The sequence below is a fragment of the Theobroma cacao genome, chromosome 5 (assembly GCF_000208745.1).
Source record: "Theobroma cacao cultivar B97-61/B2 chromosome 5, Criollo_cocoa_genome_V2, whole genome shotgun sequence".
Taxonomy (NCBI): Eukaryota; Viridiplantae; Streptophyta; class Magnoliopsida; order Malvales; family Malvaceae; genus Theobroma; species Theobroma cacao.
The window spans coordinates 12,410,307-12,482,395 of record NC_030854.1 but is presented as its reverse complement, the minus strand read 5'-3'; the positions used below and the strand labels follow the sequence as shown (position 1 = coordinate 12,482,395).

General features: G+C 34.7%; 1 protein-coding gene across 1 annotated transcript; it reads right to left on the bottom strand.

The window, feature by feature from the left end:
- LOC18598479 (protein HEADING DATE 3A) lies at positions 47,154-50,407 on the bottom strand. The gene is made up of 4 exons (XM_007028021.2): positions 50,114-50,407; positions 49,917-49,978; positions 48,403-48,443; positions 47,154-47,590 (listed from the first exon to the last, which is right to left on the bottom strand). The coding sequence occupies exons 1-4, from the start codon at positions 50,309-50,311 to the stop codon at positions 47,367-47,369; spliced, it is 525 nt and encodes a 174-aa protein (XP_007028083.1). The 5' UTR covers positions 50,312-50,407; the 3' UTR covers positions 47,154-47,366.

Sequence of the window (72,089 nt, the reverse complement as noted above, 5' to 3'; positions counted from 1 at the left end):
TAACTAGGTCAAGGTGTCTTTATACAGTCGACCCTTGGTAGGTGCCTCGGCATTCAGTAGCTGTACAGTCGTCGAGTTTCTCCGCTGGACATCAAGTCTCTTTTTGTTGTGTATAGACAAACCTAATGTAAGTTATTAAGATATATGTTGTAAACAATGTATATACCCTTGTTTGGTATGCCAGTATGAGGTGGCAATGTTTAATATTATTTTGATTCAAGTATGAAATGTGACTTAGCAGTGTATGATGGAATGATGAACATGTCAGATTAATAGGCTTGCTTGGGCTTAGTGGACTACGTCCATTGGGCCCATGCGTCAGTCAAGGATGTACCCAAGACTACTTTTAGGACGCGTTATGGGCATTATGAGTTTCTGGTGATGCTGTTTGGTTTGACTAATGCCCCAGCAGCTTTTATGGATCTTATGAACAGGGTATTCCATCCATACTTGAATAAGTTCATGATAGTATTCATAGATGACATCCTGGTCTATTCGAAAAATGGTGATGAACATGCTGCCCATTTGCGTTTTGTGTTGCAAACTTTGCACGAAAGACAACTCTATGCCAAGTTCTCTAAATGTGAGTTCTGGTTGAAGGAAGTGGTTTTCTTGGGACATGTGGTATCTGGGGCTGGAATTTATGTCTATCCCAAGAAGATTGAGGCAATCTTACAATGGGAGCAATCGAGAACGAAAATTGAGATTCACAGTTTTCTTGGCTTAGCCGGTTATTATCGGAGATTTGTTTAAGGATTTTCATTGATAGCTGCTCCTTTGACTCGTCTGACTCGTAAAGGAGTTAAGTTTGAGTGGGATGATGTTTGTGAGAGTCGATTTCAGGAGCTAAAGAACCGGTTAACCTCCGCTCCAGTTCTGACACTTTCGGTCGGTGGGAAAGAATTTGTGGTATACAGTGATGCCTCTAAGTTGGTATTAGGGTGTGTATTGATGCAGGATGAAAAAGTAATAGCCTATGCTTCCTGACATTGAAGGTGGCTACACGGTTATTTGAGAAGAGAGCCAGTACCTGGTGGAATTCAGTAAAGTCTCGCTCTCCTATACCGCTGACTTGGACGGATTTCCTCCAAGAGTTTGATGGTCAGTACTACACCTATTTTCATCAGAAAGAGAAAAGAAGAGAATTTCTGAGTTTGAAATAAGGGAACATGACCATTGAGGAGTATGAAACTCGTTTTAACGAGCTGATATTGTATGTACCTGAGTTGGTGAGATTGGAGCAAGATCAGGTAAACTACTTTGAAGAGGGACTTCATAATGAGATACGGGAGAGTATGGCAGTGACTGGCAAGGAGTCATATAGGAAAGTTGTGCAGATGGCCTTAAGGGCTAAGAAGCTCGCCACTGAGAATAGACGGATCCGAGCTGAGTTCGCAAAGAGAAGGAATCCGTCTATTCTCAGTGGCGAGCTTCTTAGCCCTTAAGGCTCTATGTTCCCGGGTCAATCTTCAAAGAGAGGCAGAGATTCGACATCTGCTGCAGGAAGTACTACCTCAACGTCTGTGGCATCCACTAGACCTCTATCTCAGCAGTCACAGCCGAGATCTTCTAAATTTGATCGACTAGTGATGAGTAGTCAGGGGAGGACTTCAGGAAGATTGGACAGATGCCGTAATTGTAGAGGATTTCATGTTGGGTCATGTAGACAGCCTGTAAAGTGTTTTCAATGTGGCCAACAAGGGCATATCAAGAGAGATTGTCCTCAATTGAGACGAGGTACAGTAACTACTTCTACTCCTCCGACTCGTCCTAGTATACCGCGGAGAGACACTTCGAGATCACAGTCCAGACAAGGCCTAGTGATACGATCAGGCATGGGGAGTAATACCTCAGAACAGCCATGTTCCAGACCGTAGCCCTAGATTTCGACCAGGGTCTTTTTAGTGACTGAGGATGAAGCCCGGGTTCAACCTAGCACAGTGACGGTACTATGATTGTGTTTGATAGAGATGCACATGTTTTGATAGATTCGGGCTCCGATAAAACATACGTGAGCATATCATTTGCATCATTCTCAGATAGGAACCTGTCACCATTAGAGGAATAGATTATAGTGCATACTCCTATAGGCGAGCAGTTAGTAAGAAATACGTATTATAGAGACTGTGGTATTAAAGTTAGGGAAGAAGAATTTATGGGTGATTTAATCCCTTTAGAGATTTGGGACTTTGATTTGAACTTGGGTATGGATTGGTTGTCCACTCATCGAGCAAAGGTGGATTGTTTTAAGAAAGAAGTGATTCTCTAGAGTTCAGAGGGAGTAGAAGTTGTATTTACGGGAGAGCGTCGAGTATTACCGTTTTGTGTAATCTCGGCCCTCAAAGCTTTGAAATTGGTGCGAAAGGGATATTCGGCATACTTGGCTCACGTGATTGATATATCGAGGGAGGAACCGAAGTAAGAGAATGTCCCCGTAGTAAGTAAGTTCCCTGATGTATTTCCTGATGAATTACCGGGACTTCCTCCCGATCGTGAGTTAGAATTCACCATTGACTTATCTTTGGGTACTGCCCCTATCTCTATTCCTCCATATAGAATGGCTCCCACAGAGTTAAAGGAGTTGAAAGTACAATTGCAAGAGTTAGTGAACAAGGGTTTTATACGCCCTATTATATCTCCGTGGGGAGCACCGATTTTATTTGTGAAAAAGAAAGACGGTACACTTCGGTTAAGTATAGATTACCGACAACTTAACAGAATGACCATTAAGAACAAGTATCTGTTATCGAGGATTGATGATCTTTTCAATCAATTACAGGGGGCTATAGTGTTTTCTAAGGTTGATCTGAGGTTTGGGTAGCATCAGTTGAGGATTAAAGAACAGGATGTACCCAAGACAGCATTCAGGACTCGGAACGGTCATTATGAGTTCTTAGTCATGCCTTTCGGGTTAACTAACGCACCGGCAGCTTTTATGGATCTCATGAACAGGGTGTTCCACCCTTACTTGAACAAGTTTGTTATTGTGTTCATTGATGACATCCTGGTTTACTCGAGAGATAATGATGAGCACGCTACCCACTTGCGTATAGTATTACAGACTTTGCGGGAAAGACAGTTGTGTGAAAATTTTTCAAAGTGTGTGTTTTGGTTGCAGGACGTGGTATTCTTGGGACACGTAGTATCGGGAGCTGGAATATATGTTGATCCCAAGAAGATAGAGGCAATTTTACAATGGGAGCAACCTAAGACAATGACAGAGATTCGTAGTTTCCTCGGATTAATCGGTTATTATCGAAGGTTTGTTCAAGGGTTTTCCTTAATAACAGCTCCTTTGACCCGTCTAACTCGTAAGGGAGTTAAGTTTGAGTGGGATGATGTTTGTGAGAATCGATTCAGGAGCTAAAGAACCGGTTAACCTCCGCTCCCATTTTAACACTTCTTGTGAGTGGTAAGGGATTGGCGGTGTACAGTGATGCATCTAAGTTGGGGTTGGGGTGCGTACTGATGCAGGATGAAAAAGTTGTGGCTTATGCTTCTAGACAACTAAAGAGGCATGAAGCAAATTACCCTACCCACGATTTAGAGTTAGCAGCAATAGTGTTTGCTTTAAAAATTTGGAGGCATTACTTGTATGGTGAGCATTGTCGGGCATTTACGGATCACAGGAGTTTAAAATATTTGCTCACTCAGAAGGAGCTTAATTTGAGGCAAAGCCGATGGTTGGAGTTGATAAAAGATTATGACTTGGTGATAGACTATCATCCGAGAAAGGCGAACGTTGTAGCTGATGCCTTAAGTCGTAAGTCTTCATCGTCTTTAGCAACACTTCGGAGTTGTTATTTTCCAGCATTATTAGAGATGAAATCTTTTGGGGTCCAGTTGAGAAATGGTGAGGATGGATCCTTATTGGCAAGCTTCATTGTGCGACCTTCATTACTTAATCAGATCAAGGACATTCAGAGATCTGATGAGGAGTTAAGAAAAGAAATTCAAAAATTGACCGATGGGGGAGTCAGTGAGTTTAGATTCAGAGAAGATAACGTCTTGGTGTTTAGAGACCGAGTTTGTGTTCCTAAGGGAAACCAACTGAGACAGGCGATCATGGAAGAAGCCCATTCATCTACCTATGCATTACATCTTGGAAGCACCAAGATGTATAGGACTATCAGGGAGAATTATCGGTGGCTGGGTATGAAGCGAGACATAGCAGAATTCGTAGCAAAGTGTCTCGTATGTCAGCAAGTTAAAGTGAAGCATCAGAGGCCAGCAGGTACACTTCAGTCTTTACCTGTTCCCGAGTGGAAATGGGAGCATGTAACTATGGATTCTGTTTTGGGACTGTCGCGAACACAGAGGAGAAAGGATGCAATCTTGGTGATCATAGATCGGTTGACTAAGTCCGCTCACTTTTTAGTTGTCCATAGTACATACTCTATTAAGAAGCTGGTTCAACTCTATATAGATGAGATTGTGAGGCTACATGGAGTTCCCGTTTCTATAGTGTTAGATCGAGATCCTCGATTCACTTCTTGGTTCTGGTCAAAATTTCAAGAAGCTCTCGGAACCAAATTGAAATTTAGCACTGCTTTTCACCCACAAACGGATGGTCAGTCAGAGAGGACTATCCAGACTATGGAGGATATGTTGAGGGCTTGTGTCATGGATTTTCTTGGGAGTTGGGATAGACACTTGCCATTAGTGGAATTTGCTTACAACAATAGCTTCCAATCTAGCATTAGTATGGCACCGTACGAAGCTTTATATGGAAGGAAATGTTGTACTCCACTTTGTTGGGATGAAGTGGGTAAAAAAAAGTTAGTTAGTGTGGAATTGATCGATCTAACTAATGACAACATCAAGGTTATACGAGAGAGGCTAAAGGGAGCCCAGGATAGGTAGAAGAGCTATGCAGATAAACGGAGAAAAGATTTGGAGTTTGAGATCGATGATAGAGTTTTTCTTAAGGTTTCTCCGTGGAAAGCTGTGATTCGATTTGCGAGGGGAAAGCTTAACCCGAGGTATATTGGACCATTCTGAATCATTGAGAGAATTGGACCAGTGGCTTATCAGTTAGAACTACCTCCAAAGTTAGATCGGATCCACAACATTTTCCATGTCTCCATGCTTAAGCAGTATGTACCAGATCCCTCTCACATCCTCGAAGTGCCTTTGATCGAGTTGCATGACGATTTGAAGTTCGAGGTGCAACTTGTGAGACTCTTGGATCGAAAGGATCGAGTATTGAGGAACAAGAATACTTCAATGGTCAAAGTGTTATGGAAAAGTGCTCGAATGGAGGAAATGACATGGGAAGTAGAGCATCAGATGAGGAACCAATACCCGCATCTATTTGTCGAATCTGGTAAGTGAAATTTTGAGGTCAAAATTTTATTTTAAGGGGGTTAGAATCGTAAAACCCGACCCTATAAACACATGTCATGACATACATGCATTGAGTAGTATGTTATTACGTTAGGAAAGTTCCTAAGAATAGACAAAACCCGGTATTATACCTAACGGTACACTTGAGTTGATTTAACCTCGAACTAGTTCAAATAGGAATCATAGGATGAAATTTAATATTTTACACTCCAGGATTGACTAAAAAAATTGTTCGAAGTTCGAGGGTTCATTTGAAAAAAAATTAAAAATTTTGATGTTCAGGGGCAAAATCGTCATTTTGCCACCTAAGATAATAATTTGATCATTGAGTGAAATTTTTGAGCAAGATTAACTATTTGGAGTATAATTTAATGATAGGAAGTGAAAATTTTCAATTACGGCAATTTTCGAAACACAGGGACAAAATGATAATGTTGTCGTATTGTGGTAAAAACCGTAATTTTCACCACCCAAAAATTGTCAAAATTATAGGATTTATTTATTTTTGGTATGAATAACTATTGTATGTTAACTGTTGAAAACTTTAAGTTTAAAGGATGAAATTTTAAAAATGGGCCAATGGAAAAGTGACACATGGCACTTTTTAATTATTTAATATTATTTTAATAGAAAATCAGCCCATTTAAACCCCACATCAGGTGGTGGCCGGCCATAAGGAGAGAACAAGAGAGAAAATAGAGAGAAAAGGAAGAAAAGAGAAAAACCAAAGGAAAACTAGAAAATTCAAAGGGGAAATCACGTTTTTTGACCGTTTACGCGTCTAACGGTAAGATTTTTTAACTTTAGCTTGATTTCTACCTTTCTTATGCCTTTGTTTCCATTTAGCATGCTTGAGGAGAGAGATCAAAAAGTGATCTCAAGGGCTGGACGAAATTCAAGGGGAAGGACTTTGAAATTTTTATGTTTTGATTTTTAGTTAAATTGATAGTTTTAGTTAGTTAAATGTGTATAGAAATCAAATTGGGCAAGAAAGCATGAAATTTTCACAATACCCATCCTTGGCTGAATGATCAATGATGTACAATGATGATGAACTGATTTTTATTCTAAGACAAATGAAGAGAAAATGATGAAAAATGGTTAAATGTGATAGAAAAACAAAGTGGAAGATTTACCGAATTAATGTCCCATTTTTGGCCAAATTTTTCCAAGGAGGAAAGTGAGCTGATTTTGGTGATTTTAGAAGGTTATTGGCTGATATTTAATGGTTAGAATTGTTGGAGAGAAAATGGGACAATTTAGAGCTAAAATGGAGTGCATTAGCAATTTATCGGGTAAAGTGCCAAAAACAAGCTAATACCGCGTTTAAGCCGTTTTAGGCTATTGCATTTCATACCATGCATTAGAATAGGATTTAAGTCAATTATATAGTGATTTAGCATCAATGTGGTGAATTGTGTAATTTTTTCAATGTGTCTAGGAGGAGAGTCTTTCGGTAAAGGCAAGGAAGTCGTACCCGACGAACAGTGATCGGGGCACCTAAAAAAGCAATTAGTTTGTACAAACAGTGCGTAAACCTATTATTATTGTAAATTATCTAGAGTTTATTTTTAAATACTCTTCATGGATTTTATGAAACGAAAATGAGATTAAAATGATATTTTTGATGTTTTAGAAATAAATGTGACAAATAAAAATATATTGTGTTGATTATGAAATTGAGTAATTGGAGGCTGCCAATTATTTTGAAATATATATTTTCCTATGAATGGCTTATGATATATAAGTATATGTGGCTATATGTTATAATTGCACTGGGAATTTATGTAAGTTATCTTTTACTATGCAGGCTGGGTAAATAAATAAAAGTCACGTTCTATTGTCAAAATTTTATTAAAATTAGTGGGTTTAGTCACTGCAGTGACGAGTTTCCGTGGACTGCCTATTAGAGGGGCACAGTAAACCCGATTATATAGTTACTCCGGTAGTAGAGGCGATGAGGGTAACTCCCGGGGTAGTGTTAGAGCTCACTTCACGTCGAACCCCCATGTGAATGTGTAACTTGGCCAACGTCAAGGAACGACTTGTTTTAAAAAGAAAAAATGTGTTCCACATGTAAATATCTTAACAACCTTGGCGGACTCGGTTAGATGCCTCGGCCAAGGTATCCCCGAGGATTAGTTTTGACTTGAGCCTTATTTTTAATAAAAGTCAGAAGCCTTAACAACTGTTTTGGTAAATTACAAATATTTTATGGTTTAAGAAATAAATTGAAAAACCTTATGAAATGGTTTGTAATTTGTTGTTCAAACATGCCTCCATGTTACTCGCCTTTAGATATTTATGATAATGTCTGTTTACTCATTGGGATTGAAAATCTCACCCACCTCCTTTCCAAATATTTCAGGCCTGTGGTAGCTTGTAGATACCCAATTTTGTCGAGGATTCCAGTTGACCCTTCTATCCCACAGATAGTAGGTTACTACACCAATACTTGGTGTATTTACGGACCACTTGTCATTGTAATTATTATTGTACATTATAACTTTGTAAATTATTGTATGTATAAATTTATTTTTCTTCTAAGTTACAAAAGATTACTTACACGTGTTTCTATAAATATATTTTTATATAAAAATGCTATATTTTTGTCTTTGATTTACTTGAGCCTGAAACAACTGGAAATTGTTTAAAACTGATATGTAAGCCTTGCGGGGTTCCGATTGGTATTCCGGGTAATAAGTATCAATCGGGACGTCGCGGCGGTTGTCATGGGCCCGAGGGAGGTTTCGGGTCGTGACATTTTAGATGGTATTTGTTTATTCACTAGGATTATATAATCTCACCACCCTCCTTTCCACCCATTTCAGGCTCAGGATAGTCAATAGATAGCTCACTTTGTTGAGGGCTACAGTTGGATTTGCATCCTCAAAAACTGTAGGTTTATCGCTTTTGATACTTTTGGTCGTTCGTGGGCTCATGTGTCACTGTAAATTAAATTTTATGCTTTGGTTATTTGTATTACAGTATGTATGAATTTATTGAGCTTTTAAGCTACAAAAATTATTTACCAGTAACTCTATAAATATTGTTTTATAAGAAAATAGAATATTTTTTTGAATATTTTTATTATATTCAAATAGTTATAAATTTACTTTAAATGAATGTTTTAGATATCTAAACTTATTTTCGATTATGAAATATGTGTTTTCCACTTGCATACTACATTTTTAGCTGGTTTCGAGACTTTCCAGGAAAAATGACGAAAATGCCCCTGTGAGCGAAAAATTGTTTTTCTATTGTTTTGATTTGGGAATAGTTTATAATCTCTCAAAACATGATACTTAACAACTATTGCTCACAGGGGAGGTGCGAAATCTGATATTAAAGCCTTGCAGGGTTTTGGTTGGCATTTTGGGTAATGAATGTCTATCGAAACATTGCGGCGGTTGTCATTGGCTCGAGGAGAGTACCGAGTCATGACATAAGAAATTCATAAGCCATGTTGATTACTCGATTTATATGAATTGATTTTATTTGGTTGAAAGCTGATGAATTATAGTATGATGATCTATTTTAATCTGTCTCTATTTACTCGGCTTTAGATATTTGAGATGGTATTTGTTTACTCACTGGGATTATATAATCTCACCACCCTCCTTTCCACCCATTTCAGGCTCAGGATAGTCGATAAATAGCTAATTTCATTGAGGGCTACAGTTGGACTTGCATCCTCAAAAACTGTAGGTTTACCGCTTTTGATACTTTTGGTCGTTCGTCGGCCCACATGTCACTGTAAATTAAATCTTATGCTTTGGTTATCTGTATTACAGTATGTATGAATTTATTTGGCTTTTATGCTATAAAAATTATTTACCGGGAACTCTATAAATATTGTTTTATAAGAAAATAGAATGTTTTATTGAATATTTTTATTATATTTAAATAGTTATAGTTTCACTTTAAATGAATGTTTTAGACATCTAAACTTATTTTTGATTATGAAATATGTGTTTTCCACTCGCATACTACATTTTTAGCTGGTTTCAAGATGTTCGAGGATAAATGACCAAAATGCCCCTATGAGAAAAAATTATTTTTCTATTGTTTTGACTTGAAAATAGTTTATAATCTCTCAAAACATGATACTTAACAACTGTTGCTCATAGGGGAGGTGCAAAAACTGATATTAAAGCTTTGCGAGGTTCCGGTTGGTTTCCAAGGCAATGAATGTCTATCGGGACGTCGTGACGATTGTCAAGGGCTCGAGGGGAGTACCGGGTCGTGACAATTACATTGGTATTAGAGCCTTTGGTTTTAAAGATCAGAGCTTTTGGGTTTAAAGTTGTTTTAAAGTTGTTTTAAAATTTACAGTGTCTGTGTGGCATTGAGTTAAGTTAGGTTAGGTTGAGTCGAATGCATGCATTTGCATATAGAAACCTACCTGCTTTGGTGATGCAGAAATGATTAAGTAACTACTACTTGGTTGCGTATAGGTTTTGAGGTGCACTGGTGACACACACACCATGTCTAAAAGAGGCGGTAGTCCCGATACCCCTCATAGAGCTAATGAGGGATCATTAGATTCCACTGCCAAGAGCCAATGACGCCCTGATCTAGGTAATTTAGAATGGTTTTGTAATAATGAAAGCTTCGAGAGTAGCGAGAATTTTGAAAGTGAGAGCAGCTCCGATACTCCAAAAACTGTAAAAGATTTTCTTTTGAAACAACCTGAAGAGTACCATAGAAAATGGGCGAGGAAGGCAATTGCAAGGGGAGGTATTCATCCTAGGAAGGGCGTGTCTGTTGTTCGACACTATCCTCCAGGTTGTGGAATGAATGCAAAGGAACAACAAGAAAAGAATAAGGAGAAAGTAACAATTGCAAATAATCCTCGTAGGAAGGTGAACGTTGTACGACATTTTCCTCCCGATTGTGGAAGAAATTGTCACGACCCAAATTTCAGGCCATGACCGGCGTAAAGGCCCAATAGACGTAGTCCATTAAACCCAAGCAAGCCTATCTATTTATCCTACTCATCATTCCATCAAATATTACTAAGTCACAATTTATAACTTTAAATCAAAATAGTAATAGACATTGCCAACTCGTATTGGCATTACTCATTTAAAATATACATACATTGTCTACAACATGTATTCCAATAATTTACATTAGGTTCGTCTATACACAACAAAAGAATACTCGACTTCCAGCGGAGGGATTCAGACGAATGTACAGCTACTGAATGTCGAGACACCTACCAAAAGATGGATACAAGTCTACAAGGACACCTTGTCCTAGTTACCGGCTGCCTCGTGATCTGAAAACATGAAGTTGAAAACGGTGAGTATAAACCCAGTGAGTGAACAAGGAAGGGAACAAGCAACAACAAAGGAGAATTTAAAATCATGATGCACTTGTTTCAAAACAATGCAATTTAGTTCCATTCATATTAAAAACCCCTCATCAAGTCCTTAAATGATTAATCATTTGAAAATCATGAACCCATACATAACAAACCATTTGAAGAATAAAAGCTTCAATGATACACAAGCAAGTCAAATACGACAACGAATCTTCGCTGCAGCATAGCTGCAGCGAGAATGAATTTTCATTGCAGCGACGTTGGGATTTAGTTATTAGCCGAACGAGGGTTTCTCAACTAGCCGAGGGTTTCTCACTAAACCTTCTCATTTTAAACTTAACTCATTTAATCCTTAATGTTGGAAGTCCATGCTCAGATATGGTAGCAAAGAAGTGAAAAATATGGCAACAATTGGACAAGATAAGAGACCAAAACAGAAGGTTTTCCGCTGCAACGAAATTGTAACCCAGAAATAGAAAGTTTCTCGTTGCAGCGAGAATGAATTTCGCTGCAGCGAAATTACAACCCAGAAACAATAAGTTTCTCACAGCAGCGAGAATGAATTTCACTGCAGCGATAAGCTGCAGTGTCATTCTCCTTGCAGCAAAAATGCATCCTCGCTGCAGTGAGTTTTTGGTCAGCCTACCCTTCCAAAACCCGAGAGTTTCTTGCTGCAGTGAACATGATTCTCGCTGCAGCAAGAAATAGGGCACCAATGAAAAATTTGCCCTTCTTCCCAAAGAAAAACCACCCTACTGAAATGTCCAAACCAACATGAAACGCATAACAATTTTCCACAGTTTAACATGTCAAGTTTCACATGCATTACAACCATATACCATTACTCATCAATTTCCTATATCAAACATATTTACATATGTATATATATATATTCGTATACCCATCATTATCATGCACACCATCCCATCATCAACATCACCAGCTCATGCGCACTCCCTACTTACACATGGCTGGGTCATCACCGGGTTATGCGCACTCTCTACTCGCACATAACCAAGTCATCCTCGACTTATGCGCACTCCCTACTCGCACATAGCCGAGTCAATGTCATTACACAACAATATATTCATATATATATATCAACACAATTGGGTAGTGCATGAATCAATAACAGTCACATGTCACAACATAAACCATTTCTCAAAAGCTTGTTCCCAAAGCACTCATTTTTAAGAAAAGTTGTATAAAATCATTGAAACACTTTGTACAAAATAATCATATTCCCAAAACCATTTTGATAGACAGTCTACTCACCGGTATATTGTTGAGCCTTTTGATGACTCCAATTCCCCTAATTGTCCAAATGGGATGATAGGGCTTCCTTAGAACCTATGATCACATTAGCATAAGCAATAGGTCAATTCACACACTATGAACCCTAAAAACTATCTCTTAGCTAGCTTTCAATTGCCATAGTAAGTGGCTATCTATGTTCACTATCTTAATCACTATAAAAATAATGAACATACTCAATAATAAAACAGCTCATAATGCCAATTACTAGCCATTTTCTACAGCTAAAAATTGAGCTTAGTTAATCACTCACCCTTGGGTTCCTTTGTAGTCTAATTCCCTTCCAATAGCTTCCAAATCAATGGGGTAATTCTCTCTTTCTCTCTCTAGAATGCCCAATTAGTGAGAGAAAGTATGGAAATAAGCTTTACCAGGGGTTTTTAAGTGAGAGACTGAAAGAATACAAGGATTCTAGTCAAAAGGGTACAAAGGAATGAAAACTAGAGCTAGAGAGAGAAAATTATTCAAGCTTTATATCAAGCTTCCATGGAGGTTGAAAGCAACGTGTTTTGGGAGAAGAAGAAGAAGACAAGGCTGCTGGAAAATGGGAGAAGAAGCTGCTAGAAGATGGATATTTATAGGCCAAACTTATCTATTCCCTTAAAATTATGAAAATACCCTTCCACCAATTAACTTACTCTCTTCTAATCTTTTATGTAATCTTTTTACTCCTTTGACACTAGGAAAAAGTCCATAATGGTATAGACATACTCGAGTTCATGAAAACTTAAAATTTTAACTCGAGGTGAAAAATGACCATTTTGCCCCTATTGTGAAAATCATCAAAATTTTGGTTTCCTTTACATTTTACCTCTAATTTCATCATCCATTTATGCCTTAGGCCTACTTAGGCCATAATATTGTTTACAAATCTTACTTTTATGGGCTTACTAAAGAAATGATGAAATTACCCCTAATTAGGGATATCGCGTATACTTGCCTTTACGAGTCTATAAAAGTCAAGGTCTCATAGAAATGCTACACTGGTGAGTGATGAGGAATGTAGGAGAATACAACAAGCCTGGATTGATGAACAAAAGAGAAAATCTCAGGAGGAGGAGAACCTAGAAGAGGATCTTAAGAAAGACTTGGAGTAGAATCTTCCGATAAGATCAGATTAAGATGATGATTCCAATGACATGTAATATTTTCGAAGGATTTTGTACTACTTTAACTCTAGGTAGATGTAGAGTAAAGGAGATAATAGTTATCTGTACAAAGAAGTTAATAGTTTGGCTTTTAAAGTGTATGAATAGAATGGATTATAAAGTAGCTATTTAAATGATTGGATGTATATGAGAATCTTTTGGTAGGACAGAAGTGGACTAGTACTATTACTATTAAGGAAAGATATTTATCTTAGTGGCATGGTTGATCATCTTAAATAATTACTAAAGACTGATGTGGAAAGTCATTAATGATTCAAGCAATTACCAGATCTAGTAATGAATATATTTTGCAGTACTAAGAAATGGATACCAGTTAACGTGATGAACTTTAAGGGTGATAACCCTTGATTTTGACTAGGTATAAAAGGTCATTTGAATTGATGATGTTTGTTGGGAATTATTACTTATCATAGTATGTGAGTTTTTGATATGATTCTGAATGCAAAGCTAAATAAATAAAATTATGGTTTAAGGGACAAATTGTATCAGAGAAGATGATTCCCGAGCAAACACATTGAATTAGGGGACTATGTTATCATAAGCGGGTTCAGTGTGTTGTAATTGCACAGGATATTGGGAGACAGTATGGTAAGACCAACAATTAATCATAGAGATCTGAAATTGGGAATCTTAATTGTAGTTATAATTCAAAAGGATATGGAAGAAATCAATGAGGCTCTAGATGACATTTTAAGCGATTAATGTGATAAAGTCAAAGATTGTAAACTTGAGGGTGAAGGAAGTATAAAATGATGCCATAACATTATAGGAAGATAATCTAATACAAATATGGTCCATTAGAGATAAATGAAGGAACTTGAAAAAGATAAATTTTTGATTAATAAGGATTGTGAGTAAAAGTGTAGTGAATGATGAACTATTTTCGTGGTCGTTGTACTGGAAGTTAATAAACTATTGGAGTTATAAGATAAGGAAGATGACCAGAAATGGATAATGAAAATAGTGGGATACCATAAATAATAAGTAATTATGTGTATGATGATGTATATATTGAGAATTCATTACACCATATGGGAAAGATGTCCTAAGGTGGGACTTGAAATATGTGGATTTTTGGATATGCTCTAGGAAGGAGCTTCTGCATCCTAAATTTGAGATATCTTGATCTTATAACTGTATGGACGAGATGTAATAATTAAGTGAATTATCCACTCTATAAATGCAATTGGTTAAGAACCTTTTATGGCTAGAAAGCACGAGCAAATTGGGAGTGGCATGAAGATGATACTCACGAGTTGAAGAATGGTCATTGGTTTTGATGCTAAGCTTTGTTGTTTGGAGTCTTAAGTGCATTGGGGAGGTATTAAGATAAAAATGATGAGTGAAATTGCAAAGTTTCTTTATTGCCTTATATATTGACATGTAAGAGAAAGAAATGTTAGAGAGTTTTTGAGATGGCTACATAAAAATAAATTAACATGTGGAGTGTTAAGATGAATAATATGTTGACTGAAGTTAAATCTTAAGAAATAAAGAAGACAAGAGATTAAGCCTTGTTAAAGACTAAAGAGAAAACGAGTGAAAAGTTAGATGAATGTATGAGATATTGATAAGAGATGCCAATACCAAGTGATGAAAGTGTGAATAAAGATTTCAAGGATGATATAGCAAATGAGTTTATATAGAATATTGTTACGAGAATTTACAAATCTTGTCTTGACTTTGTTGAAAGGAAAGGATTAGTGATAACACAAGTAAACTACGTGGTATGCTAGAAACCCTTGGAGATAAGTTGAAGCATGAGTAGTTAAGCATGCATGTAAATATTTTGGTGAGCAAGTGCATGTCTTTATGGAAATGATATACTTGGAGTATGAAAAAGCAAATAAGCGATTAAGTGTTTCAAGAATGTTTAAACACCTTTGAGAAAGAATTATAAATTATACGTGATGAGTATAAGATGTGTGACTTTGAAACTTACTAAGGAGCGAAACGGCTAAGTCACGAGTTAAGTGATCACCTGCTGTGAGACATAAGTTTAAGATAGATATCCTTAAGGAAATACTCAAGAGAAGTTCTGCAATGGATCTCGTGAAAGCAAACATTAAGTTATATGATCATAAAAAGGAAGCTGTAAGCTGAGAGTGATATTAGTATTAATATTGAAAAGTACTTGAGGAGAATCTAGTTTCAAGTCTTGTGATTTCAAGTACAATCTGTAAATTGGCTAAGGGAGAATGATGTTATATTCGTATGAAAGAGTGGAACAAAGGATGATTGAAGTTGACCTTGATAATGAAGTCAAATAATGAAACTTTCCTAGTGTATTATGGAAATTGGAATTCGAAAAAGCTTGAGGCATACATGATTCAAATGAGTCTGAGTGTTAAGTGACAAATCAATATCGAAATGCATGAAGGATAAAAGGTAATGTAGAGGCATGAAGGATAATCGAGGAAAAAGGATGAGTCTTAGGAATTGTGGTATTGCATAAGATGCAATGATCAAGTTAAGATAAATCTTTGAGGCATCAATGGGATTATAAAGCATACACGCATAATAGATTATAATTCAATGGAGATGACATTGTGATGCAATGATATATAGTACAAGGAAACTTAAGCATATAATTGGAAATGATAAGAAGAGAGTATACGTATGTAAATGATGTGAAACTATGCAAAGGCATAATGAGAATTTGTATGAATTATGAAGATTATTCTATTGAATCTTGGTTATGGATGGGAATGAACAAAGAGAAATTAGTCTGAAGGCATTTGAAAACAGAGACCTGTATACATAATGAGGAATATGGACATTTGAATGTGCGTGTATACATATGTGCGGAGTTAGTGATGTACCCAACTAAAATGAAGAATGGTTTTAGTGGTTCGAGATTTGAACTCAATCTATTTGATGAGTTGTATAGATAATGAAATGATCAAGAATCTTATCAAAAGTCGATTTATGACGACCTAAGAAATTTTGAGGAAATAGTTAAGGAAATGTAATCTATAGTGCGATTAAGCCATATGACATGGATTAATAGGATTCAGAAGATTGAAATTTCCTAAATGAAAGGTAAACATGAAGTATGTGGAAATAATTGAAGCCATTAATCTTCCCTAACGCTGAGGATATATACAGGAATGAGTATGGCATGTTAATGATGCCGTAAACTACACAATATTGTATGAGGATGGAATAAATGAATGAAAGTTGAGAAGTTTGATATGGAATGAAGTAATAAGATAGTGATTAGTATACCTAAATAAAATAAAAATGCGATCGAAATTGGTATGATTGAGATGGAGTTATGGTTCAACTTTAATGATAATAACAGAAGCATGTTTGGTGTCTCGATATAACAGATCATAATTGTGAAGGTTACTGTTGATCTGATTTTAACGGATAATAATAGACATAAGTGAAGTACTCGAGTTGAATTGGAGGTAAATGAGGTGAACAAATTGAAATTCCTTATACAGGGGAGGACATAAGAAGTCGAGCATAAGATGAGAAAACAATACCCCCACCTTTTCTCTGAGTTCAGTAAATAAAATTTTGAGATCAAAATTTTATTTTAAGGGGGGTAGTGCTATCAAGCCCAGCTCTACAATATGTTTATTATTTCATCCTACATAAGAATGCATGTTTACTTACTTGGGTACCTCAAAAATCGTTAAAGGACGACAATGTACCAATGGTACAATTAAGTTGATTTAAGCCTCGAAGTAGTCCAAATAGAGATTTTAAGATGAAATTGAGAATTTCAAGACCCCAGAATGACTTAAAATGATGATTCAGAGTTCGAGGACCGATTTGGAGTCAAATTGGAATTTTCATGACCTAGGGGCAAAATGGTCATTTTGCCACTAGAAGTTAAGATTTGAGCATTTGATGAAATTTTTGACTAAGATTGATCATTTAGAACATAATTTGAGTTTGAGAGGTGAAATTTTTAATTTCGGCATTTTTTCAAGCATAAGGGGCAAAATAGTCATTTTGCCACCCAGGAGCAAAATTGTAATTTTACACCACCCAACACTTGTCCAGCACATGAATTGCCCCCATTATTATTATGGATAATTGAGGAATTTTAAATGGTGGAGAGAGATTGCTTAATGGATAAGTATGACACATGGGCCAATGGAATGGTGACATGTGTCAAATTTTCATCCATTTATAGTTGACTTTAAAAATCAGCACATAAACTCTCCCAACTCATTTCTCTTGGCCAGCCAAAGGAAGAAAAAGGAAGAAAAGAAGAAGAACAAAAACCTAGCTAAGAAATTCAAGAGAAATTCACAAAATTTCAAAGAATCAAGTGACAAAAGGTAAGATTTTTCAATTCTAGCTTGTGATCTACCTTTCCTATGCATTCTTTTTCATTTTCCATGGTTGGAAATCAAGTTTGCATGAGGATACCCTTGCTGGCCGGACATGGGGGGAGGAGTTTTGAACTTGGATTTGGTTAGATTTCAATATATTCTAGTGCTTTTAGTTAGTTAGTGATGTGTAGCATGGAAAACAAACAAGAAAAATTCATTTTCTCCCATCACCCATCATTGGCTGAATTCTCCATGTAGAATATTGATAATGATTTTGATTTTATTTCAAGTGATTTGGTTAGGAATTAGTGATTTATGGTGTGAGAATCAAGCTTGAAAAATTATAGTGTTGATGCACCCACCATGGCCGAATTTTCCAAGAGAAAATGTGAGGATGATTTTGCCATATTTCAAGCTATTTAATTTATGTTTGATGGTTTGGAGAATTGGAAGAAAAATGGAGTTAATTGGAGTTGAATTGGGCATATTGGCCAATTAATTGAGTGATAGATCGAATTAGGCCAATACCGTTTTATTTAGGTACACAATTGAATTTGTGTAGAACATCGTGTTTAGACGATAATCTGAACAATTTACATCCCATTTCATGCATTAGTATAAAGCCTGAATTGGTTTTAAAACAATTTAGCACAAATGTAGTAAATGGCTTATTGTGCATTATGTATAGGTGTGAGCATTCTGGCAAAAGAAAAGAGATAGTACCCGAGGATCAAGAATCGGAGTACTCAAAATTCGACTCTTGAAATAGTGAGTAACCTTATTATCCTCTTAATTATCTAAAGTGGTTTTTATCCGATTTTGTGATTTTATGGAAAATGAGTTAAATGGTAAATCTTAGTGTTTTGTAATTAAAATGTGATTTAATGAAATGATTTTATAACATTGTCTTTGTAAAGCCCAACCTTATAGAATACTTGTCATGATATACATGTGATGGATAGCATGTTTGCATGCTAGGAGAGTCCCGAAAAATTTACAAAAGTCGATATTGTACCTAAAGGTATAATAAAATTGATTTGAGCCTCGAACTAGATCGAATAGAGATTTTAGGGTGAAATTGAAAATTTTACAGTCCAGGAATGATTTAATATGGTGATTCGAAGTTCAAGGATCAATTTGGAGTCAAACCAAAAATTTTACTATCCAAGGGTAAAATGGTAATTTTGCCACTTAAGTACAAGATGGAAAATTTTTGACAGATTTTGATTATATTTAACTTATTGGAGTATGATTTGAGGTTGAGAAGTAAAAAATTGTAATCTTGGTATTTTTCGAAGCATAGGGGTAAAATGGTAATTTTACCACCCCAATGGCAAAATTGTAATTTTACACCACCAATACTTGTCATGCTCATAGAATTCATCCATTGACTTTTTATGTTATGGATAAGTGAGAAAATATATGTGGTGGAGATAAAAAGTTTAAAATTTTTAAAGTTTTAAAAATGAACCAATGGAAACATGCCATGTGTCAAGCTTAGAATTTTATTATTATTTCCTTTAAAAATCAGCCTATAAACCTCTCACTTCTTGCCAAAAATTCGGCCAAGCAAGGAAAAGAGGAAAACAAAGAAAGAACAAACCCTAGGTGAAGAATTTCAAGGGAAAAAGTGTGAAAATTCAAGGAAACAAGTGACAAAAGGTAAAATTTCTTGATTTTGACTTGTAATCTACCTTTCCCATGCATTTCTCATTATTTTCCATGGTTGAATTTCATGTTTTCATGGTGAATTCATGGCTGGCTGAATGGATATGGAGAGAGTATGATGTTGGATTGATTTGATTTTAAGTTATGTTAGTGTTTTTAGTTAGTTTACCGTGTCTAGAAACAAAACAACATGAAAAGAATTCATTTTCCCCATCACCCATCAATGGCCGAACCTACCTTGTATTGAGTGAGGATGAATTTGATTTTATTTTAAAAGAACTTGGTAGAAAATGATGAATTATGGTGTGAAAAAATAGAAGGAAAAATCACGGTGTTATTGCACCATTATTGATCGAAAATTCCAAAAAGAAAAGTGAAGATAGTTTTGCCAAATTTTAGGTTATTTGACTTGTGTTTGGTGAATTAAGATATTGGAAAAGAAATGGAGCAATTTGGAGCTAAATTGGATGCGTTGGCCAATTAATCGGGTGATAAGACAAATTAGGCTGAAACCGAATTTAGATGGTTACAAGTGCATTTTGAATTCCATATCATGCATTAGTAGTCTAAATTAGTTTAATTTTGATTTAGTACCAATGTAGTAAGTTTCTCGATTTTGATACTGTGTCAAGGTGGTGAGTCCTCCGATAAAGGCAAGGGAATTGCACCAGAGGACCAGTAGTCTGAGTACTTCAAAAATCTGCACTCTAGACATTGTGAGTAAACTTATTATCATTTTAATTATCTAGGGTGGTTTTTAAATGATTTTGTGAATTCTATGGAAAAAGGGATTTAAAAAGGTAAATTTTCATCTTTTATGAATAAATGTGTTTCAATGAAATTAATTTATGAATTATTTTGAAATTAATAATGATGTTGAAAAATAGAGTACACGGAGACTGTTAATTGTTGCAATTCAATTGTTTAAATTGATTGGCTTATGAAAAACAGGCATGATTGGCTAGTTGGCAATTGTATTGAAATACCAATTATTTGTTTGCCTTGAAAGGGTATGAATAAAATAATTGCCATGTCATGCTATTGCAAATTTTATTGAATTGGTGGATTATATATTAATTAATCACTGCTGTAGGGGGTTTCTATGGACCAGCCTTTTAGAGGGGCACGGTAAACCTCATTATATTCTTACTTGGAACAGAGAGGTGCGTAAGGTGTCTCCTAGGGTAAAGCTTAGGGTTTACTTCACGCCAAACAACCACGTGATGGGGAATTCAGCCAACGCCAAGGAACGGCTATGTTTTCAAAATAAAAACGTGATTTATGCAAAATGTGAATTTTTAACAGCTTTGGCGGTCTCGGTAGGATGCCTCTGCCAAGGTATCCCCGAGAATGGATTTATGGCACAATCCTAGCTTTATGAGATTCATAAGCCTCTTTATGTATTTTGAATGAAATGTGTTCTAATGTTGTGACCCAGTTTACGATGATTTACTTGATCGTCTCCATGTACTCGGCTCTAGATGTTTATGATTATGTATGTTTACTCATTGGGATTTTATAATCTCACCACCCTTTTTCCATCCTATTCAGGTTCAGAGTAGGCTGTAGATAGCTGATCTCATCGAGGACTATCATTGGATTTGCATCCTCCAAACTGTAGGTTCACAGTCCTCTTTATTTTGTTTATTCGGGGGGGCCCACTTGTTATTGTAAATTAAATTTCATACTCTAGTTATCTGTACTACTATATGTAGGAATTTATTTTGCGTTTACGCTATAAAAATTATTTACGCAGTGTCTTAAAAATATTGTTTTTATTTTCTTGTTATATCCAAATAATAGCAATTTCATTTTAAATGAAGATTTAAGACTTTAAAACCCATTTTTGATTATGAATTATGTGTTTTGTACTTGTATATTACATTTTAGCTGGTTTCAAAATTTTTAAAAAAATGACCAAAATACCCCTATGAGACGAAAATTATTGTTTTATTTGTTTTAAGTTGGAAACAACTTAAACTCTTTTAGAACATGATATTCGGCAATGGTTACTCACAAGGGAAATGAGAAACTTATATTAAGCCTTGCAAGGTTTCAATTAGCACTTTGGGGTAATAAGTGTCATCGACACACCGCGACAGTTGTCACGGGCTCGAGGGGAGTACCGGGTCGTGACAATTCGATTGGTGTCAAAGCATTTGGTTTTAAAGATCAAAGTTTTTAGTTTTAAAGTTGTTTTAAAAATTTACAATGTCAGTGTGGCCCTGAGTTAAGTTGGGTTAGGTTGAATAGGATACATGCATTTGCATATAGAGCCCGAGGTTGCCTAAACTTGCTTGTTTCCTCTTATAGATTAACATGCCTCCTCGACATGGACGCCCACCTCTCACTAGATCTGTTGGGAGGGGAAAAAGTCGTTCTCAACATCGTCAGCTAGATGCAATAGAGGAAGAATCGACTGCATCCACCATTCGGGTAGCACCTGCTGTTGAGCAGGCCAAGACTCCTCCACATTCTCCACATTTTTCACATCCTCCACCACCTATTGGTACTCCTGCCATGTCTCCTGAGGTAGTCTAGGCATTGACAGCCTTCTTTACCGCTATTACTGGCCAAGCTCAGGCTGGTCAGGCTCCACCTATAGTCCCTCTAGTTACTCCTTCAATTCTGCTAATACAGGATGTATCTATTTCCAAGAAGCTGAAAGAGGCTAGACAATTGGGTTGTGCTTCTTTCACGAGTGAGTTGGATGCCACCGTGGCAAAAGATTCGATTAACCAGGTTTCAGAGACTCTCTCTGACATGAGATTAGACGACGCTATGAAGCTAATGGTGGCTACGAGATTATTAGAGAAGAGGGCTCATATATGGTGGAATTCGGTGAAGTCCTGTTCCACTACTCCTCAGACATGGTCTGACTTTCTCAAGGAATTTGATGGTCAGTATTTCACCTATTTTCATCAGAAAGAGAAAAAAAGAGAATTTTTTAGCTTGAAACAAGGAAATCTAACTGTAGAGGAGTACGAAGCTCGTTTTAACGAGCTAATGTTAAATGTGCCAGACTTGGTGAAATCGAAGCAAGATCAGGCCAATTATTTCTAGGAAGGGCTCCGTAATGAGATCAGGGAACAGATGACAGTGACTGGTAAAAAGCCACATAAGGAGGTCATATAGATGGCTTTACAGGCTGAGAAGCTTGTAACTGAGAATAGGAGGATTCGGACCGAGTTTGCAGAAAGGAGGAATCTTGGTATATCTTCTAGTCAGCCAATAAAAAGAGGTAAAGACTAATCTGCTTCAGGGAGTACTACTTTTGCTTCCGTAGCATCTTCTCGACCTCCATTTCCACAATCACAGTAGAGACCTTCGAGATTTAGCAGATCTACTATGACTAGTTCTAGGAAGAGTTCTGGAGGTTCTGATAGATGCAAGAGGTGTGGGAATTATCATGTTGGGCCATGTAGGGAGCCTGCACGATGTTTTCATTATGGTCAGCCAGGTCATATTAGGAGTAATTGCCCACAATTAAGATGAGCCACTATAGCTGCATCATCTCCACCAACTCGTATGGATATACAGAGGAGAGATCCTTCTAGGTTACCACCAAGGTAGGGAGTGGCTATACAGTCTGGTGTAGAGAGTAACACCTCAGCATATCACCTTTGAAACCACAGACTCGTACTTTGACAAGAGTTTTCTCTGTAACGGAAGATGAGGCACGGATCCGTCCTAGAGCAATGACAAGTATCATGTCTTTATTTGATAAAGATGTTTATGTTTTGATAGATTCTGGCTCAGAAATGTCTTATGTGAGTATGGCATTTACATCAATTGCTAATAGAAACCTGTCACCTTTAGAAGAAAAAATTGTAATTCACACCCCTTTAGGAAAGATGCTAGTTAGAAACAGTTGTTATAGAGATTGTGGAGTAAAGGTAGGTGAGGAAGAATTTAGGGGTGATTTGATTCCTCTAGAGATCCGAGATTTTGATTTAATAATGGGTATGGACTGGTTAACTACACATCGGGCGAACGTGGATTGTTTTCGGAAAGAAGTTGTTCTTCAAAATTAGGAGGGAACAGAGATTATTTTTGCAGGGGAACATCGAGTATTACCGTCTTGTGTAATCTCGACCATCAAGGCTTTGAAACTAGTGCAGAAAGGGTATCTGGCTTATTTGGCTCACGTGATCGATACTTCAAAAGGAGAACCTAAGTTAGAGGATGTCCCGATGGTAAGTGAGTTTATGATGTATTTCCTGATGAGTTATCAGGACTACCTCCTGATCGAGAGCTTGAGTTCCCTATTGATTTACTTCCAGGTACCGCACCTATTTCGATCCCTCCATATAGAATGGCTCCAGAAGAGTTAAAGGAACTGAAAGTCCAGTTGCAAGATTTGGTGGATAAGAGTTTCATTCGCCCTAGCACTTCTCCTTGGGGAGCGCCAGTCCTATTTGTAAAGAAGAAAGATGGCACTCTTCAGTTTTGTATTGACTATCATCAGCTGAACCGAGTGACCATCAAGAATAAATACCCTTTACCCTGGATTGATGATCTTTTTGATCAGTTACGAGGTGCTATGGTGTTCTCTAAGATTGATTTGAGGTCTGGGTATTATCAGTTGAAGATTAAGGAGCAGGATGTACCCAAGACTGCTTTCAGGACGCGTTATGGGCATTATGAGTTTCTGGTCATGCCGTTTGGTTTGACTAATGGCCTGGTAGCTTTTATGGATATTATGAACAGAGTGTTCCATCCATATTTGGATAAGTTCATGATAGTATTCATAGATGACATTCTGGTTTATTCGAAGAATGATGATGAACATGCTACCCATTTGCACATTGTGTTGCAAACTTTGCGTGAGAAACAACTCTATGCCAAGTTCTCTAAATGTGAGTTTTGGTTAAAGGAAGTGGTTTTCTTGGAACATGTGGTGTCCAAAGCTAGAATTTATGTCGATCCCAAGAAGATTGAGGCAATCTTACAATGGGAGCAACCAAGAACGGTAACTGAGATTCATAGTTTTCTTGGCTTAGTCAGTTATTATCGGAGATTTGTTTAGGGATTTTCATTGATAGCGGCTCCTTTGACTCTTCTGACATGTAAAGGAGTTAAGTTTGAGTGGGATGATGTTTTTGATAGTCGATTTCAGAAGCTAAAGAACCGGTTAACCTTCACTCCCGTTTTAACACTTTTTGTTAATGAAAACGAATTTATGGTATTCAGTGATGCATCTAAGTTGGGATTAGGGTGTGTATTAATGCAGGATGAGAAAGTAATAGCTTATGCTTCCCGGTAATTGAAGAAGCATGAGATGAATTACCCTACTCATGACTTGGAGTTGGTAGCAGTAGTCTTCGCATTGAAGATTTGGAGACATTATTTATATGGTGAACGTTGTCAAATTTTTACTGATCATAAGAGTTTGAAATATTTTCTCACCCAGAAAGAACTTAATATGAGACAAAGACGGTGGCTAGAGTTGATCAAGGATTATGACTTAGTAATTGATTACCATCCAAGAAAGGTAAATGTTGTAGCGGATGCCTTAAGTCATAAATCCTCATCGTCGTTAGCAACACTTTGGAGTTCTTATTTTTCGATATTACTTGAGATGAAATCTATAAGGATCCAGTTGAATAATGGTGAGGATGGAACCCTACTTGCTAGTTTTGTTGTGAGACCTTCATTGTTGGATCAAATCAGAGAATTGCAAAAATCCGATGATGAGTTGAAGCAGGAAGTTCAAAAGCTGCACAATGGAGAAACTAGTAAGTTTAGACTCAGTGATGATGGTACTTTAATGTTTAGAGACCGAATTTGTGTCCCTAAAGATGATCAATTGAGACAAGTGATTTTAGAAGAAGCTGATTCTTTCGCCTGTGCTTTACATCCCGGAAGCACCAAGATGTATCAGACTATTAAAGAAAGTTATTGGTGGCCAGGTATGAAACAAAACATAGCAAAGTTTGTAGTGAATTGTCTCATATGCCAACAGATCAAGGCGGAGCATCAAAAACTGTCAGGTACTCTTCAACCTTTATCTATTCCAGAATGGAAGTGGGAACACGTGATTATTGATTTTGTATTGGGTTTGCTGCGGACACAGAGTTGGAAGGATGCTATTTGGGTGATTGTGGATAGATTAACTAAGTCTGCCCATTTCTTGGCTATCCATAGCACGTATTCTATTGAGAAATTAACGAAACTTTATATAGATGAGGTTGTGAGATTACATGGAGTTCCAGTTTCTACTATTTCAGATCGAGACCCCCGATTTACTTCTCAATTTTGGCCGAAATTTCAGGAAGCTCTCGAAACTAAATTGAGATTTAGTACTGCCTTTCATCCGCAGACTGATGGTCAATCTGAAAGGACTATTCAGACTCTAGAAGATATGTTATGGGCTTGTGTCATTGACTTTATTGGGAGTTGGGACAGGCACTTGCCATTGGTGGAGTTCACGTATAATAACAATTTTCAGTCTAGTATTGGGATGGCACCATACGAGGCTTTGTGTAGAAGGAAGTGTCGAACTCCGCTCTATTGGGATGAAGTGGGTGAGAGGAAATTAGTTAATGTGGAATTGATTGATCTGACAAATGACAAGATCAAGGTTATCCGAGAGCGATTAAAGACAGCTCAAGATAGGCAGAAGAGTTATTCTGATAAACGAAGGAAAGATTTGGAGTTTGAAGTGGACGATAAAGTTTTTCTTAAGGTTTCTCCTTGGAAAGGTAATAATTTGAAAATTCTGAAGTATTAAATTTTATTTGATTATACTATTGTGATAAATTGTGGTATTTATTGGATAATGAAAGGTGTGATTCGATTCACGAAGAGGGGAAAGCTCAATCCGAGATACATTGGACCCTTTCATATCATTGAAAGGATTGGGCCAGTGGCTTACAGACTTGAATTACACCCGAAGTTATATCGGATTCACAATGTTTTTCACGTCTCGATGTTGAAAAAGTATTTCCCAATCCCTCTCATATTCTAGAGACACCACCGATTGAGTTACATGAAGATTTGAAGTTCGAAGTGCAACTTGTACGCATTCTAGATCGAAAGGATTGAGTGTTGAGGAACAAGAGCATTCCAATGGTTAAAGTGCTGTGGAAAACTGCTCGAATGGAAGAGATGACGTGGGAAGTCGAGCGCCAAATGAGAAACCAACATCCACATCTTTTCTTGGAATCCGATAAGTGAAATTTTGAGGTCAAAATTTTATTTTAACGAGGTAGTGCTGTAAAGCCCGACCTTATAAAATACTTGTCATGACATACATGTGATGGACAGCATGTTTGCATGCTATGAGAGTCCCGAAAATTTTACAAAAATCAAGATTGTACCTAGAGGTACAACAAAGTTGATTTAAGCCTCGAACTAGATCGAATAGAGATTTTAGGGTGAAATTGAAAATTTTACAGTCCAGGAATGATTTAATATGGTGATTCGGAGTTCGAGGATCAATTTGGAGTCAAACCGAAAATTTTACTATTTAGGGGCAAAATGGTAATCAAATTTTTTTGAAGATGAAATTTTTTTGAAAGATTTTGACCATATTTGACTTATTGGAGTATGATTTGAGGTTGAGAAGCAAAAAATTGTAATCTTGGTATTTTTCGGAGCATAGGGGTAAAATGGTAATTTTGCCACCCTAGTGGCAAAATTGTAATTTTACACCACCAACACTTGTCATGCTCATAGAATTCATCCATTGACTTTTTATGTTATGGATAAGTGAGAAAATATATGTGGTGGAGATAAAAAGTTTAAAATTTTTAAAGTTTTAAAAATGGACCAACAGAAACATGCCATGTGTCAAGCTTAGATTATTTTATTATTTTCTTTAAAAATCAACCTATAAACCTCTCACTTCTCTCCAAAAATTCGCCCAAGCAAGGAAAAGAGGAAAACAGAGCAAGAACAAACCCTAGGTGAAGAATTTCAAGAGAAAAAGTGTGAAAATTCAAGGAAACAAGTGACAAAAGGTAAAATTTCTTGATTTTGACTTGTAATCTACCTTTCCCATGCATTTCTCCTTATTTTCCATGGTTGAATTTCATGTTTTCATGGTGAATTCATGGCTGGCTGAATGGGTATGGAGAGAGAATGATGGTTGATTGATTTGATTTTAAGTTATGTTAGTGTTTTTAGTTAGTTTACCATGTCTAGAAACAAAACAACATGAAAAGAATTCATTTTCCCCATCACCCATCAATGGCCGAACCTACCTTGTATTGAGTGAGGAAGAATTTGATTTTATTTTAAGAGAATTGGGTAGAAAATGATGAATTATGGTGTGGAAAAATAGTAAGAAAAATCACGGTGTTATTGCACCATTATTGACCGAAAATTCCAAGCAGAAAAGCGAAGATAGTTTTGCCAAATTTTAGGTTATTTGACTTGTGTTTGGTGAATTAAGATATTGGAAAAGAAATGGAGTAATTTGGAGCTAAATTGGATGCGTTGGCCAATTAATCGTGTGATAAGACGAATTAGGCTGAAACCGAATTTAGATGGTTACCAGTGCATTTTGCATTCCATAACATGCACTCGTAGTCTAAATTAGTTTAATTTCGATTTAGCACCAATGTAGCATGTTTCTCAATTTTGGTACTGTGTCAAGGTAGTGAGTCCTCCGATAAAGGCAAAGGAATTGCACCCGAGGACCAGTAGTCTGAGTACTTCAAAAATCTGCACTCTAGACATTGTGAGTAAACTTATTATCATTTTAATTATCTAGGGTGGTTTTTAAATGATTTTGTGAATTCAATGGAAAAAGGGACTTAAAAAGGTAAATTTTCAACTTTTATGAATAAATGTGTTTCAATGAAATTAATTTATAAATTATTTTGAAATTAATAATGATGTTGAAAAATAGAGTACACGGAGACTGTTAGTTGTTGCAATTCTATTGTTTAAATTGATTGGCTTATGATAAATCGGGCATGATTGGCTAGTTGGCAATTGTATTGAAATATAGATTATTTGTTTGCCTTGAAAGGCTGTGAATAAAATAATTACAAATTTTATTGAATTGGTGGATCATATATTAATTAATCACTACAGTAGGGGGTTTCTGTGGACCAGCCTTTTAGAGGGGCACGGTAAACCCTATTATATTCTTACCTCGAACGGAGAGGCACATAGGGTATCTCCTGGGGTAAAGCTTAGGGTTCACTTCACGCTAAACTACCACGTGAGGGGAAACTCAGCCAACGCCAAGAAACGGCTATGTTTTCAAAATAAAAACATGATTTATGCGAAATGTGAATTTTTAACAGCTTTGGCGGTCTCAGTAGGATGCCTCGGCCAAGGTGTCCCCGAGAATGGATTTATGGCACAAGCCTAGCTTTATGAGATTCATAAGCCTCTTTATGTATTTTGAATGAAATGTGTTCTAATGCTGTGACCCAGTTTACGATGATTTACTTGATCCTCTCCATGTACTCGACTCTAGATGTTTATGATGATGTCTGTTTACTCACTGGGATTTTATAATCTCACCACCCCCTTTCCATCCATTTCAGGCTCAGAGTAGGCTGTAGATAGCTGATCTCATCGAGGTCTATCATTGGATTTACATCTTCTAAACTGTAGGTTCACAGTCCTCTTTATTTTGTTTATTCGGGGGGGGCCCACTTGTTATTGTAAATTAAATTTCATGGTCTAGTTATCTGTACTACTGTATTTAGGAATTTATTTTGCGTTTACGCTATAAAAATTATTTACGCAGTGTCTTAAAAATATTATTTTATAAGAAAATAGAATATTTTACTTAATATTTCATTTATTTTCTTGTTATATCCAAACAATCGCAATTTTGTTTTAAATGAAGATTTTAGACTTTAAAACTCATTTTTGATTATGAATTATGTGTTTTGTACTTGTATATTACATTTTAGCCAGTTTCAAAATTTTTGAGAAAAATGACCACAATACCCTTGTAAGATAAAAATTATTATTTTATTTGTTTTAAGTTGGAAACAACCTAAACTTTTTTAGAACACGATATTCGGCAACGGTTACTCATAGGGAAAATGAGAAACTAATATTAAGCCTTACGGGGTTTCGGTTAGCACTACGAGTAATGAGTGTCTATCGAGACGCCACGACGGTTGTCACGGGCTCGAGGGGAGTACCGGATCGTGACAGTCTTAAAATGAAATGATGGTTTGAAAATAGAGTAATTGGAGACTGTTTTCATGTGTTGTAAATTCATGGCTTGAATCGAATGGCTTATGACAATATTTGCATGAATGGCTGAATTGGTATTTGTGTTGAAATATATGAACTGTGTATTTAGCCTTGAGAGGCTGGATTGTGATATAATTGCCATGTCATGCGGTTGAGATTTTATTGAATTGGTGGGTTTAGCTTGCTGCAGTGGGCAGGTTCCGTGGACCAACCTATTAGAGGGGCACGGTAACCCCGCTATATTCTTACCTCGATCGGAGAGGCGTGTAGGGTAACTCCTGAGGTGCATCTTTAGAGTTCACTTCACGCCAAACCACCACGTGAGGGTGAACTCAACCAACACCAAGGAACAACTATGTTTTCAAAATAAAAACATGATTTATGCGTACATGACTTTTTAACAACCTTGGCGAACTCGATTGGGATAGCCCCAGGCCAAGGTATCCCTGAACCGAGTATGAGAATGATTTTGGCACAAGCCAAAGTTTTAAGAAATTCATAAGCCATGTTGATTACTCAATTTATATGAATTGATTTTATTTGGTTGAAATGAGTTGAAAGGTGATGAATTACAATATGATGATTTATTTTAATCTGTCTCCATTTACTCGGCTTTTGATATTTGAGATGGTATTTGTTTACTCACTAGGATTATATAATCTCACCACCCTCCTTTTCACCCATTTCAGGCTCAGGATAGTCGGTAAATAGCTCATTTCGTTGAGGGCTACAGTTGGACTTGCATCCTCAAAAACTGTAGGTTTACCGCTTTTGATACTTTTGGTTGTTCGTGAGCCCACATGTCAGTGTAAATTAAATCTTATGCTTTGGTTATCTATATTATAGTATGTATGAATTTATTTAGCTTTTACGCTACAAAAATTATTTATCGGGAACTCTATAAATATTGTTTTATAAGAAAATAGAATGTTTTATTGAATATTTTTATTATATTCAAATAGTTATAGTTTCGCTTTAAATGAATGTTTTAGACATCTAAACTTATTTTTTATTATGAAATATGTGTTTTCCACTCGCATACTACATTTTTAACTAGTTTTGAGATTTTCAAGGGAAAATGACCAAAATGCCCTTGTGAGAAAAAAATTATTTTTCTATTGTTTTAATTTGGAAATAGTTTATAATCTCTCAAAACATGATACTTAACAACTGTTGCTCACAGGGGAGGTGCGAAAACTGATATTAAAGCCTTGCGAGGTTCCGTTTGGCATTCCGGGCAATGAATGTCTATTGGGACGTCGCGGCAGCTGTCACGAGCTCTAGGGGAGTACCAAGTCGTGACACTTGCTGTGAATTGCTAAGATTTATTTGGGAAACTATCTATGTATATTTTGGTTAATGAGGCCATTATGAGTATATACCTGGGTTTTATGAATTGTTTTCGAAGAATTTATCATTTGAACATTATGAATTGTAGATCTTAACGAAATATGGATGATAGATGGACTAATGTACAGGTTCATATAGAAAGGCTTGCTTGGGCCTAGTGGGTTGTGCCTATTGGGGCCTTGTGCCAGTCAGAGCCTGGGATTTGGGTTGTGACAGATGAACCCTCTCTTGACCACTTATCCACCTTCATATGTTTCATGGCATACCAAAAAACACCTTATTTAGGCATCTGATCACCTCTAGACCTAGTAGAGGTGAAATCAAAGTATGTCATTACCAATACAAGATGACCTAGAGTCTCAGGTCCAATGACTAGTTGCATGACTATCACATGAAATTATATTCTATAAAAACTTAAATGAAATATCAAATAAAGTTCTCATAGTGAGTCATGTTCAGTGAACTTGTTCTTCAACAAGCACCCATATGTTATCCTCAAGTATCTCATATGTTATCCTTACTTCCTAAGTAAGAAAGCTTAACATGTATGTCATAATCAAAATCCGAGGGTCTGTGACTGGCACTCACTAGCCTGGCTAGCAAGCTTGCGAGACTCGAGGAAGCTTTCATAATTAAGTCTTGATAAACACACATATCATAATCATAAGGCCTCATAGCTAACATCATTTCATTAAGCTTGAATCTTTTAGCATTCAACATTAACCCCTTAGCTCATATTAACGTTTGGGACTTAAACACAACATACACATAGCCATGCATTGGCTAATTCACTAAGTCATTAAACATCCATTACATAACATAAGGCAACTATATGTCGTCATATTTCCTTTATGACATACGTTATTTACATCGTGGAAGTGTACATAAACTAAGACTCAAATTGTGATGCAGCGAAGATTCATTGTCAACAAATAACAAACCACTAGTCAAAATTATGTGTCTAACGTCGAGAATGCTAAGTCACCCGATCCTCAATATCTATTTATTTGCACATGTACAATTAAAGTGGTGAGTCACACTAGTACTCAATGAGCAAGAGCATAAATAATTATAAATGTGCAGGGATAGTTGCTACATTTATCCTCTAATCATGTATGCATATCATATATCATAGTATGTATACATATAAGACAAGTCATTTGTCACCTGTCGAACATAGTTTATCATATCATGGCAACCATACTGCGCTACATCTCTCTAGCTATTAACATGCTAAGGTGGTATAATCATCCTCACCATACTCAATCAACATCATTACCAACATCATCGCTTATCAATATAATCTACCGTATGAACTGGCCCAGCATATGGCCGTCTACATATATGGCTTAGCATACATACCTTAAAGCGCTCACCTCGATGCTAAATCATAGCCCTTAAGCATAAAACATCATAAGCATTTATCAATTACATATGGCTCTTACCTCAGGCCTTTGCATTAATTATCATATCATGACATCATATAACATATTTCACATTTCATATCTATCATGGATTATGGCTAGGTGGTGAGCCATTGGATACTGGTAAAGGACTGTACCTATAGACTGAAAATAGGAGTATTTCTACTCCTAATACTGTGAGTGAACTTATTATCGTCTTAATTATCTAGAGTAGTTTTACACAATTGTGTGACTTTATAGAAAATGGGTTTAAATGGTAAATTGCTATGTTTTAGGAGCAATTGTGATTTTATAAATTTTCTAGAAAATTGAATACTGGTTTTGAAAATAGAGTAATTGGAGACTGTCTGCTTGTGTTATAAATTGTGTTTTAAATTATATGGCTTATAACAATATGTGGGCATGAATGGCAAAGTCGATATTTGTATCAAAATTATATATACTATGTATTCAGCCTTGAGAGGCTAGATTGCGGTAAATTGCCATGTCATGCAGATAAGGATTTTATAAATCAAATGGTAGATAAAATAAAGATTAGCTACTACAGTGACGGGGTTCCGTGGACCAACCTATTAGAGGGGTACGATAAACTCCTTTATATTCTCACCTCAATCGTAAAGGCGAGTAGGGCATCTCCTGAGGTGGGCTTTTTGAGTGCACTTCCCGTTAACCACCACGTGAAGTGAGACTCAGTCAACGGCAAGGAACGGTTGCTTTTTTTTCAAAATAAAAACAAATTTTATGATTATATAAAATTTTTCACAGCCTTGGCGGACTCGGTTGGATACCCTTGGTCCAGGTGTCCCGGAGTACAGGATTTGGCATGAGCCAAGTTTTGAGAAATTCACGAGCCATATTGATTATTTGGTTGAAATGAATATTCATGTTGTGAAAAATTTGCTAAAATGAATTATTTTTAATTGCCTCCATTTACTCGCCTTTAGATAGTTTAGATAGTGTTTGTTTACTCACTAGGATTATGTAATCATAATCTCACCTCTCTTCCTATCCATTTTTCAAGCTCAGGATAGTTTGTTGATAGTTGATTGGCTATGGTTTTTGCTCCTTGTGGTGTTCGCGGGATTGCTTCAGAAAGTGCCATCGTGATTACAAAATTACATGGTAAGGTAACTTTCTAAACAATAATTTATTTTGTGCTTTTATGTGTTAAATATCACCAAGGTGATCCATGGGTGGAGGCATGTTTTTTTGTTTCGTTATAAAGTTTTTAATTTTCTTTCCTCTGCGTATTTTGAGCATGTCATCCATAGCCAAACCCATCATACGCAGCCCAAACCAACCCGTGACTTATCATAGTACACAGTGTAGCCTTCAGTCACACAAAGTAGGCTTAGTATGGGTACTGAGGTGAGACAAGATTTAAGCCTTTGAAAACTTGCCTCACATGCATTAAACCATTCAAAGCTAACTCTTTTATAAGTTAATTTCGTAAGGGGAGATGCTATCTTTGAGAAACCTGTACGAAGCATTTATAATAACCAGCCATACCCACTCCAAATCTTCGTAACATTCATTAGTCTTGGCCAATTCCCCACTACCTCTGTCTTGCGAAGATCAACTTGCCCTTTTCGTTAAAATATAACATGCCTTAGAAAGCTAACTTCGCTTAGCCAAAATTCACATTTCTTAAACTTAGCATACAGTTGATGCTCTTTGAGGGTTTGCAGCACAATTCTCAAGTTCTATACATGTTCTTCTAGGCTCTAGGAGTGCACCAATATATCATCTATAAACACCACGACAAACTTGTCCAAGCATGCCCAAAATGTTCTGTTCATCATATCCATGAAAGCTACAAGGGCATTAGTGAGTCCAAATGACATCATTAGAAACTCATAGTGTCCATAACCTGTGCGAAAGGTGGTCTTGGGTATATCATTTTCTCTTATTCTTAGCTGGTGATACCCAAAGTGTAAATCAATCTTTGGAAAGCACATTGCACCCTGCAATTGATCTAATAAATCATCAATCCTTGGAAGTGGATATTTATTCTTTATCGTAACTTTATTGAGTTCCCGATAGTCTATACATAACCGTAAACTCCCATCATTCTTTTTCACAAACAACATAAAAGCTCTCCAAGGTGATACAATCAAGCGAATAAAGCTTTTTATTCAATAAGTCATTCAACTGCTCTTGGAGTTCCCTCAACTCAACCAGTGTCATGCAATACGGACATATCGAAATAGGTCTCGTATTGAAACTAAGTCAATACAGAATTCTATCTCCCTTTCAAAAGGTAATCTACGTAATTCATCTGGAAACACATCAATATACTCACCGACTATCGATACTGATCTCACACTTCCTTCGTTCATTGAATCATCTGCCGTCATGGATTAATGTTTTTGGCAATCCTACCTAGGCACTCACTCAATGACCAGAGTCACATAACCTTATCTGATACTGGGCCATTATGCCCATAGATTACAAATGATGGTTCCCCTGGGAACTTGAACTTTACTAATTTACAGCAGCAACCTTCCTTACCAAAATAAGATGCTAACCAGTCCATCCTTGATATCACATCAAAATCTAGTGTCATTAATAGCACCAAGTTTGCCAAAGTGTCCTTGTCCTTAATATGGACCACACAAAACTTATACACATACTCCACCATAAATACTTTTTTTATAGGAGTAATAACAATTAAGGGCTCTTCCATTTCATAACAATACAAATTCAATTTTGACACAAACTAAGGTGATACAAATGAATGTGTTGATCTTGGATCAAATAATACTAGAGCTTCGGTACCACAAACATAGAGCATTCTTGTAGCCATTGCATTAAAGGCTTGAGCATCGCGAGGTATTAGAGTAAACACTCTTACCTAACCATTTCCTACGCTTCACTGTTGCTCTGTCTTGCCTCAAGATGATGGGGCTATTCCCTTGCCCTTATCTTTCCTAGCATCTCTTATGGAGGCACCACCCTAGGCGATGTAGTTTCAATCGATTGCATATAGCCATGATTATCTCCCACCATCTATCTAGGCCTTGGACAATCTTTCACCATATGTCTAAACTACCCACATCTAAAACATACCCCTGCTAATATAAGGCATGGTCCACCACGCGCCTTACCATAGTTATTGCATAAGATACCCCTTTGTTTGAGGCCTAAATTCAATGTACCACTGAATAGCTCTTGCCTTCCAAAGAGCTAAAAGAATCATTATTTCATAGTGGTCTGTGCGTTGGAGTAGTTCCTTCTCGACGTTGACAGCCAATAGAAATTGGACTCCGTGCCTCACTGAAATCCCTTTTGCCTCGTTGGCTCCCTATTCTAGCTTTTCAACCCTTATTTCTTTCCATCATAGTCCTCATTCTACGGCTTTCAATTAGTCTAGCCACATCAACCACTACAGAGTAGGAAGCAAACCTCTGGGTGGCAATAACTCTAAATAATGGCTTTATCAAGCCTCTCACAAACCTATTGATCCTCTTGTCTTCAATTAGGACCAAGTTTAGTGCATAACAAGACAATTGGGTGAATCATATGTCATACTCTGTCACTAACATCTCTGGGGTCTGAATTAACGTCTCCAATTCTTGTGCCATAGCATCTCTCACATTGTCAAGCATAAAACGGTCTAAAAATGCTTGGACAAATTTATCTCATGTAATTTGAGCTATTTTTTGCCCCTATCCAGGCTACATCTTTCAATCGAAAGCCCACTAATTCAACTGATTTCTGGCTAGAACATCCCAATATTGTACATATACATTCTATGTCCTCTAGGAATCTCTACGAATTCTCTTTAGCATCCAAGCCAATAAACATATGGGGTTTAAGTTTCATAAAGTCTGTTAGCGTCACCATAATTGCTCCACTATCATGTTCTGTCACTAACATATAGTCTGAGTCATCCGAACTAGAATTTATCCATTCCTTTGGCTATGTTTCGCCCCTACTATGAAACTAGGCAAACGCATGTGCCAAACTTTGCAACCCTACTACCAAATCTTCTAAAGTGACACCTCCTTCCATGGGGTGATCATCTCTAGCTTCCTCATAATCACCACCAGTAGCCTTATCGCTAAGTTCACCATTTCAAGCACGTCTCACAGCTCTAACTCTTCCATGACTCTTTGATGAGGATGTCCATGGTCTAATTGTAGTTTCATCAAGGTCATCATGTTATGTTGTAGCCCTTGAGGCAGGTCTTGTCTTAAGCAGCATTTGTACCTAGACAGAGCAAAATCAAATTCAAAATTCATATCTCAATATCATGGGTGACCTTACTACTAACTTAGGGGTTCATGCAACTTCCTGCTCATGAATTGTGCTACAATCACAAAATATGGACAAGACTCTACACTACTCATAACTCTGCTGACTGACACAGACTTACCTAGGACTCTCCATAACCTAGGTTGGCTTTGATACCAAATCTGTCACGACCCAAATCTAGGGGTCCATGATCAGCACACACGAGCGTGGCAAGCAAGCCCGCTAGACTCAATGAAGCCTTAATATTTAAGTCTTGATAAACACATATATCATAATCATAACTTCTCACTGCCAGCATCATTTCATTAATCTTAAATCTTTTAGCATTCAACATTAGCCCCTTAGCTAGTAATGACGTTCAAGACTTAAACACAACATACGCATAGACATCCATTGGCTAATTCATTATCATTAAACATCCATTACATAGCATAAAGCAACTATATGCCATCATATTTCCTTTATTACATACTTTATTTACATCATGGAAGCATACATAAACTAAGACTCAGATTGTGACACAGCAGAGATTCATTGTCAGTAGATAACATATTACTTGTTAAAATTACATCTCTAACGTCCACAACACGAAGTCACCCAATCCTCAATATCTATTAATTTGCACATGTACAATTAAAGTGGTGAGTCACACTAGTACTGTCACGATCCAAATTTCGGGCCATGACCGATGCATGGGCCCAATGGACATAGTCCACTAAGCCCAAGCAAGCCTATTAATCTGACATGTTCATCATTCCATCATAAACTACTAAGTCACATTTCTTAACTTTGGATCAAAGTAATATTAAACATTGCCACTTCATACTGGCATACTAAACAAGTCTATATATGTTGTCTACAACATGTATCTTAATAATTTACATTAGGTTTGTCTATACACAACAAAATAATACTCGACTTCCAGAGGAGAGACTCGGATGAATGTACAGCTACTGAATGTTGAGACACCTACCAAAAGATGGATACAAGTCTACAAGGACACCTCGTCCTAGTTACCGGCTGCCTCGTGATCTAAAAACATGAAGTTGAAAATGGTGAGTATAAACCCAATGAGTGAACAAGGAAGGGAACAAGCAACCATAAGGGAGACTTTAAAATCATGATGCACTTGTTTTAAAACAATGCAGCTTAATTTCATTCATATTGAAAACCCCTCATTAAACCCTAAAATATTAATCACTTGGTAATGATGAACCCATACATAACAAATAATTTGAAAAATGAAGGCTTTAGTGATACACAAGCAAGTCAAATGTGACAATGAATCTTTGCTGCAGCGGAAAGGCATTCTCCCTGCAGCTATGCTGCAGCGAGAATGAATTTTTGCTGCAGCAACATTAGGATTAAGTTATTAGTCGAACGAGGGTTCCTCAACTGGCCGAGGGTTTCTCACCAAACCTACTCATTTAAAACTTAATTCACTTATTCCTTAATGTTGGAAGTCCAAGCTCAACTATGGTACCAAAAAAATGGAAAATGGAGCAGCAACCGAACCAAAAAGGAAACAAAATAGAAAGTTTTTCGTTGCAGCGAGAATAAATCTCGCTGCAGCAAAATTTTGGTCCTAAAACAGAATGTTTATCGCTGTAGTGAGAACCAAACTAGTGAGGCTCTCAAAAACCCGAGAGTTTCTCGCTGCAGCGAGAATGAATTTCGCTGCACCGAGAACAGAGCAACATGAACAAGATTTCCATTCCCCCAATAAAAGCCATCCTGCTAAAATGACACCAACAACATGAAACACATGAAATCCCCAAAGTGCAATGTATCAAATTTCACATATATTTCAATCATATATCATTTTTCATGCTCTTTCATTTAATAAGTAAAGATATGCATACATACATAAATAACATCCATATCATCATAATCACACCCGGCTCATGTACATCTCCCCACATCGTGCAAATAGTCGGCGTCATCGTATGCATCCCCCCATATCGTGCACAATCAGTGCCATCATGTACATCCCCCCACATCGTGCACACGGGCACTATCATCATCCATCTCTCACACCACCATCATCACCGGCATGTGCATCCCCCCACATCGTGCACACACACGGTTACAGTCATCATACACAATGTCAACTATCATGCACAACATATATATATCATCATGATGCAATAGTGCATGAATCCATAGCAACCACATATCACAACAAAAAACCATTTAGCAAAAGCTTGTTCTTAAGGCACTTATTTTAAGAAAAGTTTGTAGAAAATCATTCAAATGTGTGACAAGTACATTTATTCCTAAACAAGTTTTGAAGGCAGTTCACTCACCAATATATTGTTGAGCCTTTAGTTGACTCTAATTCCCCTAATGATCCAATTGGGGTGATGGGGCTTCATTAGAACCTACCATCAAATTAACATTACCATAATGTCAATTCATACTTATAAACCCTAAAAGCTATCCCTTAACAAGCTTTCAATTGCCACTTTAAATGGCTATCTATGTTCACTATCTTAATCACTATAAAAGGAATGAACATACTCAACAATAAAACAGCTCATAATCCCAATTACTAGCCATTATTCACAGCTAAAAATCAAGCTTAGTTCATCACTCACCCAAGGGTTTCTTTGTAGTTGAATTCTCTTCCAATAGCTTCCAAACAAATGGTGTAATTCTCTTTTTCTCTCTCTAAAATGATCAACTAGTGAGAGAAAGTATGGAAATAAGATTTATCAAGGGTTTTGAAGTGAGAGACTGAAAGAATATAAGGATTCTAGTCAAAAGGCCATAAAGGTATGAAAATTAAAGCTAAAGAGAGAAAATTATGCAAGCTCCATATCAAGCTTCCATGGAGGTTGGAAGTAACATGAATTGAGAGGAGAAAAAGAAGAAGAAGAAGAAGACGCTGGAAGGAGAAGATATTTATAGCTCAAATTTATCCATTCCCTTGAAATTACGAAAATGCCCTTGACTAGTTAGCTTGTTCTCATGCAACCCTTTGTGTAATCTTTTTACTCTTTTAACACTGAGACCAAGTCCATAATGGTCTAGACATGGTAAGGTTGCGAAACTTTTAAAAGTTTTGACTCATGGTGCAAAATGACCATTTTGCCCATGTTGTGAAAATTATTGTCATTTCTATTTTTCTTCATGTTTTCATCATTACACATCATTTACGTGGTCTTATGTCTATTTAGACCTTAAAATATCATAAAACATTCTTCTGGGAGCTTATTAGTGAAAATGACGAAACTACCCCTAGCTTGTGTTATTGTGTCTATGCCTAGTTACAAGCCTATAGAGGTTGAGGTCTCACAAGTACTCAGTGAGTGGGAGCATAAATAATTGTAAATGTGCAGGGACAGTTGGTACACATATCTTCTAATCATGCATGCATATCATATATCATAGTACGTATACATATAAGACAAGTCAATCATCACCTATCGAACATAGTTTGTCATATTGTGGCAGCCGTACCATGTTACATATATTTGGCTATTAACATGCTAAGGTGGTGTAATCATCCTCACCTTACTCATTCAACATCATTACCAACATAACCGTTTATCAATATAATCTACCGTATGAATTGGCCCACCATATAGCTATCTACATACATGGCTTAGCATACATGTCTTAATGCACTTACCTCGATGCTAAATTATAGCTCATAAAGCATACAGCACACCATAATCATATACCAATTACATATGGCTCTTACCTCAAGCCTTTGCATTAATCATCAGATCATGACATCATATAACATATTTCACATTTTAAGAACCTAAGGCATGCCACTACATGGTCATCACATCATATCATAGAGTGGTCTTCCCTTGGACATCAGTAAATCACACACAGTGGCCAACCAACAAAGAAATAAATCATGCCTAATGCCAAAGCAACTAGTAGAATATAAAAGTCATTGTCCAAAGCAATCTCTCCATGGACGGCGTCACAATCATCATCTAGGGCAATATCCCAAAGGACGGCATCACCCTGAGTATTCTCCACAAATGGCATCACAAATCATCATCCAGAGTAATCTCCCGATGGATGGCATCGTACACAATAGATGGGAATCAAAAGTGGGATTCAACCACTGCCCCTGTTTACCATTGTCTTTGAGGCACGGACATAGTCATCATCACACAACAAGCGGGAATCACAAGTGGGACAAAACCTCCATCCCATTTTACCATCATCCTTGTCGGCATCATAATTATCATCACACAACAAGCAAGAAACAAAGGCGAGACAAAACCACCATCCCTACTTACCACCAACCCTGCCGGCATCATAATCATCATCGCACAGTAGGCAGGAATCGCAGGCAAGACAAACCACCATCACTACCTACCACCATCCCTGCCGGCATCATACATAGTCACAGTGATATGGACACACTCAACCTCATAATATCCATCATCCGAAATTCCTCCACGGACGGAACATACATATTTCACTTCATATCATTGTCTAGAACCATCCACGGACGAAACATACATAATCAACATCATAACATTGTCCAAAATCATCCATGAACAGCTCTCATTCATCAATCATGACTTCGATCAAATATACTTATTATCATCTCACTAGCCTAGGCATATTCCTTCTAGGCATATTATATAAGTCTCATAACATTCACTAGTCTATACATAACACTTCTAGACGTATTCATCATGTACACATTTGTATCAACATCATTAGCCTAGGCATAACCCATCTAGGCATATTAATATCACATCATTCATAAGCAATTTCTAGTCTAGGAATTCTAACTCTAGACATACTTACAGCTCATATATAGCATATATCATTCATTGCATTTTCATTATCGAAGCATACATGTACCCTAGTCATTATGCTCCTATTCACAAAAGTTTTCCACTCACCTTAACAATTTAAAGGTTCTTTGTCAACACTAATACTTGCAACTCACTGATGCTTTAGCTACAATTCATGTAACTTGGTACTTAAGCATCATTCTCATTCTCATAATCATCTAGCATCAGCAATACATAAGCATTATTATTTATGCCATAACTTTTCATTTTATAGCCAAATCCTAGCTTTTAGATTATTTTCAATTTCTCCAAAAATAGCCAAATCCTTAGCATATCAACAAATAAGCTTAAATCATTCAACAATGAACTAATCCATACCTTAGAAGTGGGATTATGCTATTGTTTACCTCAAATATTTAGTCAACTCAAAAGGGTAATTTTTCTTCAAGGCTGGACCAAGATTAAATCTAAGTTAGTACCCATTTAAATCGAAAATCAATTGACGATAATGGTTTATCTTACCTCTAGAAGCATTTCCCAAGCTTCACATTTACTCCCTTAACTCCAAGTGCTTCAGAAATTAATTTGGGAGTTAGGGTTTTAAGTTATAGAGAAACAAAGTAAAAATCTCCCACCAAGCTTTTAGGAGGTAAAATCTATTTCCTTTAGTGCTTAGAATCCATGATTTATCATTGGGATTAAGTGGGTTTGAAGGGTGTGAAAGTTAAGAGGAAATGGGTGGAGAATGAAGGAGTAGAGAGAAAATGAGTGATTTTTTCATTTTGAGACTTTTAAGCTCGAATTTAACTAATCTAGCAGTCTAGGATCTACTATGGGAGGCCTGGATTCGATCCTAGACCAGATTGTTTACCCTTACTCCCATTTCTTACCCTAAGATAGACTATAAGAGTTTTGTACTCGATCTTGGCTAGTGTTATTATTGACCCCTAAACTTTACTTCGCAAATTCAAACCCCATGCACCATGATCGANTTTTAGAACATGATATTTGGCAAAGGTTACTCACAGGGGAAATGAGAGACTGATATTAAACCTTGCGGGGTTTCGGTTGATATTCCAAGTAATGGGTGTCGATCGGGACATCGCAGTGATTGTTACGGGTTCGAGGGGAGTACCGAGTTATGACAAATTAACTCAAGGGCATATACCAACTATAAAGGGCTATGATGTTTAGTGTCTTCCATGCAACTCCATTGAAACTTTAAATATAAGAGCTTTATTGTCTGTTTAAAACCAATTTAATTGAAAATTTAACATTGTTACCTTTTATGAAATAGAAGTAAAATACAAGGTTTTATATAGAAAAAAACTGGGGGTGTAATGTGAGAAAAAGTCATACCATAAAAGTCTATGTGGAGTTTACTTCATAAATTATTATCTTTCTTTATATTGAGATATACAAACTTAAAATGAAAAAAATTAATGATTTATAATGATTTATTTTTTTAATTTAAAGCAAATTTTATCTTCTTTTTAAAATTAAAAATTAGTAAAACTAAATGTAACAATAATTTATGTACATTGTTTATAATTAAATATAAGACAAAATGACCTTTAATTAATTACTTCTCATGTAAAATATTAAAAACAATAATGTTATATACTTCAAACCCCATGCACCAGGATCGACTTTTGAGGTCCAAATTCATAAAAATTGGTTCCTTTGAAGCTTAACTCATTCCAAATCTCGTCCACAACCTCCAACCTTTCATATTTCACTTAAATCAACACACAAGTCCATCGTACACACCAATCTCTCATTCATGCTCTATGTCACATAGTAAATCAATTAACATGGCATAATTTGCATACATATCATACTCAATTTAGTGCCAAACATATGCACTATATCATTCATGTGCCAAGCATATGCACAACATCATATAAACTTTTACACACTCATACATTCCATGACCATCTCTCTATATGGACATAGGGATTCCACAGGTTCATAAACATTCACATTGAGGTCCTCATACACTGTAAGTTAGTCTAGCATCATGCATGGCTAACATCAAGATCGGGGGTGTTACAATGTGCCAGTCTTTAAGTATTGTCAATGCCTTGTATTGATAATACGATGTCTAGGAACAATTTTAGAAACATGGTTTTGATGTATAGAGATCTCGTAATTGTAACAACTTTACAATTCTCTTGCAAGGCCTTTATGTTCCATGGGCTTCATCCAATTAGTACTTGATAACTCTTTATTATTGCACCAACATGAAGAAAAACCTTTATCACATATAGTTATATGATTAAGTATGCATTAAATGACAATATTTTTATCCTTGACCAATCCAATTGGCTCAGGGGCATATACCAACTGTAAAGGGCTATGTTGTTTAGTGTCTTCCATGCAACTCCATTGAAACTTTAAATATAAAAGCTTTATTGTCTGTTTAAGAACAATTTAATTGAAAATTTAACATTGTTACCTCTTATGAAATAGAAGTAAAATATAAGGTTTTATATAGAAAAAAACTGGGGGTGTAATATGAGAAAAAGTCATATCATAAAAGTCTATGCGGAGTTTACCTTATAAATTATTATCTTTCTATATATTGAGATATACAAACTTAAAATGAAAAAAATTAATGATTTATAATGATTTATTTTTTTAATTTAAAGTAATTTTTATCTTCTTTTTAAAATAAAAAATTAGTAAAACTAAATGTAACAATAATTTATGTACATTGTTTATAATTAAATATAAAACAAAATGACTTTTAATTAATTACTTCTCATGTAAAATATTAAAAACAATAATGTTATATACTTCAAAGCGGCAATTATTAAATTTAAAGAAAAGAAGTAACGGCAATTCGTCTTTTCCCATGGGCACTTTAGGTTGTTCATTGCAAAAGCACCATTGAAGGTACCAATTGCAGGTGGCCGTAATTGGTAAGGTGGTTTCCCAAGACGGAAGTGGTCCTAATTCGAGCTTTACCCGGGACTTGTCTTAGTTCTTATCTACTTCCTTTATCTTGTTTTCTTGAATAATCTTTTCTTTTTCTGATATCTTAGAACTAGATTTTTTTTTTTGAAATATCAGCACTTTTACTTTTATTTTTTTTCTTTTTAGCATTAAAAACCATGGAACAACATTTTTATAAAATTTTAAAATTTTAATATAGAAGTACGCCAAAATCAAAATTTTTTTCTTAATGTCCATGAAAATCAACTATAGACAAAAAAAATTGGACCAAGGAGCTGTTTTTATTGGTACAAATTTTTTCATTTTGTCAGACAGAAGCATTGATTGAAATGAAATCTATAGTAGTAACAAAATTTCATCCATCTTAGTTAACCGGAATGAACCAATCTGTTTAGATTCTACACTACACTACTATAGCTAGCCTCTTCTAAGTTGTAATCAAAATTTCAATAGATGTCGCGGGCAAAGAACCATTCTCTGATTTTTCATGACCTCTCCAACATTACCATATCATTGCAAAATTTTTTCTGTACATAAGGAATTGTGCGGTGCACAGGCTATCGTTAAGAATTCATGTGCTTACTCAGATATGACTCCTTTGTTACCCCATAGTAAACTAGCTTATTGCCCCCGTAAGTGATGACATTCTAAGCAGAGACTGATCCACCCATAACATAGCTACCACGAAATAGGCTATCATTGAGCTTCCACTCTGAGCTAGAAGAATGCATTGGATGCTTTATATCACATGGGCGGACCCACGTTGGAAGTGAGTGGTGTCACATGATACCACTCACTTCCTAAGAAGTTTTAATATTTATAATATTTATCTAGAGTTTAGGGTAGTTAATATATATTAATGAATTAATTTTTTTTTACAATTTATAAAAAATGGGGTAAAAGACTTCAAGTTAAAGTGATTAATCAAACCATAATTTATATATTAATATTTAAATACTACATGAAAATATAATTTTCTTTTTATAATTGAAAAAGGGGATTCGAACCCTGCTGTTAAAGTAGAGAGATTATGTACCAACCAATGAACTAAATGCTCAAGTACCAAAGACAAAAAAAAAAAATTATAATTTAAGATTTTATCAAAAAAGTCAAAACCTAAGTTACTTTTCTTGTCCAAAAATTCAAATCTCTCCCTTTCTCAATTCTTGGCTATGTTTGATTATTTGATTTTTGTATTTAACTTTATGTGATTTGTGGATGCTTATATTTAGTTTTAAACAATGAATAGAAAATTATAATATTGTTAGTTGTTGAACTTAATAATATTTATGTAAGATCATGTTTTATTTTATTCTAATATTTTAGTTTATGCTAATGACTAGTAATTTTGGATGAATAATTGCTTTGTGACATATATTGAAAAAGATGTATATGGTAATGTTTCTACTTATACTATGATGCACCATTTTCAAAATAAGAAAAATGGTCATGGACAATTATAGTTATCTTAAATATTTTTACTTTGAAGTATTAAATGAATGTACTAAATTTACATTTTCCTTAATTTAATGTTAAAACTTTTACTTTATGAATTTTAATATATTTATATTTTTTAATTATTATTATTATTATTTTAATTATGACACCATTCAGAAAAATTTTTAAATCTATTTTACATCTGTTGATATTTCTACCCAATATTCAGTTTTAAGTAACTTTCCCTCGTGGAATTTGTCAGGTGCTTGTTCTCCAAAAACATTTTCACAAGATAAAGCTTGCTGTTCTTTCACAAGATTCACAGGTGGGTCTGTCACCACTATCATCTGTTTGTGTAAATCCAAAACAAGCTTCAAGTCGTCAAAGGACATATTTAATGTATTACCATATATACATCTGAGACAGTTCACTAAGCTTTCATGTCTTACTATGAGAGAAGCTTGAAACTAAATATGTCAGAAATCTTACTGATCTCCAATTTTGAATTCATGATCAGAGCAATGATGCTTGCTGGTCAGCTTTCAATATTACCATAAAGATAGTCAGATTCCAACTAGCTCACCAAAAAATAATTTGTCTATAGCAGAACCCTATTGGAAGGTAATTTCCTAGAAATTTTTGACAAAATTAACTCATGTTCAGCTTATGGAACGTGGGCTACAAAACTAAACACACGCAAGAATATACACCTTTTCGAATTTTATGAGCTGCTTTGCAATTCCTGAAGTCAGGAGCATGAGGAACCTGCGTATAATGGGGTCAAAGCTGCCCGACAAGAGCCCGGATTTTGAAGTAGTTCTGGAAGTACTCATTGTCGGAGGCTGTTGGTACTTATGTTGTTAGGCTATGCTATATAGAAAATAGTTCTCTCTCATCCCATGACTTAAGATTCAAGCCTGCAATCTCTCAGTTAGCATCTAAGATGTTTCATTGAAGATAAAATTTGGACAGAAAAGGACCTACCCTTATAGTTAATTTCAATTTAAATGTTTAAATCATAAGACTAACAATTTATGGTCTCGCAATGTCGATGTATAAACAACTAACTATTTCCATGATATTTTTTATTCACAATTGTGTATAGGAAGGGTAAGATGAAATGTAGAATAAAGGTTCTCTGGCTTTGTTTGGTAGGGCCAAAAAAAATTAAAAAGATGGAGAATTGCAAGGGGAAAAGTGCAAAAGATGGAAAAGGTGATTTTTCTTTCCATTGATGTACTAGGTAGAAAGATGAAAAAGTCGTTTTCTTTCCATCCGCTGCTTTATAGAGTTCCAAAGTGATGAAATAAAATGAAAAATTATATTATTTTACCATTATATCTTTTGTAAATGGGTATAAAAAATAAATTCTGAAAAATGATAGGCAATCTTAAAAATGGCTCACTCATTTTTGCTCTTCTAAGCTTTCTAATTTAGAATAATTTGTTTTTGAAGAAGGATGAAAATTAAATAACAAAATTTCACCTATTTTCTTTCATCGTAGTTTTCTATCCTAGCAAGCACAAATAAAAATAATTTTGCCTCTCTTTTTAATTCTCCCTCTTTATCCTACCCTACCAGCAAAGCGTAAATGTAACATTAAATATATTGTAAATGGAATTCAAACTGCTCATACTTTAATCAATATATATAGTTTCGTATTTTATTAATAAGTCAAATGTAGCTAAGTACATATGGTGACCCATAGAAAGTAGCTGCTGCCTCCATACGCTATATATCTAAGTAAGGAGAGGAGAAATCAAAATGCTAGTAGGTTGGCTATAGCTCTTCATTAATCCGATCCATCCACTAATTTAACTGTAATCTTTTGAGTAGATGTAGTCCTTTATATTGTTTTGTAAGTCATGCATGTATCATCGCCTCCGGCCTCCGGAACCACTCTCCCTCTGGCAGTTAAAGTAAACAGCAGCCACTGGCAATCCGAGATTGTAAAGCTCAGCAAAGTCTCTGGTGTTGAAATTCTGGCGCCATCCGGGTGCGTACACTGTCTGCCTACCCAGTTGGCGAAACAACACGAAAAGAAAGCGATGGATCCCAACCGTTGGTCGTGGGCTTTCATAACACACAACTTCTTGCCCTGCATTAGTTCATTAGGCCAACATCAGATTTCACCTATTTAATTTCAACACGTAAACAAGATAGTCTGCATTATTCTTTTCTTAATAATAATTATATTCTGCTTGGTTCCTATCCAACCTGCAGGGCAGAAAATTAATTGGAACTTTGGTCAATCTATATAAAATAACAAAAAGCTTATGCCATGCATGCATTATTTCCATGAATCGACAGTTCCTTTTTCCAATGGCTACCAGGGAGCTGTGTTATTGGTCACTTCAAATATATATACATATACATATACGTATATATTATAGTTGTGAGCTTTTCCATCCTTGCTTTTGATCTTGTATTCCCAAAAGTTAACAAAGATGTGTGTAATGGCACAAAGAGTGTTTCGGTAACGTACGTTTCCCGGAAGTGGGCACTTTGGGGAGAGAGGGACAGAGGGAGAGAGAGTTTTTGTCGGCCTCAAGGAAAAAGGGAATCCTCCTTGTCGACAATAACTGATCTTGCACTACTGTCTCCATCGAAGTTCACTTGACAGAGCTAGCAATATATGCTTAAGAAAAACGAAGAGAAAACAGGGAAGGCAAGGAAGAGAAACATGAGCCATCAGGTGTGAATAATATTGCATGCTTAATAGGATAATATTGTCCTTCCATTAATTTGTTACATTTGATTTTAAGAACTCATAGCTTAGACCTCAGATAGACAGTAAATTTAGTTACGAGATATTGTTTTGAATATTCGCCAATCAGAAGGGTCCTGACATGCCATCGTCCGATGAATCTTAAAGCAAAGGAAATATAAAGTCTGCAAACAAGTACTCACCAAAGCTTGCCCCCGTAGTTGCTGGAATATCAGTGACCAACCTGAAAAGTTTGATTCGACGATAAGGTTAGTACCGACGAACCTACAACTTGGCTGACGGAATAAGTACTTTTTCCTTACAATATCTGAAGAAATAATACATGGCCAATCACATCACGCCACACTGGAAAGTGTGAGCTGAAGGTGACTTGGTCACTCCTAGTACAAACAAGCATGAGAAGAATCATATCTCTTCTGTACAATTATTCCACATGCAATGGTGGATTTTTTTCTCTTTTCTGTGAGTTAGTGTGCCTCCATCTGCACCGTTTCTTTCTTTCTTTCTTTTTCAAACCCTAACGTTTGGCAATTTTATGTTCAACATTAGATGAATAAGTACAAGTTTCATAGCCCCAATCAGTCCTCTTTGACTCAATGGAGTCCTTAAACTGAAAATGTAACAATAAAATAAAATTGCAATTACATAATTTTGTAAATGACAGATGACTGTGAGAGAATATATAGAATGCGTAATCTGTTATAAATAGTATATCGAATAAATTTTCATGATCACTTGTTCCAGATAAAGGTTAAAGTTACTGCTTCAAAAAATAAGAGAACTATGAAAACCACTGGACACTAGTCTGCGACCGCCTCAGTGTTACCAATTCTGCCTTTCACCTCTTCCAAGTGGGAAGGGGCATCCTCTCTGTTATAAAACATACATGGAGTGCTCAAATAACTTGCAGTACAAATTAATTATTCTATGCTAGTAAATCATTTGAGGACAAAGAAGGAAGAAAAGGACAAGTAAAGAAAGGTGCCAATGAAAAGTTTGATTGTGCCATATCTCATGGTGCATGTAAGGAACGAACCCACTCCTCTAACAGTAACCTAGTAGTACTAGTGTATCCAAGGTACTTTGGTGGTGGTCCTGCATATTTTTTGTGCCAGGAAAGTTACGTGAACGCAATCAATCCAAACAGAAAAACGACCTCACATGCATATCAAATGATAAGAGGGAATAGGGATAGAGAGAGAGTATTATTTGTCTTTTTTCATGAAGAGACCAACAGCTTTCGGGTCTGTATTGTTATGAGTGGAATAATATTGTTTCTCTGTTTTCACTAATTTATTTAGTTAATAATGAGCAAGCTCTCCTTCCGAACTACCTAGCTAGTATTATATATATATATAGAAGCTAGTATTCATTAATAGTAGAGAAGTATTATTTTTTAAGTGATTGTACTAGCGTATGTGACTCTACTTCCAACAATGCTAATGCAACCTCCTAACTGCCGCATAGACTAGAGAGAGATCCCTTCCCGCAAAAACTGCGTTCCTCAGTTTTTTCTGTGTATATATGTCATGGAGAAACGAAGTAAACAACTGCAAGCACCAAAACTCAGCATTTGGATACTTGTGCTTGGCTGCTTGCCTGTCTCTCTTGACTCTGTGTGACTGAGTATGCGAGAGAGAGAGAGAGAGAGAAAGGGAGGGAAGGAGCTCGCTAGAGAGAGTGAAATGCAACTCACCAATGCAAGTATTCTCTCAGGTTTGGGTCACTTGGGCTGGGTGCATCAGGATCCACCATAACCTGCAGGAAATGTGAGGCTGATCAACAAACCAAAAAGTCTATAAAATATAATTAGAAAAAGGAATTGAGATGAATAACAAGAACAAAGTAAAAGAGGAAAAGAAAAATAAAATTAACCTGAAATTATAGACTCACCAAAGTGTAAAACGTCCTAAGATCATCCCCACCAATATCAACTCTTGGCTGGTTGACAACTTGAGATGGTTTGAGCTCACAACCATTATTCACTTCCCTACAAGCGAAGGTCACCCTGAGAGAAATAGACCTTGTGAAAGGGTCCAAAACATCCCCTATAACTCTACCAACAACCAAGGGGTCTCTTTCTCTAGGCATGGTAAACTCACAAAAATCAAAATAATATCAAAACATAACTAGAGTTTGTCTTCTCAAATTTGCTTGCTGAATGCTGATAAACAAGTGACAGGGGATGAGTTATTTATATATGAACATGTGGTATCACTTTTATCTTCGGCACCATCAACAGAATCTGCCTTTTCCATAGAGATTTATAATATATATATACTAACAAATTTTCCCTGAATTTCTAAACGAAATGGTGATACCTCAAACTGTAAAGTGAAGTGGACCTGTCTATATTCAATATTCTTATTGAGCAATTTATTCAGAAGTCGGTCCACAACTAGCAGAGCATCCCATCATTGTACAATATGTCTACATCTGATCTTTTTTTTTGTTTTTTTCGATAAATGTATTGGTGATTCGACCCCCCAAAGTTGCAATACTTTTCACACCCGTCTTCTTAAGGGCCCCGGGAAGAGGATACCATCATACCTTGAACAAAGGCGAGTCTAATGACATGTCTCAATCTGTTCTTTCTGTTGAAAGAAAAAGTGAACGCATCGACTACATAAAGGAGGCCATCATCCTAAGGGATCCCGGCTCCTCTCCTTCTGACTTTCATGGATGGAAATCAAGGCACCTCCGTAAACTTCAATTTTATGGCTCTCGATTTGCCACATCATCAACGATATACAACAACGAAATTTTAACGCCGTTAACATTTTTCTCTACCGTTTTCTAACTTTTCTGTTTTCTTCTTTCTTTTCTCTTTATCTCTCTGTTTAAGCGCAATCCTGTACGTGAAATCTGGATATCTGCAAATCAAAGCCACTTCCCTTCTTGGATCTAGAATTCAATTTCTAAATTGCAGGATAAACCCAAATTTCTCCATCAAGTTCTCAAGCCTTTTTGTTTTGGTCATCTCTCAACCCCTTCATCAACGATGATGCATGTCATCAGTGCTTTTTTTTTTCTCCTTTGAAGAGCCAAAGTAACAAGAATTTGCAATGGAGTCCCAAATCTTAAGCAGCATTGGCATTTTCTAGTTGCCAAGGCCCATGAGTCACTGTGGACAATGTGAAGCAAAGTTGTTGGCTGGAAGTTCGGAACGCTGTAAAGTCCATTACTTTCGGATCTGGGTTGTCAAGGAAATAAGTGAGGGTTAATTGGTAATTACGTCCTTGACTAATTGGTGTAAGATGTAAGTAGAACATTTCTTCTATAAGCGCCGCATATTGTTCAAGCATTATTTGTATCGTAATTGGTTAAAATTTCTCTCTCTCTCTCTCTCTCTCTCTCTCTCATTTTGTTCTTTTTAAGTGCTACTTAAAACATACTAGTAATAAAATAATTTTTCATTATACATCAATTTGGAACACAAGTGATTAAAGATACTTTCTTTTGAATATATAAATAAATACCAAATGGCTGCTCATGCTGAATTTGATGTGTGAATACAATTTATTCAAAGTGAAAATGTTAATAGAAATCGGAGATATTAATTACTGACTCTAAAAACGTCAACAGATTTTGGCCATAAGTTTGTAAAAGTAGAAGCTAAAGCCAAGTACTGTCATTCCATGAATGACAGCCTTTATTTAAACCACAGACTCTCTTCAAGCTTTACGTCGTGGCATCAGCTAGTTTTTTTTTTTTTTATTCCGCCTTGATTCGATAAACCTCACTTTGCCAACCAAGTGCAATGTGTCAGTTTTGCCGTCCCTAGACGGAAAGGATACGCGTACTGGCCATTCGCACCGAAATAACGTACATGTGAGTACAAAATGTCACATCAGATTAAAAATGTTATTGTTTTTTTTATAAAATATAATTAAAAAGAATAATTATAAGAAAAATATAAGATAAAGTATTTAGAGAAAGAAAAAAGATTTTATTTAAAAAAATAGAGGGAGAGACCTATTTATAGGCTAATAACTTCTTATATAAATAGAATTTATAAGACGAAGATAATACTAAGAGATTAGATGGATGTATTAAATCTTAATCAAATTAATCTAACTTACATCCAAATCTAGATATATATAATATAAATAGATATTCACAAAAATAGTCATAACTCTCCTCCTTGAATATCCATTGTATTAAGAATATGTCTTATTAAAACTTTATTAGGAAAAAAAATTCAAGTGAAGGAAAAAGAGTACATAATTATTTTTAAAAATAAAATTTTAAAATACTACCTTATTAAAAACTTTATCAAGAAAAACCCAATGGGAAAAATCTTGATGAAGTAAAAAAAAATATGTATTTTACTCTTTAATGACTGCATTATTTAAGATCTTTAAAACAGTGCATTTTAATATTTGCACCAATTTTTCGAATATTACAGTAAAAAGGGCTTTGATGTACAAATCTATTAGATTGTTAATTGATTGAATTTGTTGAACATTAATATCATTATTTTATTGGAGATCATGAGTAAAGAAGAATTTTGACGAAATATGTTTTATCTTATTGCCCTTAATGTATCATTCCTTTAATTGGGCTATGTAAGTGGTATTTTCTTCATATAATGTTATTGGAATTTCTTTCTTAGTTGACAAGCCACACATTTCTCGAATATGTTGAGTTATAGATCCTAACCGAATACATTCACGACTTGCCTCATGAATTGCTAAAATTTCTAAAAGGTTAGAAGAAGTAGCAACTATAGTTTGTTTTATAGAACGCCATGAAATAGTTGTACCTCCATATGTGAATAAGTAACCTGTTTAGAATCAAGTTTCGTATGGATTAGATAAATATTCTACATCTGTATAACCAATTAAATTTAATTTAATGCATTTAAATAATATATGCCCATATCCATTATTCCTTGAAGATATCAAAATATATGTTTAATTATATTATAATGTCTTCAAGTTGAAGAAAAACTATATCTTGTTAATAAATTTACAACAAATGATATACAGGTCATGTATTGCTAGTAAGATACATTAATGTTCTAATGGCACTATGATACTGTACTTCAGGACCAAGACGTTCTTCATTATCTTTACAAGGTCGGAAAGATCATTTTTTTACATCTAGTGACCTTAGAACCATTGGTGAACTAAGTAGATGTGTTTTGTCCATATAAAATCATTTTAACACTTTTGTTATCTAATTAGATTGATGGACAAAAATTTCATATGTTAAGTGTTCAATCCGAAGACCCAAACAAAACTTTATTTTTCCAAGGTCTTTCATCTCAAATTTTTTATTTAAGTAGTACACGACTTTTGATAACTCTTCAAGAGTTCCAATAATAATTAGATCATCAACATAAACAACAATTATCACAAATTTAGATTTGAATCTTTTTATAAAAACACATGGGCATATAGAATCATTTTTATAACTTTCTTTTGACAAATATTCACTAAGGTGATTACACCACATGCGTTCAGATTGCTTTAATTTATTTACATTTTTATTTAATTTGATCGAATAAATTTTTTAAAAGTTCAAATTTTGTGCCTTAAGCAATTTAAATCTTTCAGGATTTTTCATATAGATATCGATATCAAATGAACCATATAAATAGGTTGTAGCTACATTCATTAGACGTTTTTCAATCTTCTCATACATGCTAGACTAGTTAATATAGAATTATAATGGTTCTACCATAGAGAATATATCTCTTCACATTCAATACCAAATCTTTGGGTAAAATCTTGTGCAACAAGCCATACTTTACATCTCATAAACTCATTTTTCCCATTTCATATTTACACAAATACTCATTTATGTTCCACTGGTTTTACATCATTTGGTGTATGGACCATAAATCCAAAAACTTCATGTTTTGCAAGTGAATTCCACCTTGATTGCATCTTTCCATATTGGCCAATCATTTCTATGTTTACATTTTTCAATAGATGTCAGTTCAAGCTTTTTTTTTTTCATAATATTGAGCTCTATATTATATACAAAAATATCGTTGACATTTATTCATTGCGATTCCATCTTTTTCCCGTCATGACATAATTTATTGAGATCTCTTCATTTTCACTGATTTCAAGTACTTGAATTTATTCTAGAATTATGTTAGAGGTCTCTTCTAAAGTTTATGTTTCTTCTTTTTGACCATCTTAAATATTTGCTCTTTTTTTTTTTCAAGAATTTTATCTTTGAAACCGATTGGTATCCCATGCTCCTAGCGTGCCTTATCCTACAGGGACATCAGTTCTAATAAGAGCTTTTGTAGCTGGTATATGAGATTTAGTTATTCTCTTCAGATCAATAAATACATCTAGCAACTAATTTATTATATTTTGCAAATGAATTATATTTTGAACTTCAAGTTCTCATTGATTTGTGTGAGGATCAAAACAAAATAATTATAATACATTCCAAGATATTTCTTTTTTCAGCTACTTGTTTTCTTCTCCTAACGTTAGAAAAATTGTTTCATTAAAATGGCTATCAGCAAACCTTGTCGTGAATAAATCTTCTGTTAAGAGTTCTAGATATTTAATTATAGATGGATATTCATATCCAACATATACTCCTAACTTTCTGTAAGGACCCATCTTTGTGCATTGTGGTGGAGCAATTGAAACATATATCACACATCTAAAAATTCTTAGATGAAAAATATTTGGTTTTTGACCATAAACCAATTGAATAAGGGAGAATTTATAATAACTTGTTGACTTGATGCGTACAAGTGTTGCTGCATCCAAAATGGCATGTCCCCCAAACAGAAATTGAGAGTTTAGATTTTATAAGCAATGGCCTTGCAATTAGTTGAAAGTGTTTAATAAACGATTCTGTTAGATCATTTTGTGTATAAACATGAGTAACAAGTTGTTTAACAGTTATTCTAACTAATATGCAATATTAATTAAAGATTTGATATGTAAATTCACCAACATTGTAAAGAAGAATAGTCCTGATTACATAATCAAAAAAATGTGCTAGCAAACAAATGATTGTAAATGCCAAATTGCAAGCTGATAATAAGCACACATGTCACCATCTAGTCAATGCATCGATTAAAATTGTAAAATATCTAATAGTCCACATGGTGGATATATGAATCTACATATATCACCTTGAATATGTTTAAAATAATTTAGGGGATTCAATTTCAATTTTAGCTAGTAATGGCCTTATAATTAATTTGCCTTCAAAGCAAGTAGCACATGAGAATTTATTAGATTGAAAATTTTTTTGGATTTTCAATGGATGACTACATGTATTTTAAATAATCTTTCACATCATTATTGATCTAGGATGGCCCAACTAGTCATGCCAAACGTTAAAATTATTAGTAAAATTCTGGTTTACTATAGCATGAGTTTTAATCATTCTAATATTTATATAGTACAATCCGAAAAATAAAAAGAGTAATTTTTTTTAACACACTTTCTACTCGATATAATAAATATAATATAGAGGTATTAATTGTCTCAATATAATATCCATTCAAACAAATATCTTTAAAACTTAATAAATTTCTTTAAGATGTTGAAAATAATACATCTTCTATTATAAATTTTTTTCCTCAAGGTAGTAAAATATTGACTCTTCCGGAGCATTCAATTAATCTTGTATTACCAGATATTGTATTGACATTAGTTTCTTCCATTGTCAAGTGGCAAAAATATTTCTTGTCCTTGAATACAGTTTGCATTGTAGCAATGTCTGCAAGACATATATTTACATTATGGATCTTGGATCCAACAATATGAATATCCATATTTTTTTCAATAAAATAAGATATATACAATAAGAAGCTTACAAGTTAACATGGAAGATTATTAAATATATAATTAAAACACATAATAAAAACATATCATTTAAATATAGTGAAAAAATATTAAAGCATCTTCATAATATAGTTATATTAAAATATACCAACTATTATTAAGAAATTTCATTCTAGGATATTTTCATTACCAATTAAATAATCTGTCATGACCCGAAACTCCCATCGAGCTCGTGACAACGGCCGCGACGTCTCGATAGACATTCATTACCCGAAATGTCAATCAAAACCTTGCAAGGCTTAACATCAGTTTTTCTCGCTTCCCCTATGAGTATTAGTTACTAAAATTATGTTTTGAGATATTATAAACTATTTCCAAATCAAAACAATAGAAAAATAATTTTTTTCTCACAGGGGCATTTTGGTCATTTTTCCTCAAAAATCTCGAAATCCGCTAAAAATATAGTATGCGAGTACAAAACACATAATTCATAATCAAAATAAGTTTAAACATCTAAAACTTTCATTTAAAATGAAATTATGATTATTAGAATATAATAAAAATATTGAATAAAATATTCAATTTTATCATAAAACAATATTTTTAAAACACTGCATAAATAATTTTTACAGCGTAAAAGCAAAATAAATTCATATATATTGTAATACAGTAAGCCAGAGTATTTAATTTAATTTAGAGTAACAAGTGGGCCCACAAACGACCAAAAGTATTAAAAGCAGTAAACCTACAGTTTTTTAGGATGCAAGTCCAATTGTAGCCCTCAACAAAGTGAGCTATCTACCACTATCCTGAGCCGGAAAGAGGTGAAAAGGAGGGTGGTGAGATTATATAATCACAGTGAGTAAACAAATACCCTCTAAAATATCTAAAGTTGAGTAAATGGAGACAGATAGAATAATTTAATATACTGTAATTCATTACCTTTCAAATTCATTTCAACCAAATAAAATCAATTCATATAAATCGAGTAATCAACATGGCTTATGAATTTCTTAAAACTTTGGCTCCTGCCAAAATCATTATGATACCCATTTATTAGGGATGCCTTGATCGAGGGCTATCCCAACCGAGTCCGCCAAGGCTGTTAAAAAGTTATGTACGCATAAATCATGTTTTTATTTTGAAAACATAGCCGTTTCTTAGTGTTGGTTGAGTTCACCCTCACGTGGTGGTTTGGCGTGAAGTGAACTCTAAAGTGTTAACCTCAGGAGTTATCCATCCGCGCCTCTCATACTGAGGTATGAATATAACCAAGTTCTGTGCCCCTCTAATAGGTTGGTCCACAGAACCATTCTACTGCAGTAAGCTAAACCCACCATACAATAAAAATTCAACAGCATGACATGGCAATTTTATCATTATCCAGCCTATCAAGGCAAACAACAGTTTATACATTTCAACACAAATACCAATTCAGCCATTCATGCCAATATTGTCATAAGCCAACAATTAGAATCATGAATTTACAACACACAAAAACAGTCTCCAATTACTCTATTTGAAAAACCATCATTCAATTTCAAGAAAATTTTATAAAATCATCTCATTTAATCACATTTTGCTTATAAACATAAAGATTTACCATTTAAACTCATTTTTCATAAAATCACAAAATCGGATAAAAACCATTTTAGATAATTAAGACGATAGTAAAGTTACTCACTATTTCTTTACTTTTGCTAGAATGCTCACCACCTAGACATAATGCACAATAAGCCATTTACTACATTTATGCTAAATTGTTATAAAACCAATTCAGGCTCTATACTAATGCATGAAATGGGATGTGAAATACTCGGGTACTATCTAAATACGGTGTTCAATATAAATTCAGTTATGTACCTAAATAAAACGGTATTGGCCTAATTCAATTTATCTCTCAATTAATTGGCCAATATGTCCACTTTAACTCAAAATAATTCCATTTTTCTCCTAATACTCCAAATCATAAAACACAAGTCAAATAGCATAAAATCTAGCAAAATCATCTTCACATTTTCTCTTGGAAAATTCGGCCATGCTGGGTGCATCAATACTATGATTTTTCCTACTTGATTCTCACACCATAAATCATTATTTCCTAACCAATTCACTTGACATAAAATCAAAATCATCATCCACACTCTACATGGAAAATTCGGCCAATGATGGGTGATGGGAGAAAATGAATTTTTCTTGATTTTCATGCTACACATCAGTAACTAACTAAAAACACTAAAATATCTTAAAATCTAACCAAATCAATCATCAAATCTTCTTTCTCTATATTCAGTCAGCCATGAATCCTTCATGATATCCTGTGATTCAACCATGGAAAATGCAAAATAATGCATGGGAAAGGTAGATCACAAGTCAAAATCAAGAAATTTTACCTTTGATTGCTTGATTACTTGGAATCCACCAATTTTTCTCTTGAATTTTCACCCTAGGGTTCTTGTTCTTTCTTTTCTTCCTTTGTTCTTCTTTGGCCGGCCATATGAATGAGAAATGGGCTGATTTTATGCTGATTTTTAAGCCAAAAAACAAAAGGATATAAATTTGACACATGTCACCATTCCATTGGTCCATGTGTCATACTTAGCCATTAAGCAATCTCTCTCTACCACTTAAATTTTCTCAATTATCCATGATAATATTGGGTAAAATCCATGTGTTGGACAAGTGTTGGGTGGTGTAAAATTACAATTTTGCCCCTAGAGTGGCAAAATGACTATTTTACCCCTATGCTCCAAAAAAATGCCGAAATTAAAATTCTTCACTTCTCAAACTCAAATTATACTCCCAATGATCAATCTTAGTCAAAAATTCAAGCCAACACTCACATCTTAACCTTGGGTGGCAAAATGACCATTTTGCCCCTAAGTCATGAAAATTTCAATTTGACTCCAAATCGGTCCTCGAACTTCGAATCACCATTTTAAGTCATTCTGGGGTTTTAAAATTCTCAATTTCATCTTAAAATCTCTATTCAGACTAGTTCGAGGCTTAATTCAACTTAATTGTACCATTTGGTACAATGCCGTCTTTTAACGATTTTTAAGGTACCAAAGTAAGCAAACATGCATTCTTATGTAAGAATGGTATAATAAACATATTTTAGAGTCGGGCTTGACATAATCAATTCCTTTTTCAGAATAAGAAAATCAACAATAGATATTTCCATTACCAATTATATAATCAATTCCTTTTTCAAGGTGGACAAACATCTTGATGTGTTATATCAACTATGCCATGGTTAAAATCATCACAAGATGTTTTAGCTTTTAGTGATGCTTAATAAAATTCAATACATACAATAAGTATGTGACCAATGGTCTTTCATGCCACATCAATAACAATATGTTTTTTATATTCCTTTTATTCTTTCCATTTTTGTCTTTTCATTATTTATTCACTTTCGATGGGTTACAAGTATTCATTAACTTTTGGTGGGTTACAAATATCTATCCACATCTTGGTGGGTTATTCACTTCTGATGGGTTATCCACTTCTGGTAGTAAAATTATCTATCCACTTCTGGTGGTAAAATTATCCATCCACTTTTGGTGGTAAAATTATTCTTAGAATTTAAATAATGATAGTGTAAATTATTATGATGACTTCTTCTATGTCCATGATTATAATTATTAAATGATGTTGCATTCACTTCAGGGAATGGATGGATTCATGACCATGACCATAATTGTTAAATGATGTTCCATTTTACTTCAGGGCATGGTCGGATTCATGATTTTTTATTAGTAGCTAGTTTGTTGTATTCACTTCAAGGAATGGATATTCATTATTTTTCATTAATAGCTATATAATACCAAATTCACTTCTCAACCAAGGAACCAAATATAATATAAAATACATGATAGCATATTTCATATTAAGGTTAATTTTTAAGGGATAAAAACACTAAAGAGATATCAAGTCACTTACCTGATTTGCTACAACTAGAAATTAAAGACCAACTATTGAAATCCTTTTAAAGCCTGGAGATGATGAAAACAAAATAATATCAACACTTACCTGATTTGCTAAAACTAAAGATCAAAACCTAATTATTGAAATCCTTTTGAAGCTTGACAATGTGAAAACAAAATAATACCAAAACTTGAGGATTAGAGAATCGTGCTGATAACGTGTTATGAAATATTACTTGAAAGAACAATTTTAAGAGAAATATAAGAGAAAGGATTTAGAGGGAGAGAGTATTTAGAGAGAGTAAGAAGATCTTATTCAAGTGTATTTTTACAAATGAAGTGAGGGGTCTATTTATAGGCTAATAACCCCTTATCTTGATAGAATTTACAAAAAAAAAGATAATACTAAGAGATCAGATGGATGGTTTAATTCTTAATCTTCATCCAATCTAATTTATATCTAAATTTAGATATACATAACATAAATGGATATTCACAAAAATATTCATAACAGTTGTACCAATTTTTTATTTTCTCAAAACAACCATCAGAATTAAAAAAAAAAAAACAAATGAGACTTGAATGGATGCTGGAGTCTATATCTAATAATCAGAGATCCGACGTTGGTAAAGCTACTAGAGTCAAAATAGTCCTCATGGGCACCAGATCCGGCCATTTGAGCACTAGATCCAGCCTCTTCCAACCTCTCTCTTTGTTTCTCTACTCTCCTACCCTTTCCTTCCACTATAATTGACCCCTGCCTTGTAGTCACCATTGCTGGTGCTTAAATTGTTAGAGTAAGTCATTGATAAGGGAAAACCAAGAAAGTAAAAATGGGTAAAGAGAAAAAGGATGGGATAATTGAAAAAATTATTTTAAAAGGAAAATCTTAATAGAAATTTCAAAATTCATAGTATTTTTACATTTTATTAATTTTTGATAATTAATATTACTAAATAACTAACTTCTTAAAATTAAAATAAAAACAAGATATGAAATTGTAAAAGAGTTTTTTGTGACTGAAAAAACGGTAATATGGAAAAATAAGTAAAATGAGATGGTGAGATGGTTAGGTGGCCATCAAAGTAAAAGAAGATGATGGGAGCAATTGCTAAGCAATAGCAATAAATGTTGTTGAAAGCTTAGTTATCATTATTGTACGATAAATGCAATACGTATAGTTATGATATGATATTTGTAGAAAACGATACGTATTTGTATCGTATTTGATTAAGTATGAAAAGTGTATCGTACAATACACGATGCATATCTTACAATATGGGAGCATATCGTACCATATAGTCGATACATTTTTTACAAGCTTAATTCTAATTAATTATTAAAATTTTTATTTTTTTATTTATTTGAGTTGAAACATGAAAAATTATATTTTATGAGTTTCAATTTTTAGATTTTAAACAAAAAATACTAAAAAAATCAAAATTGCTTTTAATTTTAACATGATAAATGTTTTTTAATTTTTAATTAATAAAGTAATATGAAAATTTTATATTTTATTTAAAAATCTATATTATTAAGGAATATGTTTAAATTAAAAAATAATCATCTTTTCAATTTATGCCTTATAATTTTCAATTTTGTTAAAAATATAATATTTTTCAATATTTTTCTTTATTTTACATGTATAAATATTATTTATAATTAATTTTAAAATTTTTTACCATATCTTACGATACCATACATACTTGATACTAAAATGTAAGAATTCGATACATGATACATATCTTGATTTAACAACTATGGTTGTAGGCGATGCTAGAAGAATGTACAAAAAATGGAGATTATGAAACAAGTAAAGAATAAGACAAAATAAATGTGAGTAGAAAGAGAATTTGAGACAAAGAGAATAAGTTCAAAGTGCTTTGTTAAAGGAATTGTTAGAAACTTTAAGGTACGTTTTGTTCGTGAAATGGAATTGAATGTAGAAAAATTGTTATTCTATTCAACTAGAATAAAGAAAGAATAAAATAAAATAGTTATTATTTGGTTTGGTTCATGAAATAGAATAAGGTAGAAATTGTTATTAGAACTTATTCTAATATTTGATTAGTAAGAACAGTTTTGGAATAATTAAAGAATAAATGATAAAATGATAAAACTACCCTTATTATAAAATTTATTTTCATCAAAAACAAAAATACCCTTTATTATAATTTAGTTAAATTTATGTAAAGGATAAAATTATTCATTACTGCAATTTAATACTATTTTTACTTTGTTAATCCTTTAATATCTATTTTCATTAAGTTTTTAAAATATTAATAATTTAATAATTTATTATTAAATTATTGATATGATTTTTATTTTTATTTTTTATATGTTCTCTATTTGAATTTTTTATAATTTAATAATTTATTATCAAAGTATTAATATGATTTTTATTCTAATTTCTTTGTATTTTTTCTTTATTTTCATTTTTCTTTTTTTCCTCATTTTCTTATTTTCTTTCTTTTCCTCATATTTGTTGCCAACCATTGGAGAAACTGTTGGCGACTTTGGATCGACAATTTAGCATTGGTCGTGGCCAAATTTGACCATTAGATTGCTGATTTGGCGTTGCTCGTAACTAGATTTGGTTGTTAAGGTGACGATCTGGCCAACATTGCTGCCAGATTTGGCACTACTTGTCACGACTCGAAACTCCCATCGAGTCCGTGACAACTACCGTGACGTCCCGATAGGCATTCATTACTCCGAATGCCGATTGGAACCCCACAAGGCTTAGCATCAGCTTTTGCATCTCTCCATTGAGCGACAGTTATTAAATCTCGCATTTCAAGAAATCATAAGTCGTTTCCAAATCAAAACAATAAAATATTATTTTCTAGCTCACAAGGGCATTTTCGTCATTTTTCTTCGAAAATATTGAAACCCGCCAAAAACATGGTGTAAAAGCTTAATATGTTCATACATACTTTAAATCAGATAACTGAAATATAAAATTACATTTACAGTGACATGTGGGCCCCCAACTGACTAAGAAGGTGTAGGGCTACGAACCCTTACTTTCTACGAACCTTTGGCATTGGCTGAGTCTTACTCTCACGTGGTGGCCCGAACATGAGGTGCACTCAAATCTTACCTCAAGAGATACTTTATCCAACATCTCCCCCCAAAGGTAAGTATATAATTGGATTACCGTGCCCCTCTCATAGGCAGTCCACGGAAACCCCAAACACTGCAGTGATTGTTTAATATACCACCAGACCCATAAAATTTTCAGCAGTATAATATGGCCAATAAAATTTAATCCAGTCTATCGAGACCAATCCAAAACTGTTCATATATTTCATGCCAACCCCAAAAATTTAGCCATCATGCTACCATAGTGTCATAAGCCACAATTTCAATAACATATAAAATCATAAATTCAAAACAGTCTCCATATACTCAATTTTCCCAAAACAATATTTGATTTCAAAATCAGTATAAATCTCATTTTTATTAAAAAAATTATTTTAATTGAAAAACATAATATTTTATAATTTAAACTCACCATTCAATAAAAGCATCAAACAAGTATAATTACTCTAGATATTTAAGACGATAAATTGTCCACTGACAGTATTAGGAGTAGAAATACTCTTATTTTCAGTCTGCGGATACAATCCTTTACCCGTATCCAATGGCTCACCACCTAGCCATAATCCATGACACATATTCCAATTAAATTGTGTCTAACAGTCATAAGCTATTTCAGGCTCGATATATATGCGTGATATGAAATGAAAAATGCACGAGTAGCCATCTAGACCCGGTATGGCCTAGGTCGATTTTTCATTCAATAAATTGGCCAATGCGTCCAATTTCACTCCAACTTGCTCCATTTCTTTTCCAATTCCTCAATTCACCAAAAACTATTATTTCTTAATCAAATCACCTAAAATAACATCCCATTCTTCCTCATTATTCATTTAGAGAATTCGGCTATTGATGGGCACCAAACCTTTGGTAGTTTGCTTCACTTGTTTTCATGCTACACATCATTAATCACCTAAAAACACTAATATACCTAAAAATCAAACCAATCCAAGATCATTCTCTCTCCATACCCATTTTGACCAGCCATGAATTCACCATGAAAGCATGCTTTTCAACCATGGAAATTAAGGAAAAATGCATGGGTAAGGAAAATCACTAGCAAAATCAAAGAAATTTTACCTTTGCTTGATCAAATCCTTGAATTCTAACACTTTCTCTTTGATATTTCCCACCTAGGGTTTGTTCTTCCTTGGTTTCTCTTCTCTTCTAGTTTGGCCAACCACTATGGGAGAAATGGGTTGATTTTTATGCCTTTTTATAAAGAAATAATAAAATAATAAAGGCATGACACATGACATTTCCTTATTGGTTCAAATTTTAAATATTTGACTTTTAATTCTTTAATTCTCCACCACACATTTCTCGTGTTTATCCATTTCCACGATGAATAAAATCCCTTGGTCTCGACAAGTGTCAAGGGTAAAAATTTACCGATTTGCCCTTAGGGTGATAAAATTACTGTTTTGCCCCTATACTCTAAAAATACCGAAAGTGTAACTTTTTCACATATCAACCTCAAATTATACTCCAATGAGTCAAATGTGATCAATCTTGATCAAAAACTTCTTCCAATATTTCAATTTTATCCTCAAGTGGCAAAATTACCATTTTGGCCCTAGATAGTGAAAGTTTCGATTTGACTCCAAATTAATCCTCGAACTCCAAATCACCATTTTAAGTCATTCCTGGACTGTAAAATTTTGAATTTCACCTTAAAATTCCTATTTGAACTAGTTCGAGGCTTAATCGACTTGATGGTACCATTAGGGGCAATATCGTCTTTTAACGATTTCTCGAACTTCCTAAATATGCAAACATTCTATTGAGCATGTAAATGATGTCGTAATTATTTTATAGAACATGGTTTGACAATACTACCCCCCTTAAAATAAAATTTTATCCTCAAAATTTCACTTATCGAACTCAAGGAGAATATGAGGGTATTATCTTCAATTATTTCCACATATATCCTGTTTATCTCATAGGTATGAAATATTAATCTTCTTAATCATATTAATCCATCTCGTACAGCTTAACCATGCTATAGATCATATTTCCTAGATATTATCTCCTCAACTATTTCCTAGAGTCTTTTATGTTCACATAGTTCAATTTCTGATAAAATTTCTTATCATTGTACTACCTACATCACTCATCATATATTAAGTTTGAATCTCAATTCACTAAAAATCATTCTTCATTTTAGTTGATCACAATATCAACCCCACATATGTGTATATGCCTTATAATTCCATTTATGCTTCCGAGATCTACTTTGATTTGATCATTGAATACGATGTAGTATCACAATTTCTCAAAGTCATCCCTTTGTCCTCAATCATCTTTCATGCCTCTATATTGCTTTGTATCCTTCTTGTACTTCGACATTAATTTGTTACTTAAGATTTAAATTCATTTGAACTTTGTATACCTCAAGTATTTTTGAGTTCTAATTTCCACAATATAATAAGAAATTCTTATAGCAATATTCCATATGAACTCATTTACTATATTATTCTTGAAACCTTTATTTACTTTCTCCTCGTTTGATATTAACATCCCTTGTCACTATCTCAAATCTTCATCTATCTTTTCACTCACTTTCTCCAGATTGGACTCGTGCTTCATCTTCCATTACAGCGAAAACTCTTGTTGAAGAACGAGTCGATGGCCTCAAAGGTGGTTGTGCCGAGGTGTTGCTACCCATTTCAAACCGTACAGCTACCCCCTGCCTCGAGTGTACTCTAGAGGAATCTCTCATCTGCATATCCGTATGAGCTAGTGAGGATGGAGCAATTACCGTAGTTGGTCCTCACTATGGGCAGTCACTCCTAATGTGGCTCGGCTGACCATAATGAAAGCATCTTATGCCCCAACACACCCCAACATTATATCTCCCACATTTTTCGAATTTATCTAAACCTTTAGAACTCTTTTTGGAAGTAGTCATCCCAAACCTACTAAATCTCGAAGGTCTTTGCTGCGACTGTGAAAGTGGGGGTCGAGGAGATATCAACGGAACAGAAGCAGTACTCCCAGAAGCAGATGTGTCCTTGCCTCTTTTGGGCAGCTGATTGGAGGATACATTCGGGTTCCTCCTCTTTACAATCTCAGCTCGCATTCTTCGATTTTCATTAGCGAGTTTTTTGGCCCTTAAAGCCATCTCTACAACTTCTTTATGAGGCTCCCTGCCTGTCACAGTCATCCGTTCTCTAATCTCATTACGGAGCCCTTTTTCAAAATAACTAGTCTGATCTTGCTCAGACTTCATCAGGTTTGGCACATATGACATCGGCTCGTTAAAACGAGCCTCGTACTCTTCTATGGTCAAATTCCCTTATTGTAAACTTAGGAATTCTCTCTTTTTCTCTTTCTGATGAAAGTAGGTGTAGTATTGACCGTCGAATTCTTGTAGGAAGTTTGTCCAAGTCAGCGGAGTAATGGAACGTGATTTTACCGAGCTCCACCATGTACGGGCCCTCTTCTCCAGTAATCTTGTGGCCACCATTAATTTCATATCATCATCCAATTTCATATCCGCAAATGTCTCTGTTACTTGAGTAATTCAATCTTTAGTTGTTGTTGCATCCAAATCACCAACAAAAGAAGTGCAACCTAGCTGCCTAGCTTCCTTAAGCTTTTTGGAAATGGAGACATCTAACACTAGTGGTAGAACAGGAGGTGGTGGTGGTAGCACTGGAGATACTGTTGGGGGAACAGCATGAGGGACTTGACCAGCTTGAGCCTGGCCCGTAATGACATTAAGAAAAGCTGCTAATGCTTGGACTGCCTCAAGAGACATGGCAGGAACACTAGGAGTAGCAATAGGTGGTGGATGAGGTGGAGGAATCTCAGTAGGCTCAACAGCAGGTGCTGCTCGAAAAGTAGGTGTAGCCGACTCCCCCTCCACGGGATCTGGCTGACTAAGTCTAGTACGACCTCTTCCCTTCCCTACTGACCTATAGAGAGGTGAACGCCCACGTCGAAGAGGCATGGTACTCTACAATAAGAAATGGAGCGGACTTAGACGACTTTAGATTCTATATGCAACTAACTCGATCTAACCTAACTTAACTTGACTTGGGGCCACGCAGTGTTAGTGTGAATTCTTAAAACAAAAAGCTCTAATATCTTTAAAACCAAAAGCTCTGATACTAATAAAATTGTCACGACCCGAAACTCCCATAGGGCCCTTGACAACCGTCGCGATGTCCCGATAGGCATTCATTACCCCAAATATCAATCGGAACCCCACAAGGCTTAGCATCAGCTTTCTCATCTCTCCGATGAGCGACAGTTATTAAATCTTGCATTTCAAGAAATCATAAGTCGTTTCTAAATCAAAACAATAAAATATTATTTTCTAGCTTATAGGGGCATTTTCGTCATTTTTCTTCAAAAATATCGAAACCTACCAAAAACATGGTGTAAAAGCTAAATATGTTCATACATACTTTAAATAAGATAACTGAAGTATAAAATTACTGTTACAGTGACACGTGGGCCCCCAATTGACCAAGAAGGTGTAGGGCTATGAACCCTTACTTTCTAGGATGCAACTCCGAGATTAATTCTCTTCTTAATCAACTATCAACAAACTGTCCTGAGCCTGAAAAATGGATAGGAAGAGGGGTGAGATTACATAATCCCAGTGAGTAAACAATTACCATCAAAAGCATCTAAAGCCGAGTAGATGGAGATAATATAAAAACGTTATATCTCAATAATGTTCATAATGCAAAATTCGTTTCAATCTATACTAAACAATTTCTTTTCGTCAAAATTTCCCCGACTTATGAGTTTCTTAAACTTGGCCCCTGCAAGAATCATTCTCGCGGGTACCTTAATCAAGGTATCCCACTGAGATTGCCAAGGCTGTTAAATGTCCCATACCCATAAACATATTTTCGCATCTGACACACAACCGTTCCTTGGCGTTGGCTGAGTCTCACTCTCACATGGTGGCCCGAACGTGAGGTGCACTCAAATCTTACCTCAGGAGATACTTTGTCCAACATCTCCCCTCGGAGGTAAGTATATAATTTGGTTACCGTGCCCCTCTCATAGGCAGTCCATGGAAACCCCCACCACTGCAGTGACCATTTAATATAGCACCAGACCCATAAAAGTTTCAATAGCATAATATGGTGAATAAAATTTAATCTAGTCTACTGAGACCAATCCAAAACTATTCATATATTTCATGTCAACCCCAAAAATTTAGCCATCATGCTACCATAGTGTCATAAGCCACAATTTAAAAAACATATAAAATCATAAATTCAACACAGTCTCCATATACTCAATTTTCCCAAAACAATATTTGATTTCAAAACAAGTATAAATCTTATTTTTATTAAAAAAATATTGTAATTGAAAAACATAATATTTTATAATTTAAACTCACCATTCAATAAAAGCATCAAACAAGTATAATTACTCTAGATATTTAAGACGATAAATTGTCCACTCACAGTATTAGGAGTAGAAATACTCCTATTTTCAATCTACGGGTACAGTCCTTTACCCGTATCCAATGGCTCACTACTTAGTCATAATCCATGACACATATTCCAATTAAATTGTGTCTAATAGTCATAAGCTATTTTAGGCTCGATATATATGCGTGATATGAAATGAAAAATGCACGGGTAGCCATCTAGACCCGGTATTGGCCTAAGTCAATTTTTTATCCGATAAATTGGCCAATGCGTCCAATTTCACTCCAACTTACTCTATTTCTTTTCCAATTCCTCAATTCACCAAAAACTATTATTTCTTAATCAAATCACCTAGAATAACATCCCATTCTTTCTCATTATTCACTTAGAGAATTCGGCTATTGATGGGCACCAAACCTTTGGTGGTTTTCTTCACTTGTTTTCATGCTACACATCATTAATCACCTAAAAACACTAACATACCTAAAAATCAAACCAATCCAAGATCATTCTCTCTCCATACCCATTTTGACCAGCCATGAATTNTCATTCTCTCTCCATGCCTATTTTAACCAGCCATGAATTCACCATGAAAGCATGCTTTTCAACCATGAAAATTAAGGAAAAATGCATGGGTAAGGAAAATCACTAGCAAAATCAAAGAAATTTTACCTTTGCTTGATCAAATCCTTGAATTCCAACACTTTCTCTTTGATTTTTCCCTCCTAGGGCTTGTTCTTCCTTGGTTTCTCTTCTCTTCTAGTTTGGCTGACCACTATAGGAGAAATGGGTTGATTTTTATGCCTTTTTATAAAGAAACAATAAAATAATAAAAGCATGACACATGGCATTTTCTTATTGGTTCAAATTTTAAGTATTTGACTTTTAAATCTTTAATTCTCCACCACACATTTCTCGTGTTTATCCATTTTCATGATGAATAAAATCCTTTGGTCTCAACAAGTGTCGGGGGTGAAAATTTATCGATTTGCCCCCGGAGTGATAAAATTATTGTTTTGCCCTTATACTCCAAAAATATTGAAATTATAACTTTTTCACTTATCAACCTCAAATTATACTCCAATGAGTCAAATGTGATCAATCTTAATCAAAAACTTTTTCCAATATTCCAATTTTATCCTCAGGTGGTAAAATTACCATTTTGCCCCTAGATAGTGAAAATTTTGATTTGACTCCAAATTAATCCTTGAACTCCGAGTCACCATTTTAAGTCTTTCCTTGACTGTAAAATTTTGAATTTCACCTTAAAATTTCTATTTGAACTAGTTCGAGGCTTAATCGACTTAATGATACCATTAGGGGTAATATCATCTTTTAACGATTTCTCGAACTTCCTAAATGTGCAAACATTCTATTGAGTATGTAAATGACGTCGTAATTATTTTATAGAACAAGGTTTGACACTACCTACAGCCAAATCAACGTTCTACCCAAATCTAGCCTTGACTAGTGCCCAATTAGCACTCCAACATCATCGCTATTTCTTTGATGGTCAATAACGGAGAACTTAATGGTGACAATGATGGAGGACGATGGTGGTTGTGGAGGAGGACGACTACAAGCTTGCTTAGAAAGAAAATGGGTGAGAGGTAAATCAAAAAGAGAGAGAAAAAAAAGAAGGAAAATGAGGAAAGAAACCTTTATAGTGTATGGCTGTAATTATTTCCAATAAAAAGGGCATTTTTATCTAATAAATTTTTGACCCTATTCCATCAGCCATGGAATAACCTTAAGGGTGAGGGGAATAGAAGTTTCAAGACTATGAGAAATAGCCATAAAAAACAAACCAAATGGAAGAAGAAAATTTTTGGAGGCATAGAAAGAGAATGGCTTAGCTATTTTCCGATCTCGGGTGTGCTGTTATATATAGATCAAGTAAGAACGATTACTCAAGAGCAGTTATAAAAAAGATGTTTAATGCACATAATAGGGAGCAACACATTATCCTTGTTATGTATAGGAGTAATGAGTTAATATAATAAATGTTTTAGATTATTAATGATTTAGTGAAAAGTTTGTCACTTGCTCTTGAATATGGATGGCAATAGGTACCCTATAATAGGGCACTTGCCTGTACTCGACATGATTATATAGGGTTAAGGTACCCTATATTCGATTTTGAGGTGAGTTTGGGTAGTAATTTTACTACCCGTATCTAGTTCGAGTAAGGTTTGAGTAGCATCCCTTGGGTACCTAATACTTGAACTTGATTATGTATTATATAATATAGAATAGATAACTAAATATGTAAAATTTTGTTGATGTTAGGAATCAAACTTTTCATTTATAATATATTATTGTTAGTCAAATTATTAATGCTATGTCCTTAATATTTTTAAATAATAAAACTATTAAATTATTAGTTATGTTTAAATAATATCATATTACAAGGAATATAATTATTATTATATATAAATAAATATATATATATTGCAAAGTGTTATGATTAAATATAGCAATCAATTATACTTGTACTAAGTATAATAGGTATTTACATTTTCAAATTTAGAACATAAATAATATGATTATGTGTTAAAGTCATGGAATATGTAATTATAGGTTATATATTTTAAATGATATAAGTCATATGGTTTTTTGAATAGATATAAGTTATATGCTAATATTAATATATGATTAATATATATCCTATATAATAATATTATAAGTTTACACCTATAGTATATAGTATTGTTTTGCCAATGTAAACCTATATCCTAAATATAATAGGTTATAAATATTAATATATTTAATTTATATATAACCATTACTATATACTTATTATGATAAAATAATTTTTTAGTTATCATTACTACATAAACAAAACTTGTAATTTACAAAAATTATAACTTATAAAATTATTAGTGTTGCATTATGCTTACATCAATAAAACATGTTACAGTATTGCTATTAAGTGATAAAAACTATTAACAACCTTTCATTTATATATACAAAAAAGAATATAATAGAAATAATAACTATAGCTTATATGTTGTTTGAGATATTTGTTTTTTGGTTATTCAAGTTGTTGTTTGAGATATCAGTTTTTGATTATTTAAATTTAAATTTTATTATTTTTTTATTTTTATACATTTAATTATTAGTGAATTGCGAAGATGTAAAATATAATTTATTATTATATATGGGTTTGGGTTCAGGTAATTGAATATCCATGAAGAGTATAATAATTTTTTTTACATAATTGGGTTTTTAAATAGGTTTGGATAATTACTGAGTGGTGGGATGGTAATAGAGTTTTAGTTCAGATAGTTAATTTAAAAAATATTCAAGTAGTTGTAGTGTTTAAGTAGCCTACTTATTAATTGCGTTCGGGTTCGGGTACCTTACCTATTGATATCCTTGGTCTTGAAGGAAAAGACAATATAGAAAAAAAATTCATATTTCGAGGAAAGGTTACGAAAAATTCTCTTCAATACATCTATATCTAATTCACCAAACTTAACTTTCCAAAATATCTCAAAATGAAACTAATCCATGAACCCTACCAATCATCTTGAATTACTTTCACTATTGTCCATAATGGTGTAATTGTTCTATTTGTTGTGGCGGCTCTCATTGCTCTCTGTATAGCAATATTCTTGCTATGAATCAATTTTATATAATATTAAAAAATAATAAGTTA

Coding starts and splice junctions, on each gene's coding strand:
- LOC18598479 (XM_007028021.2), bottom strand. CDS start 50,311: ATGCCTAGAGAAAGAGACCCCTTGGTTGTTGGTAGAGTTATAGGGGAT. Junction 49,979..50,113: donor TTAGGACGTTTTACACTTTG/GTGAGTCTATAA, acceptor CATTTCCTGCAG/GTTATGGTGGATCCTGATGC. Junction 48,444..49,916: donor CTGAGAGAATACTTGCATTG/GTGAGTTGCATT, acceptor CAAACTTTTCAG/GTTGGTCACTGATATTCCAG.